The sequence below is a fragment of the Adiantum capillus-veneris genome, chromosome 23, assembly GCF_014529385.1.
Source record: "Adiantum capillus-veneris isolate H3 chromosome 23, ASM1452938v2, whole genome shotgun sequence".
In the NCBI taxonomy this organism is placed as follows: Eukaryota; Viridiplantae; Streptophyta; class Polypodiopsida; order Polypodiales; family Pteridaceae; genus Adiantum; species Adiantum capillus-veneris.
Genome location: NC_140953.1, coordinates 115,637,918 through 115,710,006, shown reverse-complemented (window position 1 = coordinate 115,710,006; position 72,089 = coordinate 115,637,918). Strand labels below are relative to the sequence as shown.

The 72,089-nt window shown below is 40.0% G+C and overlaps 1 protein-coding gene across 1 annotated transcript; it reads left to right on the top strand.

Moving 5' to 3' along the window:
* Positions 1-21,273: 21,273 nt before the first annotated feature.
* Positions 21,274-54,936, top strand: LOC147428406 (uncharacterized). Its single transcript, XM_086497104.1, has 2 exons — positions 21,274-21,464; positions 51,895-54,936. The coding sequence occupies exon 2, from the start codon at positions 51,916-51,918 to the stop codon at positions 52,381-52,383; it is 468 nt and encodes a 155-aa protein (XP_086353230.1). The 5' UTR covers positions 21,274-21,464; positions 51,895-51,915; the 3' UTR covers positions 52,384-54,936.
* The last annotated feature ends 17,153 nt before the right edge of the window (positions 54,937-72,089 follow it).

The following is a 72,089-nucleotide window of genomic DNA, read 5'->3' as shown; positions in this document are numbered from 1 at the left end:
TCTCGCGTGGAATGCTTGGCGTTGTCGCGTAGCTCTCCTCGAGCCTACAGCAATGGTGCACTCGGATCTCCAATGTGTTGAGTGAGCCGGGCGTAGCGAGAGGATGAAGCTCACGCTCACTCTCTTTCTCTCTCACACACAGTAGACGTCAGCGCTAAAGTTTTGATTATGATTAAAAGTCTCTTTTTTACAAAATGACCCAAGTACCTTATATACTAAGGCTACCTTAGGTTTAACCAAAAATGGGGTTGAAAGGGTCAAATGGCTTTGTATTTACAATCTGGAAGTGCCATTGCACCCCGGCTTCTGAAACTAGAATAACTACTCATTACAAATGACATTTATAGCCATAATCCGCAGCATTTCATAACTCGCAAAAGATATGACTTTGGTATGAAACTTGAGTTATGTTGTATTGTTGACCCAGCGGTCAACACTCCCCCCTTCCGCATTCATGTCGTCCCCGACATGACCTGATTGTCGATGGCGATGTGGTCTTTGCTGTCGTTTTGGCTTCATCTGTTGCACGGCTTGTAACTTTGTCGAACCACAACAAGAACTATGATCCATTAGAGCGGACATCGATCATCATAACCATTCATCTTTTCAGATCCTCTCATTACTTTTATGTCTGCTCTTCTTCATTGGGGACTTCTTTGTTCCTGTGCAATCATGTTGTTAGTGTTGTCTGCAGCTTTGTCATTGTAGGCCATTCTTCGACTCGCCATTGAGTAGAAGTATGCTATGATCTGAAATTGGTGCTCCAATTCATTTGTCAATTGATTTGAGTAGCATTTCCTTATTGTTGATGTAGAAGGAATATGTACAAGAGGATGGTGATAGGTGTCTTTAGATTAGGGTCTAAAACCTGGATGACCAAAGGGAAAAAAACCCGGTGGGAACAAAATGTCTTTGGTATACGCTGTTATTGGAGTTGAGTAGTTGAACGTGAAGTACATGTTCATGAAAGGTGAGTGCTTGGGTGAAACACGGAAAGAGTGCCTGATGCAAGTGCCAATTATGGGACATTCTATATGCATATGAGAAATTTGTCAACAAAAGCATGCAATGTGAAAGAAGGAGATGATGGGTGTTTCGAGGAATAAATGTAGCACATGTGACATCAAAAGATGTCTCAATAGCTTCCACCTTTCCAAGAAGGGTTATCGATGTAGAAGTTTCTCCACTCGTATCTCACTGTGCTCAGTAAGTGAGTGTCTTTTGGACCTTCTCCTTCACTTCACCAAACTTAAGTACTTAGACTTCGACTCTTTTGCTCACCTATACCAGCATGAGCGACACAACGTAAATATGCTCAACTCTTCCAGCTTGAGCAGTACCTATAATAGCTAAGACGCTTAGACCACAGAGAATATTACTTGAAGCTTTGGGACTAACACTTCACTCATTTTGTGGCTTAGCTACTCGACTCTGACTTTTATGACTTGCCGGTTGCCTGTTGACACTGCTTTGTGACAAGTTCTTCGGCTGTTGTAGTGGCTGCTGAGACATATATACTTCGTGAAGTTTCATCGTTTTCCTGTACCTTCTTCTCTTTGTAGTGCTCAGGCCTCTCGTCAGTCTTTTCTTCATGTGGATTATGGATTTTTTTATTTTTTCTTAATAATAAACAAAGAAAAATCTTTAAAAAAACTTAACAAAAGAAAATCATTCAAATAAAAATCTAAATGCTATGTACACTATACACATGTCCCTAGGGGCTCATATATGGATTTTGTCCCCGTACTCCTCTGTAACACTACTATGAGGGCATATACTCTAAATTTTGTCAAAAAATTATCACAATAAAACGCAAAAATTCAATGCATCTCACAAAACATTGCCCTCTAGTAGTCATAAGGTTAGGTCCGCATTCAGAATGCCTCCCCCCTTCCTATTTGGAGTCATCCTTTACGACAGGGTATCACAAAGGGTATGTGTTGTGCTTGGGCAATTAAAAGTTGTGCCTATGCAGGCCTTGTAATGTAGCCCTATTATGCATACACAGTCAATGCATAGAAAAGATTTATGTTGTGCAAGATGTGGGTATAAGCAATTTGCTTATTGGCATTTGTTGGTGAGGCTTCCTATTCTAAGCAATGTAATGGTCTTTGAAGCTCCTGTATCGTTGCTTGATTGAAGCGACTTGCTCTCTTCTAACTGTACTGTAATCGTAGGAAGAATTGTAAGAATTCAAGCGGCGATGCATTGACAACAGTTTTGTTCTTCTTCTTTGGGACCCATTTTTTTGCGATTATTGGCTGTTTTGTTGCTGACTCTCGTTTGGGAATCCATACTTGCCCGTGCTTCGTTTGTGTTTGAAGAGACTTCTTTGGGATCCACCTTTTTGTTGTGTGAGTCAACAGTGGTCTTTGCTTCAGCCCTTGTACGCTTGGTTGGGGACGGGATTCAGGATTTGAAAGTTGATACTGTGGTTGTTTTGGAATCCAAATGAATTCCTGACTTTTTCGTGCTTGAATCAACTTCTTTGGAGCCCAAACTTGAGGTGTGAAAGCTTGCGACTTTGAGATATTCTTACCCCTTCGTGCACGCTTTCCTTGTTTTTGTTTTGGTGTTAGATCTTGTGATTTGTCATTAGAGATCTTTGTCTTCTTGATCCATATCTGTTTTTGGACAATGTGGCTTTTTGGTATCCAGATTTGTTGAGCTTTTTGGCTTTGACACGTTGTCCTGTTCTTTTGACCTGTCATGGTTGTTGCTGAAGGGGTTGGTGATAGGGATGGCCTGAGTTGATGATAGGGGATGTCGTAAGATTCGTCACTATCGCTACTATCCTCAACAAGGTTGACTTCTTGTACTTTCCCTTGATTTTTTGGCTGGTAGTGGAAAGTTACTGTCTGTTTGCTCGTTGGTGGTAGTTTCTTGGAGGACTTTTCTAACCCATTGATTAGAGCATTGTTAGCTCGTTGCTCTGGTCGTATTCCTCCTAGTTGAGTCTTTGCATCCTTATTAGGATCCATGTATGAAGATGCTTGTGGTGGCTGTGTCTTCACTGTTTGGAATCCACCTTTGATGCACTTTATTCGTGTAGTGATGACATTGATTCCAGGGTCGTTGATCTTCTTGAAGCTTGAAGTGTTCTATAGAGTCATAGAACTCGTCCTCTTCTTCATCTTTTGATTCTCCACATTTCTTTGTTTGCTCCTTATTTTGAGAGCTTGTTGATGTTTGGATCTCTTCGTTTTCATGGATTACACTCACTGCAAAATAAGGAACGACATCATAGCCATTTTCATCACAAAACTTTGTTGTGGGAGCATCCTCCACGGCGCACACGTCCAGAGTAGCCAAGATGTGTTCCCATCCAAAAGGCTCTAACTCTTCTTCAAGAAATGGTTCTGGGATATAGTCCCTATTCTCTATAGCCCGCTCTAGGATACATTCCTCACGTTTCAAGCTACCACATTGTGAAGCTCCACACATCCACAGTTCTTTAGGCTTACCTAACCAAGCTGGAAGTTCTGATCCTGCTACTGTGGCGGAATCAAACTCCTCAACCGGTGTTCTCGTCACATCCCTATAGCTATGGTCCCTCAAGTTTACCTTTGTTATGGTTTCCATATGTCTCAGGTATATATGGTCATAACCCCAATCTTGGACCATTTTCAATTGTCGCATGAATGGTCTTCCTAGAATGATGTCATAGTTGTTCTTCTTGCCAAAGTCAACAACAACAAAAGTGTGTTCATATTCAATGCCACAAGAAGTAACAAGTACTTTTTCTAGCAGTCCTAGGGGCTTTTCCTTGTGTCCGTCTGCAAGCTGCAGGGTCATTTGTGTGGATATCAAGGCAGGTTTTCCCCATTTTTTCCAAACCTCTTTGGTTGCAATGGCCACACCAGCTCCACTGTCAAGGATTGCCATGGTTTTTACATTATTGAATTCCATAGGAAGGGTGGTGTTTCCATCTTCTCCCTCGTAATACTCGCCTACCTTGTTTAATGGCACTGGCCTAGTATTTAGTTGAGGCATTTCAAGCTCTTTGATGCCTTCCTCGATTTGAGTCATTGGGGTTTTTACACCAAATTTCTCTAGACATTTACCCACATTAGCCCACATGTTTGGTCTTATTCTGAGCAACTCAGCTAACATTATTGTATAGGTGACTGGGGTAGATAGAATATCTACTAGAATCGATGGCCTTGTTGGGAGACAGTCTCTGTGATGGGACTGCAACCACATCTGACTTGGTCTCGTACTCTCCCATGTAGGACGGTAGTGTTCTTAGCGAATGGGGTTGAATATCCATAGATTGTACATATCCTTTGTCGCCCCAATACGATTGCACGTCTAGATTCATTTGAGATCCAGTCTCAAATTCCTCTATTGGTGGTAGAAACACTCCTCGTTCATCACCAGTCTTGTCTACTCGTCTTCTTAGGTCGTCGGCTTCATTGGCCTCTCTGACTTGTTTCCACAATTCGTCAAGACCATCTATCTCTTTACAATCCTCAGGTATAGCTTGGTGAAATCCCTCGGAAGAGTTATCCATGGTATTCAGTACTATCCTTGGTTCTAATGCTGGGTCTTTGAGGTTTGGTCTATGCTCATGACTAGAATCTGGCTCTTTTAGTTCCTAGTTTGGTGGGATTACTTGTGTAGGCATGACACGGATCACATCCTCAGGTTTTGCAACTGGTGGTTCTAGTAAAGCTTGGGTTGTTTGAATCATTTTCTGGCACATTTCAAACCTTTGCTTTTCTAGTTCTGCATAGGGATATGTCATCCACCTGTGTGCTTGGGTTTGGTTGTTTTTGAGCCTCACATCATAGGCTTTCAAGAGGGTATCTAATATCTCATTAACCTTCTATACCAACACAGATCCTCCTGAACTAGCACTTCTCAGTTTCTCATCCGTGGATGGTTCTTCTAGAGGTTTAACCATCTGTGTAAGAGAATGTGCCTCCTTTTCCTCATGTTGTTTTATCTTCTTTTCAGCTTCGGTAAGCTTCTCAGCTAGGGATTTTTGCTCTCGTTCCCTACGTGCTTTCATCCTAGTCTTTCTAGCTTTCCAACTATTTCGTTTGCTCTTGGTTTTCTGACTAGGCGTGTCTGTCTTTGGTCCATCATCTGTCTTTGGACTCATGTCACTTTCCATGTTCTTTGTCTCTGGATTCTCATCATCTTTCTTTTGAGCTTGTGCTCTCGTAAATACTTGAACTGGTACAACATTTTCATTTTCTGAGCTACTAGGGAGCTGAACAATCCCTGATACATTTGTCGTGATTTTTCTGATTTGGTTTTCGTTTTTCGGGCAATTGGGGATCAAGAGAGTGATGACACACTCAAGACAATAGGCATGTACTTCAATGATCTCCGTATCAGGACATTGTTTGACCAAGTGGTTGTCACGACTTTTGTGACAATCTGTCTCTGGTTGAGGAGATTCTTTTAGCCTTTCCTCTTGGCTATAAGCAATCTTTGACCTAGATAAGCCGCTATTTGCAATGAATCGCAATGTCCTTTCGTCCATTTCATACCTTCTTTCTTTTGACTGAAACCCAGGAGGAGAAGGTTGTACCGGCCTCACCAATCCATGTGTTTCTCTCACATTTTGTTGCTCCGAAGGGTAGTACTCACTTTGGTTGCTATACCATATTGTAGCTGGTACTGGTGTTGGTTTATTTGATGCTACCATCATTGGCATGCATCTCATGTCTACCGGCATTCTAGCACCTGGCAGCGGAGGTTGTTGTCCTAAGAGAAGTTGTGGCCTTAAAACTCCTACTGGTCCTGGCGCATTCCCCGTAATGTATCTAGGTGGAGTAGGTGCTTCATGAACAGGTTGTACATACCTCTTCCTAGCATTTTCCATGCTATAATAGCACTCTTCCCCCGTATGGTTCGTCCATTTTCTCTCAATTTCACACCACTTCGGCTCTCACCAATCAGACCTTACAAGAGGAATCAACCTCTTGACCAAGTCATCGATAATATTTTCTTGATCAATAGGTGCCCAAGGCTTGGCAATGGACTCACTTATCTATGAAACACTGTGCTGAGAGGATGCGTCATCTCCTTGACTCTTTAAGTCCTTTTTTTTGTATGCCTCACAGTTATCCACTAGATAAAGAGCTTCTTTGATCAACTCGTTTAGCGTCATCCTCCTTATCATATGTAGATACTTTTGAAGGTCCGCATGTCTCATTCCTTGGATAAAGATCAGCATGATTCGTGCTTGTATAGGTAATTCCGCTCTCAAACAGAGCTTAACATATCTCTTGAGCCGTAATGATGCTTTGCGTACTGATTCATTCTCTTTCTGTTTGAATCTATGGATTTGCGAGACCGTGTTGTGAGCAATTTCTTTTGGCGAGAATTATTCAATAAACTCCTCAAACAGCTCATCTAAGGTCTCAAAATCCCATTTTTCCACCGAGTCAAACCATGCAGCTGCATCATCTTCTAGAGTCAATCCAAATCCCGCAAACTGTGTCGCAAAATCTGAAACTTCTTCTGCTCTAATCACTCTTCTAAAAGCCGTTACGTTGTGAACGGGATGGAAACACACACAACGCCTCTATAATGACCCGACACACACTCTTGGGATGATACACACACACATTATGGGGCACCACTTGGCTTACACAACCAGCCTGGCCGAGACAGGAAACACACAGACGGAGTGAGAAGAGAGAGATTTCCCACTTGCCCACTCAACACTCACACATACACACTCACACACACACTCTCAATTCAACTCAAAGGAGGCAAATTGCTGTTGTTTAGACTCAATGAAGCTCAGTCCAACACCAATGGGGCAAATAGTTTACACAGTATTGAGGAAATACACGAGATACAACCACAAAGTTAAGCAAAGGCTTCACTCACCGGAGAAGATTACACAGAAAAACAACAGAAAATCTGTGAGGAATTTGGCAAAATGGACAGCGCCATTGCGTCCGGAACGCCCAAAAACCCCACTCTGCAATGCCACAGTGCTCAAATCCGACCTCGGATGAGCAGTTTAGGGCCAAAAAATGCTCCAAAAACAGTAAAAAAACACTTGCGACTGTTCCTCCTCTCTTCTCCACGTTTTTTTATGGTCTTCTCTCAGTTTTTTCAGTTCCCACACTTTGCTTTATTACTTGAGCACCCTTGGTCTTTTAGATGACCTCAAACGGACCCCGAACAGGCCAAAAATTGACCTCGCAGTGCATAGTTATCACCTTTTTGCATCATCCGCACACCTGGCACTCAGTTTTTCCCAATAATGCATCCCGCAACCACGTGAAGTGGCCCCAAAAAGTGGTCCTCATGATGACCTTTCTGCATAAGTATCACAAGAAAACACCCACGTTGTGTCCGTACTTCTCCGCGTGCAAGTATTGACCCCGTTCGACCTCCTAACGCCACTCGATGCTATCTGACACACCTGCTTACCTCATGTCGTCGGCCCACGGATAGCTTCCTCGAGAAGTTTTACGCGCTACCAACTCCTCCTTATTGTAGAAAAAACACACTGGTACTGATAATAGTGAAAATCGCTGCACTATGTACACCTTGTCCTACCTGTACACACGTGGGCCCCACGTAACCATCTGGCTCTGGAAAATGGACAATTCTTTATTCGATGCACCATGCGTGTGTATGTACATATGCACAATCCCTTACTCCAAAAAACTCCTGACATAATTTGCCCATCCCCTAGCCTGCTAGATCATTCATGATCAGCAACAACAAAAAGCGATATGAGACTCGTAGCGTCACAAGTCTCCTCATCCTTCACCAACACTCCTTGATCCACATACAGCTCATCTTGCTCGACCATCATCAACCTGGCATGATACAATTTAAGACGCAATCCATTTACCCTTGACTTATGTAGAAACCCATCCAGGTTAGCCAACTGATATGTACCATTCGGGAAACACTCCACTACCTTGAAAGGTCCTTCCCACTTAATTTGAAATTTCTTTTGGAAGGTGTTGTCCAGCTTACTGTTGTAGCGCAAAACCAAGTCATGCTTCTTGATACCCTTACTTTTGACCTTTTCATTTATCTTTGCCAAAGCCCTATCTTGCATCTGCCCATAATGTTCCAATGCACTCATCCTATCTAGCTGAACCTCTTGTAGTTGCAAGAGCCTCTCTTCGAAAGCATCACTAGGCGGCCCAAGCAACTTCTCTAACATCTTGACCGGAGGAAACTCTACCTCCACAGGCAATAGTGCTTCCTTTTCATACACCAAATGAAATGGAGTAAACCCTGTACCTGTCTTCACCGAAGTACGGTAAGCCCATAATGTACTAGGCAATTCCAAATCCCAATTCTTTCCTTGGTGCTCTGTCACTTTAGAAAGAATTTGTACCAACTCACAATTGAATCTTTCATTTAAGCCATTACACTGCGGAGTGGTATGCTGATGCCTAATCTTCATCTTTGTACATAAAAAATCTAACAGTTTAGCTCTAAATCCTGGCCCCTTATCTGAAAGTAGCTCTAATGGCACCCCAAACTTGCAACATATTTCATCATACACAAATTTTGCCACATCCTTTGCAGTGATCTATTTTACTGCTATAGCCTTTGCCCATCTAGAGAGATAGTCCACTGCCGTCAAGATATAGCTTTTGCCCCTGATTGTGATAGGTAACGGGCCTATTGCATCAATCCCCCACTTTTCAAACACATCAAACGCCATAATGGTTTTTCGTAGCTCTGGCTTCAACACTCTCTTCCCAAATGCTTGACACCTATTGCAAGACCTACACCAATGGTGAACATCCTTGTGCAAACTAGGCCATACATACCCCTCTTGCAAAATCTTATGCAAGGTGATCTTTAGAGCAAAATGGCCACCACATGCGCCTTCATGATTCTCTTCCAACACTCTGTAAAGCTCCTCCCACCAAGGTACACGTCTCAACACGAGATCAGTCCCTTTCATGTATAAGACATCACCAATCAATTTGTACCTATATGCTCTACGCACAAAGCCATACTTCTTAGACTTCTGAATCTCCTTTGGAATGATTCCTGTTAGCAAAAACTCCTCTTCTTGAGCCAAACTTTCCCGACCATGGTAAAGAGGTAAGTTGGTCCTCAACACAAATAGCTCCCCAATCATGCCTTGAGCCGCTTCATGTGCCTCTCCATTTAGAGAACGTTCAATGTCTCTGATGCTCCATGCTTCAAACTTTTTTAACAGGCCTTTAATTCTGAAGCACATTTCCTTCAATGAGGTGTTCTTGCTCTTCCACACACCCAACACTTGCTTCACAACTAACAAGGCATCACCTTTTATGCTCAAACCTTCTAACCCCATGCTTCAAACAAATGTGTAATCCAGCTTCCAACGTAGCATATTCAGCCTCATTGTTACTATGCGCATCCAACTTGAACCCTCTCTTGCATACTAGCTTCCCCTCTGGATCATAAAGTGCTATACCCCCTGAAGCCGCATCATGGCTCTTTCTGTATGAACCATCAAAGAACAACACATGTGCATTGCTGATCTGTGGCACTTCTTCAACTACCTTTCTTACCACCTCTTCCTTAACAATAAGGGGATTCTCCTTGTAGGTCAACAAATCAGCTAGGGTAGCCCTTGTACTATCTTCCACTAGAAAAGAGAACTCAAACTCTTGCAGCTCAATTACCCATTTCTTCACCACATTTGACATGTTAGTACCATTAATTAACTGTGGCAAAAAGGCATAACTCGTCAAGAAAACAAAAGGTCGTGGTAGCAAGTAATGACGAAATTGTCGACAAGCAAATATTACACTGGCCATCACTAGCTCTACTTCTGAGAATTTTCTCTCTGCTACCAGCTTCACACGGCTTGCACAATACACTGGCCTCATATAATGGATGTTCTTCCCCTTTTGCAATAGCATGGCTCCAATGGCATCATCCCCTTCTGATGGATTTACATAAAACACTTTCTTCCAATCAGGAGCCTGCATGGCTGACAACCCCCCTAACACCTCTTTCACCTCTTGAAACACTTCTTCACACTTGTCATCCCATTGCAATGGATCATGCTTTGCCACTTGCTGTAATGGATAAAGAAGCTACGAAGACAATGGAATAAACTGTGCCATGTACTTCACTTTGTGTATAAAAGTTGCCAATTGCTTCGTACTCGTAGGTGATGGAAGAAGAATAATAGACTTAACCTTTTCTGGATCAGCCTCAATGCCATTTTCTGACACCATATGGCCCAATAACTTCACCCTTGGCTGTGCTAGATGACATTTCTTTGGATTTAGTTGTCCTCCACATTCATCATATCGGGCCAATACCATCTGCAGCTTCTCATGGTGTTCAGCCCTACTGTTATAAACACAGAAGTCATCCATAAAAGCTTTAACACAACTACCAATGAATGGTTCCAACACCCAATTTGCTCTCTCTTGATAGAAGGAAGGTCCATTTGACAACCCAAATGGCAATACTATGTAGCAATAGTAGCCCCATGGCGTAATAAAAGTGGTCTTTGTGCGGTCTTTAAGAGCAATCTTCAATTGAAAATAGCATGAAAAACCATCACACACACTGTACCTCTCATAACCTGCCACTGAATCCAAGATTTGATCGATGAATGGAAGAGGATATGGGTTCTTCTTAGTGGCCGCGTTTAAGGGTTTAAAATCTACACAAATTCTCCACTTCCCATCCTTCTTTGGACTGACTACAAATGGACTCACCCATTCTGTGGTCTCCATAGGGACTATGAACCCTGCACCCCGGCTTCTGAAACTAGAATAACTACTCATTACAAATGACGTTTATAGCCATAATCCGCAGCATTTCATAGCTCGCAAAAGATATGAATTTGGTATGAAACTTGAGTTATGTTGTGTTGTTGACCCAGCGGTCAAAAATGGTTGCTCCTTGTTTTTGGACTGAGAGAACTTTTAAAGACAAGACAATTGCACAGTGGATATGGTTCTGCAATTATGAAGTAGGCGACACACAAAAAGTACAGAGGCAAGTTAAATTCTCACCTGTCGTTCCTACTTTCTGGCAAGTGGATATTGGAACCAATTTATCAAAGGAAGAGAGTGACAGCTTGGTACAAAGTGGATTTCAATTTGCAGATTTTGCACCACCACTACGACGCATGAACAATACAAATGCTACTCTTACACAAGGAGGCTCCAGTAGTAGTAGGAAGCGTAAGTGGAGACATGGTATTTCCAAAGAAGCACAAAAGAGATTGGAGTCAGCTGCAAGCATGGTTGCAACGTTCTTGGACGAGAAATTAGAAAGTGAACAACACATAGTTTTTCGAATATTGACAGAGAGTTGTTATGATGTACACATTAAGGTAGAACCTGGTTGCACCTGTCCCGATTTTAAGAAGAGAGAATCTACACATAAAGCGTTTTTGGCATGTAAGCACATGTACTATGTGTATGTACATATTCTAGGGCTTCAACCAAAAGAGCACATGGTCATTCATCAGCCTGCACTAACTCCCACAGACCTTGCATTTGTATTAGGGCAAACCCGCAAGATAAAGCCTGTGGTGTAGTGAGCCGAAATCTTAGAGATTTCCCTGTAGAGGTATGCATTGAAGTAGATTTCTCTTTTGTATTAGATGTGGAGTAGCTTTTCTAAACATATGAGACTTTATTTCTCCTTTTAGTAAGAGAAGCATGCTTTGTGGTATCTATCTAGACAATTGTACAAGCTCAAAATTAGGGCTTTTGGAATCTTGTACATGTTTTTGGTGTGTATCGTTAAAAGAGACTCAAAATCTTAAGAAATTTTTTTGTGAAATTATAGATCTTTTTGGTCGTGTATAATATTTTTATGTCTTTGTTTTAGATTAATTTTTTGTGTCGTTAGAAAAGGCTCTAAATCTAAAATCAAAAAGCTCGCAAAATTGGGTTTGATTGCAAAAGCTCGAAATTGAAAGCTCGCAAATAAAACGCACTCTTCATTGATGAGGTTTGTAGGAGATGTCATGAAAGTGCTATTAGTCTATACACAAAACCTTGCTGCAGAGAGGGACATTCTTAAGCTAGAAAATGATTTGCTTTTACAGCTCAAGTACTCTGTTAATCATCAACTTCAAGAAACTAAGGAGAAGGTAAAGAACCTCCAATCATTATTGAATATAGTGAAAAGAAATAAGAGAGATCTTGGACTTAGACAAAGACAAAGGAAGCTGAAGAATATTGGGAGTCTCAAGCCAGGAGGTGGAGGCTATAGCAGAAGAATCAAAGCAGTGAGGTAAAACTGTTTTTTTTTTTCAAATTGAGATTTTTTTTTGCAAGTTGGTATATTGGGTGCTATAGTCTTTCTTTGTGTTTACTGCAGGTCCTTGGTTCAGCCAGATTGCTGTGCTTCACAATCATTTTGTGAAGTGATTCCACCTGTTCTTGCTGGCATTCTATTGAATGAAAGAAGATTTAGATTTGCAAGGCAGAAATGCATCAAATTTTTTTTTGCAAAGTTCTACTTTGGACAAAGATGAAGTTCAAGGCACTTTGTACAAAGTTGGAATTAGTAGGGCAGGTCAACGAAATCTATTAAAGCTCATCAATATAACCTTGAAGTAATCAAGAGTAAGGGGTTCCTTGCTTCTAAAGCCATTGGTTGTTCAACATGCCAAGCTGAGAATTAATTCCAAGGTCATGGAGATGCTTGGAGAGCCTTTCTACATCAATGACATATATTCTGGTAAGAAGAAAGACCTCAAGTTTAACTCTTTCAACAATCTATTTTTTGACTTGAGAACTTTGCAAAGGGCCTACCACCCTTGATAGAGCCACTAGTGCAAGTATGGGGAGAGTGGGTGATTGGAAAAGCTTCATATGGTAGATAGATATTTTCTCCTTGCGGATTTTCCCAATGTAATGGCCCAAACTTTGATCTCTTTTTAGATTCAAAGTCCTAGAGCCCTTCCCTCTCCCGAAAAACTTTTTAGGATCTACAATATCAATCTGTGCAAAAAAGATTTCAATAAGTTTTAATAGAAATAAAGTTTCAATGAAGTATCAATATCCCAACCAATGTACCATTTTACCTTAGGAAATAATAAACAGTAAGAAAGCTGTCTAATTCCTCACTGTGAATGTAAACCATGAAAGGAAGCGTGATAATCTGCGTAAGAGTCCTCTTCCAAAGGCAGCCAAGGAATTTAAAGATCACAAGGAAATGAGGGGTTTTGGCTAAGTACCATTGTAAAGCAAGAGTGTAGTGGTACAAAGAATAACAGGCTCTTGCCTGATCCAGCTATGCATTTCACAAGTTTTCATGGGCTGACAGGGAATGGATCAGTATGCTTCACAATACTTGAAGGTATGAAGAGAAGTGCTCTGCAATATCGGATTGCTAAAGGATAGTGAATACATTATTGGTGTCTTTGAATGAATTTCATTTGCAGACACAATGGGTGAACGTAAATCCATAATGATCTCTAGTGACCAAGAGAAACTATAGGTTATTGAAGTTTGTACTTTGGATATGTATAAGATGATCAAGGCTTTTACAGACAACTACCAAGTACCCGAAGTGCATGTGGAGACAAAATACAAGATTGTGGCAAAGAAGGTTAAACCAGTGGCTTTACCTTTACCTTTAGATTTGCAAGGAAAAGATAGAGCGGGCTTCCTTGCAGCCAAACCTTAGGAATCCAATGCAGATTATTGGGCACAAGTTTACACAAGAATCTTGAAAGAGCTTCAAGTTGGATGTGGAGATTTTTTAATGCCTATTGAGAAGAAGTGCTTTGAGGAGATGCTTTCCAGACATAGTAAGTCTTTTTCATTTAAGAAAAGTGAGATAGGATGTGTAGACCCAAGCATTGTTGCACCTATGGTAATTTTCACTATACCTCATGCACCTTGGAACTTGCGACCAATTCCAGTTCCTAAAGCTCACCTGCCAAAGTTTATTGATTTGTTTAATGAAAAGATTAAAATGGGAATTTTGGAGCCTTCTTGCGCTTCGTATTCAAACATATGGTTCACTGTGTCCAAAGAAGAATGGGGCCTTACGCTTCATCCAAGACATGTAGCCAGTAAACAAGGTTACAATCACAAATGTAGAAACATGGCCAATTGTGGATGAATTTGCAAAATCATTTGCAGGAAGAGAAATATACTCTATGGGAAATCTATACTTTGGGTATGATAAGTTCGAAGTGGCAATGGAAAGCAGGGACCTGACCACCATGAAGACACCCTCAAGATTGGTAAGCATGTGTACCTTACCATAAGGAGCAACCAACTCGGTTGCAGATATGATGAATGACATGAACAAAGTCTTACGTGACTTCATACCCCATATTACTATGCACTTTCTAGATGATGTGTCAATAAAAGGATGCGACATAAAAGACAACGATGAGGATTTGGATTTGAAGGGGTGCCAAAGGTTTGTGGAAAACCATATAGATGATTGTGAAAGGTTACTATCCAGGTTAGAGGAATTCAACGTTACCTTGTCAGGAACAAAGCCTATGTTTGGAGTAAAAGAATTACTTATTGTGGGGAGTTTGTGTGGACCCTATGGGAGAAGACCTTGTTCCACAAAGGTTGATGAAATTCAAAGAATGAAGGAGACATGTGTAAGTATCATTGAGGTACAACGATTCTTAGTGCATGTGTTTCTATGTCATCTGGCTACCACATTATGCACATGTAAGTGATCCTCTTTATCAATTGCTAAGAAAGAACCACAAATTTGAAAAGGGAGATGTACATGTAAAATCTATGAGGATGTTAAAGGAGTTATTACAGTGTGCACCAACTTTGAGAAAGGTGGATTATGCATTTGGAAGGCCTGTCATTGTGACAATGGATACAAGCCCTACAGGGATTGGATGGGCAATAGGTCAAGATGATGACAAAGGGAACATGTATGTAGGAAGATCTAGATCTAAAGTCCTAAATTCTCATCGCCAGAGAAAGTATCCAAAAGTGAAGAGGGAACTATGGGGTGTAGTTACAACTTTGGAAGGTGATAACGAATATTTGATTGGAGCAAGTGTAATTGTGGAAACATATTATTTGACTCTTCTTGGAAATCAAAATTTATTCAACTCCTGATATTTCTATGCTATGTTGGATTGCGTACATCAAGTCCTTCAATCTAGAATTCAAGCACATTGCAGGGAAAGACATGCTCTCTAGGGCAAGGTATGAAGATGAACAAGAGATGATGGATGGGATTGATGTTGTAGGGATAAAGTTCTACACCATATCTCATGCTAAAGGTAACTATGAAGGTTGTGCAATTTCACTCCAAAGGTTTGAAGAGGATATGTATGAAGGAGAATGGTTGCTCATAGGACGATATTTGAGTACCTTGACAAAGAAAGATTCTTGGATCGAGAACAACAATTCAAGAGTATACACAAAAAATCATATGGATACTTCTTACAGGATGGTTACTTGTGGAGGCACCCCAAATAGAGGGATGGGATTCCATTGAGGGTTATTTGTGATATAGATACACTAAATAAGCTCATTAAGGATTTTCATGAAAGTCTATGGGCAGGAAATTGTGGCGTATGGGCTACTATGGCCAAAACCAAAGAAAGGTATTGGTGGAAAGGTATGTATAAGGATGTATACTTGTTTGTAGAATCTTGTGTTACATGCCAAATTTACTCAAATGTACATCATCGAGATGGATTATGTCCTATGTATCCCTTGGCCGTGCATTACAAGTGGGTGGTGGATTTGGTCACAATGACTTTGGGGATTTGGAAAATGCGATACTTGGTGCTTGCACAAGAGGACTTGTCTAATCAAGTTGAAGGAAGGGCATTGAGAACTAAAACTATAGAAGAAGTATGCAGGTTTCTCTTAGAAGATGTAATTTGTAGATATGGATGTGTTGGGAAGATAACTGTAGACAGAGGTGAGCTAGATGCTGATGAAGCAAGGAATTTCTTCAAAAGGTTGGTCATGAAAATTTCTCTCACGTCTACTTACAACCCTGAAGGGAATGGGAAAAGTGAATAGGCCCATCCCCCAATCATAAAGGCATAAGCAAAGTCTTGTAGAGGCAAAGCTTGTGAATGGCCAAGGCTATTACCATATGCTTTGTGGACCAATTGTACAACACATAGTTTAGTCACAGGTTACATGTTGCTTAATTAATGTACATTCAAAAACCTGTGATGCGTATAGAGGATGTGGTTCCCACATGGAATCTATTACCTTGGAAAGAAAACATGACTAGAGAAGATCTTCTTGCATTACAAATTTGACAACTTGAAAGAAGACCAGAGGACATTGAATTATCATTATCAAGATTGAAGGAAGCAAGATTAAAGAACAAAGATAGGTTTGGCAGGAAACACAAGCTTCATCCAAAACAAATTGAAGAGGTGATTGGGTGCTAGTGTATGAAGTCTAGACAATCAACATCCTGTCATGGGAAAGTTTGCTAATAGATAGTTTGGCCCATATATTGTCAATGCAACTTACACCCTAAGTGAGCTTGATGGGACACAAATAAAGGTCGCTGAAAAGAGGATCAAAGTGTTCAAAAGAAGGGATGGCAATGCAACATTTGATGAAGATGAAAACTTGAACTCACTAGAAGAAGGAGAAGATGAAGATGTGGAAGAAGTAGACAATGAAACTTCATGAGAATTGAACCACCAAACTTCAATTGAACCACCAAAAGAAGGGATGACAATGCAACATTTGATAAATATGAAAACTCAGACTCGCTAGAAGAAGGAAAAGATGAAGATGTGGAAGAAGAGTAGACAATGAACCTTCATGAGAATTAAACCACCGAACTTCAAGTATGGCACCTATCGGAGAACGTGCAGGTTTAGAAGGGGATGGATGTCGTGCCATAACGTATTAGATGTGTGGGGACATTCTCTATACATGTACATATGCATGCACAATATATAAGGTAAAATTATATACTTTATCTAATAAATTATTTTGAAAGTCATTTTTCTACCTCACCTTAATTTCTTTATGATAGTTAGTCCTCATGCATATTTAGTATATAAACAACGTGACATAAGCCAATGCATTAGTTTGTCTTTTTTCTACCATGCATCAATTTTAAATTCATATTAATCCTCTCATTAATTCTAGACAAGGGCTGCATGTCATGATTACATCCACAATGGTGCGTCTACTTTTGGAAGCAAGTGACAACCTAAGAAAACCCAAGACTTCTAAAAGCTAGAATTGGCGAAGAGAAAGGGCATGTGGCTAGAAGAAGACTTTTAATAGGAGTAAAAGACCTCTAAAAGAACAAGTGTCATCACCAATAAGGAGATATTTTGGAGAAGCAAATATCACTTATATTCCTTACATGGAGGCTAAAGTAGATCGACACTTGTCCAAATGCTCCACATTATCTTCTCCTTAAGGAGGCAACCTCACCTACAAATAGGGCTCTTCCCCCTGCATTGGGGTATTATATTGCATTGTATCGTATCAAGCCAAACTAAGCTCTAGCCTCTCAACCACGCTTTCATCAGACCTATCCAAGCTCTCACGAGCCAAGTTCTTCTACTCCAATAAGACAAGCTCTCACGAGCCAAGCCCCTTTATGTCTTAAACCAAGCTCTTCCACTCTATCAAACCAAGCCCGTACTACCATCATCACGTACTACTCTTCCACTCTATCAAACCAAGCTCTTCCACTCTATCAAACCAAGCCCGTACTACCATCATCATGTACTACTCTTGCCCTTACAAGTAGCATTATAAACTCTCATATGCTCTATGTAATTGTCCTTTATTAATAAAGCCATACTATTGACCATTGAAGAAAAGTGTATAAGAAATCTTTTCTTACTCCCTCATTGGAACGACATTAAGCTTGCGGAACTTGAGTAATTAAAGGTGTGCCACTCTCCTTATTTCACACTCAAGACTATGCAAGAGCCATATAGTGTAATTTTTCTTTTTTTCTCTTCCAATCCTTATATTTCTTCGTGCCTAATACATAAAGGTGTCTCGTCTTGTTCACCTACATTAGCTCACTTTTGTCAATTTTAATGCTTCTTACTGAGCTAAAAAAACTGTCAAAAATTCTCTTTTCTCTAAGAATCGAGCCTCTACTTGGTTTTGCTACGAGCCAATAAGATTAGCTTGTCCAATTTCTAGGAAAAATATATATACAATGGTGAGTACTAAACTACAATTCCAAAGGAAAATTCGTAGTATGTTTGGGCCACAAAGATTAGCTTCCATTAGCGCATCATTAGCACCTTTTATCCTACCTATGAATAAATATGAATTGAGCTTTGATGTCTTTATTTTTGTCTTGCTTTAAGTAAGGGAATTTTTATACATGTGTGTACACGAGAGTTAAGCTCCTGTGGCTACACTCAAAGCTTCTATCCCTAACTACTAAGTCGCAACATATCAAAGTATCCTACACTTCCTTGCAAATTCTCACAACCAGAAGCCCTACACTTTCCTCGCAAGAATGCCCACTTCTCAACAACGTGGAGAGAGAGAGAGAGAGAGAGAGAGAGAGAGAGAGAGAGAGAGAGAGAGAGAGAGAGAGAGAGAGAGAGAGAGAGAGAGAGAGAGACTTTTGTGGCTTTAAGAAACATCTTTGAATTGTCAAGATGTCTAGGATAGAGGGGAGAGTTAGGGGACAAGCCAAACATATAATTTAGGTCTTTGTGCCCCAAATATATGAGAATTACTATAATGTACCGGTATTAATCAACTTAAATGAAGTCATTTGTTTCATGAGATTTCTAGTTCAAGCCCCATACTCAATCATCCCTATCTTGGTAAAACAATAAATCCTTGGACATTTTCTATGGGCAGTGCCCCTCGCTAAAATGCCATTTGCAACAAACAAGCCTTTGCTTGTGCTTGTGCTCTTCAAGTTTTATGAACATAAATCTCTGCAGATTCTCTCTTCCTCGCTTTCTCAAGCAAAGGTGCTTCTAGCCCCCTCCAAGGGCGCAACCCTCTTCTTTTGAGCATGGATCGAGCTTCCTTGCGGGTACACCCTAGAGTGTGATCACTGCAGCACAAGACATAGGGAGATATGACTTCTAGCATAACGCATGACTAACTGATCCCACGACCCTTCCCCCCCAAATCAACTCGTTAATCTCTCACGCACAGCTCCATGCTTGGAAACAAAAGAAAAAACAAGTTGACTTTTTACTTTTGTATGCAGATTCCTTTCCCTTTAGTCTTCCAAAGAAATTCTCATCAGATTTGGGCTAATGAACCCGTTGGAGGCACCTACCCGTTGGAGGTCCCAACTAATGGTACCTACTCGGTCTACAGTCTAATTATACCAAATCTTGCTAGATCCTCCTCCCCCCCTCGCGTCCACCCAAAAAAAAAACCTCTCTCTCTCTCCTCTCTCTTCCCTCTGCGCCCTCGTGTGCTTCGCCATGGCTGCTCGAGCCCTGCTGCTTGCACATCCACGGACAGCAGGTCCTCCAGCTCCATCGCGAGCGCTCCTCCGATTCCTCTCCTGCTAGACGACAACAACAACCACCTTCGCCCCCCTTCCATTCTGCCGGCTCCGCCCCCCTTTCGTTCTACGCCTGTGCTCTTGCATTCTCACCCCCGAACCCTGTAGCTCCTCCTCTCAGGCTCATCTGGGTCTCGTGTGAGCCATGGCACCTGAAGCATCCCAAGGCCTACGAAATCTCTCCCGATTCCTTCTAATTGACCTGCTCTCTCTCTCTCACTCTCTCTCTCTCCACCACGTGCCAAGCTCTCTGTCTTTTCCTCTCTGTCATAACAGGCCTTTAGTAACTCTCCTCGTCGGATATTTCCCACGACGTTAAAATTCTCTTCTTCTTCTCTCTCTCTCTCTCTCTCTCTCCACCACGTGCCCCCCCCACTCCTCTTTTCCCTCAAAGCCTCAACAACATCTACTCACATTCCCTTTAATTCACCTCAAACTAAAATTGGGGACCCCTACTCGACACATACAATTGTGCAGCATAGCCATAGATGGGTTGATTGGAATTTTGAATCTTCAACATGTTTGATGAGTCTGCTCAAAAAAAATTCGGCACACCTACCCTACTAGGAAAATTTACCCTAATAGCAAAAGATTCCACGAAAACTCTCTCAAAAGTATAAAATAAATCATCAAGATGTCAAATGACAAATGAATGACTCCACTGAAATAGGCTCGATCCACAATATGAATTGATAAAAAAACCGATTCCACGTATGCTCGACTGCGATTCCACCAAAGTATGTTTGACAGAATGCGGATCGATAGAAACAACTGAAAAATTGATTGAGGCCTAGAGTTATCTTTCCAAGGCCAATTGAGGATTAGATCATCTTGAGATAGGTGTCGATCAATTCTCGAGCAAGCTAAAACCTAGCTAAAAAATCAATTGAAGCTTTTGTGTTATCTAACTAAAATTAAGCAGTAGATTGCAATTTCATGCATATTCTGGTGTTGGTAGAGAAATGAATCGACTTTTGAATTCTTTAAATCTCAAAAAGATGCTCAAGAGTTTCCATAATTCTTTTGTGAAAGGTATGGTCTAATTGCTGTTGGTAGAGAAAGGAAACGACTTTTGAAGTCCCAAACAAGTCTCTATGTCTTCTTTAAATCTCAAAAAGATACTCAAGAACTCGCATGTAGACTTGCTATCATTTGTGAAAAGTATGGTCAAAATTACTAATACTAGTATGTCCGGCCGCCTTCGACGGCTTCTCTTTCTCTCTCTCTTTATCGTGCGCAGAAGACTTTTGGACTGTAGCCTTCAGCTCGCAGCTCTCGACACGTGTAAAGGGCACTCTCACTACCGTTATATGATAATATAGATCTAGCTATGGATCAAGCCACTTTTGTGAAGATACAAGACTAGATTATTGAGGAAGTGTATCTATAAGGATAGGATATTAGGGTTACGGTCAGCTTCTCTGCTCAGCCAAGAATTGCGGGGAAAGAGTTTTGGCTTGAGGGGCTGGGGCTGCCTCGGGAGGGAGGCCCCGGCCGCCCTACTTGTGACGTGCTGCAAAGTCCCCCCCCCCCCTTGATTTTTGGCCTGTGGGTGCATCCGCCCTCCTGCCCCTTCTGTGGGGGGTTTGTGTACTTGGATTCGGTTCAGCCTTCATGGTGGCACCGGTGCATCGAATTTCTTGGGACGCTCGTTTGCAGATGCGGGCATCTTAGTGGTTTTTTACGCTGGGACATAGCTTCCATCAAAAAGCCTGTGGTTCGGATCATTGCTACCGTCGAAGCTTTTGCTTGGCCCTTTTTGCTCGGGGAAGTTGAAGGCATGGCCTCTTTTGGTGGCAGCTGAGGAGTCCGGGCGCCTTCTCCCTATGCTGTCCTTCTACGACTGATATTATCCTGCTTGCTGCTCGTCGGTTGAGGTTTCTTCTTCTTTTTCAGGTTGGCCTGCTCGGGTCGATGATGGAGATATTCGGGCTCCGCCCTTCTTGCGACTACAATTTTTGGCCTTGGGTGATCTTCTGCGATGGAGACCTAGCTTGTGGCAGGAGCTAGCTTTCTGGTGGCACCCCGTTTGTGATTCCCAGGTTTCTTCTTGTTCTCTATGTTTATGGTTTGTTTGGTTTATGGTGGGGTGGCACCCCTGTTCGCCTAGTCATTGCAGATTCCTTATGTGCACTTGACGCCCTAGCTCGACTATGGAGCAGGGCTTTCAATGTAATTTTTTGGTTTATTTAATATAATCTCACTACATAAGGCCATAAATTCTAATCAATAAGTAGTTTAAAATGAGGTCTCAAAGAGGAGGTTGAGCATACGCATTAGGGAGAGAAGAACAAGTAGATTGAGTCAGAGTTGTGTTAAATGTACTTTAATATGATGCTTCAAAGAGGAGGTTGGGCATACACAATGAGGAGAGGAAAGGAAAAGGAAAAGGTCCCTTAAAGATGAACAAAAGCATTACAAACAAGAAGGCGACATAAGAGTGCAACAGAAGGTGGGAATCCACATGCAAAGAGAGAGAGAGAGAGAGAGAGAGAGAGAGAGAGAGAGAGAGAGAGGAGAAAATGGTTGATTGGAAACAAGTATGCATGGCAAGCCCTCGTCACTATATGGCACAACTCCGGGTCAGAGGGGATCTAGGGCCCAAATTTGGGAGGCAAGGCGGCTTTAATCTCCGCTGTCGGATCACACAGTGAACTAGGGGTAAACTAGGGGTGGGTGAACTGAGGATGAACTAACGGTGAACTAGGGACGGGTAGGCTAGGGGTGGGTGAACTGGGGGTGAACTAGGGGCGCCTAAACTACAATATGATCATGTGCCATGCCAACATGGACAGTGACGCACGGTAGCGTGGTGGTAGGGCATTCGTGTGTCAACTGAGGCGTCCCAGGTTCGACCCACACCCCGCAAGGCGGGTGAACTCGGGGTGAACTAGGGGGAGGTGAACTAGGAGTGAACTCGAGGCGCCATTTTTACCCCGAGTTCACCCCTAGTTCACCCCGGTGAACTACGGGGTGAACTAGGGGGGGGTGAACTAGGAGTGAACTCGGGGCGCCATTTTTGCCTCGAGTTCACCCCTAGTTCACCCCCAGTTCACTACGTGATCCGACGGCCGAGATTAAAGCCGCCTCGCGTCGGCAAATTTGGACCTTAGATCCCCTGGATAGATCCGTGCCATATAGTGACGAGGATGGCAAGCCTCTAAACAAGAGTGATCTCATACAATGATGAGAGAGTACCCTCCCTATGCATATATTCTAGCATAAAACGGGGGGGGAGGGGGGGGGTAGGTATAAGCTTTCACTGCTCTCTTCAATAAGGGTCCCATGACTTAAATAAATAACCAAAACAAGAAATCACTACAAGAGATCAATTGAGTATCAGTGCCAAATTATTGAGTCGGTGGTGAGCATCGGTAAGATTGTAGGGAGTCTTAGTTTGAATAAAAGAAAAATAAATTAAAATTCCAATGTCAATACCAATGCATATATGAACGTATATTCTGAATTACACACATATACCCATACAACACTAGAGTCGACGTTCATACCCATGTCTTGCTGTAAATCAAAATCACCGGCTCATTTTTGTGTTTTACCTCTCATTTCTCTCCTCTATGCTTCTCTCTCATCAACTCTCACTTAGTCCATACTTGCATATATGATAAGGTTGGCTTTATATAACCTTTTATTGACGTTCATCCACGCTCTTGGAGAAAAAAGGTATGCTTTTTTTTTTTGCCAAACTCACAATTGTGAGTAGTGTTTTTACTATTAGCATAATAAAGAATAGATTACATCCCGTCCATGCTCAACACGAGCCATGGAGCTCATATACAACATATACTGCCGCAATCTGACCACATACAACAAAAAAGAAACGATTATATAGCCCCGAAGGGTGCCACCAAGACTATCATGACTGTCACTCACGACAGCCTCTGTCATAATAATCAATATCTAATTCTCCTAAATGATTTTCTCATATCAAATTGATCATTTAATGTGGGGAAGTGCCGGGGGAGAAAAAGCTAGAATATTGGTTAAGCTAGCAGACCGGCCACAGTAGGGATCCAAAGGAGGGAAAATAGGGATCCAAAGGGGGCGCCATCTGCAAAAGAGCTATATGCAACAATGGGCTGAAAAGACCGTAAGGTTCAGCCCACTAAGACTTCCAAAATGCTAAGGTTCCAAAATTCAAAGGTTGTGTCCAAAGGTCAACCCTAGGGGAAATTGGATGCTTTGTGTGTAACTAAAAAGTCTTTGCATATCCCTACATGGGAGGGGGCGAGCCCTGCTTCTAGGGGATGAGAGAGAAAGTCACACACACACAGGCTTCCTTTACACAAAGGGAATTAGGGACACGTGTCAGCTCCCTAGCCTAGATGCCCACAAGGTGTGCCCAATTCCTATTGGATGGCCTTGGAGGTGGACCAATGAGAATTAGGTTAGAGTAAATCTAGTTTAATTAATTTAAAAACACTTAATAAAAGAACCAATGAGAATTAAGTCTCGTAGAAGACTATTGGACAGTCTCCCAAGGGATCCAATGAGCATTCAGGAGCCCAATGGCTTGCCTGATTCCTATTGGCCAGGAAGCAAAGGGGTCCAATGAGAGTTTAGTTTAATTATTAAATTACCTAAAGCTCTCACAAAAGGGGAAAGGGGGACACATGTCAGAAGGCTATCACTTATGTTGCTTAATAGCCATTGGCTTGACTTGGGGAGGTCCAATGGGGAGACTGCAAGAGCAATTAGCAAGAGGGCTCGCCCAAGAGAGAGAGGGGGCTGATTTTTGCAAGGCATTATCACACACACACTCACACAATCTCATGTGTGAAGAAAGAGAAGACTATCTCTTCCCAAGCTTTAATGGAGAGCTCATCACCTACTGCAAGCTTGTGAGATAGAAGCTTACATCAACACACTCTTGGCATGTGGATGCAAATCCAACTAAGAGCCAAGCTTCAATGAATGCTGATCTCCTCTACCAAGCTAATTACTAAGCTAAAGCTATGCTAATATGAGTGATTATGTGAGGAGATGTACATCTTTCTCGTTAGATACTCCTTCTTCCTCTCAATCTACTCTCATACCTTGCTAGCTCTCACCATCTTCGAAGGTGTGTGAGGTCTTGGGTCTGAGAACGGGGATAATTAAAGTTGTGTTTACTAAGTGTTTTGCTTAGTGCATGAAGCTTTGATCTTCATTGCACTAGCTAGTCTTGAAGGAACACAAAGAATTGTATTGTACAATGTGTCTCTTGATGGGAGAAACCATAATACAAAGCCTTTTGGAGGGGGGACCGGCTCCATGCAAATCCGGTCCTCAACTGTTGTCAATAGCTTAATTTCTCTCTTTTGAAAGTATTGTTGATGTTATCTAACTAGGTGCTATGCTTTTCGTTGCTCTCTCCACCCAAGCACTCTTGTAATTCTCATTAGGATTCTATTCTAATAAAATGCCCACTATGTTCATGCTAATTTCCGCTACACATAAGTTTCTATGCCATTAAATGTTACATTGGTATCAGAGCACAAGGTTTCTCTTTTCTTGTTCAAGAAGGGAGGTCCTCAAGCTAGCTATAAATGGTTGGTATTATTAATTGCCTGTGAGTAAGTAGAATAGGGATTTTTCAGCCTTGCAGTGCGCCTACCTTCGTGCAGTTAATGGGGCATCACCGTCGAGAGCTATGGTCTTAATAGTGGAGTCCTACGGGGCTTGCCTACGGCTTAACCACTATTGAGCTTTTAGAAGCTTGACAGGAGCCAATGCTGTTTTGGTGTCGAAAGACCCTCTCTTCTATTACTTGCAATTAATGGTATTCAAGCCGCGGGTACAGTAGCTTGAGTGCTTTTTCTAAAGGGGTAAAGAGGAGTAGCAACTAGGGCTTGAAGTGCCAAAGTACACTTAAAAAGTTTACACCTAAAAGTTGTTAGAATGGCTGACAATAGTAAAGAGAGTGAAATTAATGTTGATAACTTTGATTTTGCTCATGAGCAAGCTACTAATGATGCCTAGGTGTTATGCTTTTCGTTGCTCTCTCCACCCAAGCACTCTTGTAATTCTCATTAGGATTCTATTCTAATGAAATTCCCACTATGTTCATGCTAATTTCCGCTACACATAAGTTTCTAGGCCATTAAATGTTACATTGGTATCTTCAATGCTTGTTAACTATCTTGTTTCTAGGCTTCAACAAGCCATGGGTAATCCATCTCTCCAAAGCGAAGTACAATGGCAGCTCCGTGCTCATCACCATGACGAGAGAACACCTAGGAAGCCTCCTTGTGAGACTACCAAAAGAGGTCTCTCTCCGATTCGGGAAGAAGAAGAGAATCCCTACGAAGGGCTCAAGAATTTACTTCTTGATGATGCATCTCCTTCCCAAAGGAGAACCCAAGAGCCTCCATCGAAGGAACGAGAAAGAAGTGAGTCTCCCGCCACCTCGGCGGAGATGGCTCCACGAAGACGGCGGGCTAAACGCTCTCCATCACGACCAAAGCGGAGAAGACCATCGCACTCTTCTCCACATCATAATTCAAAGAGGGATGATAAAAAGCAAGAGAAGAAAAAGGCGAGAAACAGGACACCCTCTTCTCCATCTTCTTCATCCTCTTCCTCTTATGAAAGTGATGGTGAAGACGACGAAGATCAAGACAAGAAAAAGGCAAGAAAGAGGTCACCCTCTTCTCCACCTTCTTCAAATTCTTCACCTTCTGAAGAAAGTGATGGTGCAACATTTGAACCATCAAAAAGAAGAGGCCATAGGAAATCCTATGCCGCATGGAAGAGGTCATCCAAGTTGAAGAAATTCAAAGAGGCAGGGAAGAGCATCTCTTTCCTTATCTATGATGTTACCTTTGGTGCTACGGACAAAGTCTTGGCCTTTATCCAGCAATTCGATGCGGCGTTTGGAGATGAGGGCTTCACGGAGTCCTCTAAGCTACGCCATGTAGCTATGCACTTTCAAAAGTTCGCTAAGAAATGGTGGTCTACCCTATGAGCCAACGGTGAAGCTCCACGAACATGGAAAGCTTTAAGAGCTTCCATTATGAAGCAGTTTTTGGCCACCGATGCCAAAGACAAAGTACTCACCGAATGGCGAAGCTTAAAGCTCTCTCCTAATGAATCCATCCACAAATATGTAGACAAGTTTTGGGACTTACAACTCAAAGCCACTGTCTTTAAAAAGTTGGATTTTGGAGAACAAAAGCAACAATTATGTGCAGGCTTAATCGAAGAAATGGCGGAGTATGTCAACTCCCAAAGGCCACGTACCATATCGACGGCTATACACCATACTATGGTGGCCTCTTGAATCAGTTTCCAAACGGGGGCTAAAAGAAATAATAAGCCCCCGGAAAACAAGGATTCCAATGAGCCTAAGGGGAAGGACAATGTCCAAAAATCTCCTAAGGGCAACTCCAACAAAGCTAAAGAGAAGGGAGTTTACAAAGGTAAGAACAAACTCTCTTCTGAAGAGCTTGAGCGTTATCGCAAAGGTAACCGGTGTTTCAAGTGCGGCGAACAAGGGCATGCGTACCGCGCTTGTCCCCAAAAGAACAACCGCCAAGATGCTCCTAGAGCTACCTTGGTTGAAATCCAAGAGGAGGAGACTCATCAAACTCACCACAAAGGATCTCCTCTATGCCATGCTTGGGGAAAGGTAAGAGAACATGATGCTTTTATTCTCTTTGACTGTGGCTTTACTCACAATTTTATATCTATAGAGTTGGCCACCAAGCTAGGCATAAAATCCTACGAGATGGGAGATGTCCTACCCGCCGCAGACAGTGCCTTCAAGGGGCAAGAAGCTTCAATCACTCCCTTAATCGGGAAATTGAGGCTTCATGTCCAAGGCTATGCGGACAAAGAGGAATTCTTTCTCTCTCCTCTCAAGCATGAGGATGTAATCCTAGGGGCACCATGGTTTGACCGCCTGGCTGTCGATGTTAAATTTCCTGAAAGGAGAATCTCCTTTAAGTTCAGGGAAAAAGACATGTATAGAGATGCTAAGGAAATGGGTAACACTATCCCCATTGTACATACATCAGCTTTCAACAAGTCAATAAAGAGCTCTATTTCCGTGTACATGATTTTTGTTAAAGATTCTCAAAATGAACCTAATGCTTTAGCAAAAGAAAATAAAAGCAACCAAAAGGAATTAGAGTTATCCAATTTTCTCAAGGGGTTTCAAGATGTTTGTATTGACGACATCCCTTGTGAGCTACCTCCTAAACGAGGTAATGATGACCATCCAATTGAACTTCTTCCAGGAAGTTCACTGCCTAACAAACCTCCTTATAGAGTTTCTCATGCTCAACAAGAGGAGATTATGCGGCAAGTGCATGAGTCAGTTGAGAAGGGCATGGTTAGGCCTAGCTCATCTCCATTTTGCTCACCTGTGCTATTAGTGCAAAAGAAAGACGGCACATATCGTATGTGTCGATTATAGAGCACTAAATAGGATTACTATCAAGAATAGGTTTCTCGTTCCACGGGTAGAAGACCTATTTGATAAGCTACAAGGATCGACCTACTTTAGTAGGATTGACCTAAAAAGTGGCTATCATCAAATAAGGATAGTTGATCAAGACATTTGGCACCACATTTGATCTTTATGAATACATTGTCATGCCTTTTGGCTTGACCAATGCACCAGCCACATTCAACCGCTTGATGGAGAAGCTTTTCATGCCTCATCGAACCTTCACTGGAGTGTTCTTTGATGATATTATCATCTACTCTAATTCATTAGATGAACACAAGCAACACCTCCAAGTAATATTTCAAGTTTTGAGAGAGAATAAACTTTATGTTAATCAAAAGAAAAGTGAATTTTTCTTGCAAGAGATTCAGTATTTAGGTCACATTATCTCTCAAGATGGCATCCAAATGGATCCATCAAAGTTAGAGGTAATAAAAGGATGGCCTAAACCAAGGAATCTTCATGAACTAAGAAGCTTTATAGGTATGTGTGCATACTATAGACTCTTCATAGAAAAGTTCTCACAAAATGCGGGACCATTACATGACCTCAAACCGGCCTGTTCAATCCAAAAAGGGCGGTAGACTTTACTTTAAATCTTCATTTAGCTTTCACCCATTATTAGTCGTCTATTTTACCTGTACTTTCGAGACACAACAAAGGGGAGAGGGATACAGGCTGCTAGATTGCACCCGTATGAGTAGACGGACACCAGATTGGCCCCTAACTTAGGCGCCCCTTTCGGTATTTCTTTATTGTTCAAAAGAGGGAATAAACGCTGTGGTTCCCTACAAGCTGCCCCGCACAAACTCGGCTGAATTTCCACTGTTCCAGCCCGATTTCGGCAGCATAACTGTACTAGAACCCTTCACAGTCCGTATTCCCACGCATTGGCTGACTTTCCCGACGCATACAGGCACTTTGCAAAACCTGGCGAGAATCTGCAGCACGCTGAATTCTCTGTTTTCAGCCTTGAAAATGCGCCAGATCACCTGTACAGTGGTCCCCTTGCGTCCCCGAACCTCCTGGGGGTATTAGGGTCCGTTTAGGGCCAAAACCCTAAACCTGCAAAAATACACAGCAGGCTGTAATTCACTGTTTCGGGCTCCGTTTCGTGTGCCGGTCGCATCCGTAGCAAGTCCTCGAGCTCCCGCACCTGTAGGGCTACTTGCCCTTTGAATCGGACGAGATTTCTCGCGTGAAACCTCTCCGAATTCACCTGTACCTGCGGGGGGATTAGCCGCTAGCTAATCCAGTACCTGTGCAAGAGGCTCTTGCCTCGGCAATCGCGCATGAACCCACACAACTGTACATTGGTCAAATGAAGAGCCCACTAGAGGGGCATAACATACTGCCAAAGGGGAGAGAGAGGGCAGTGCGTAGCGTGCAGGGCATCACTCCTGGCACCGCACTGTGCATAAGAGGGAAAGCAAGCACTCCATAGCTCTTAACCTGTGACAAAAACTGAAAATAAGGCTCTCCCCCTTCTAAATTCAGCGCCAGGCAAGTGCACCAGAAGGTGCCACTTGGCACATTTATAAGCATTTTCCCGTTTCGGGGTTGCCGTCTAAAAATATCCCAACCGGTTGCCCAGTTGACTTCACGGCAGAGTAAGAAAATGTTCCCCTTGTCATTCCGACGGTAATGACGTCAACACATTTTTAGGTCCCAAAATAGCAGTTCCCTAAATTTTAGGAGATGCTGCCATTGTATCTTTCTAGGTCATCCGACCCTCTTTGTACACTGCGGCCACATCCAAAACTGAAATGTAGCCTCTGTAGCAAAGGATTCCACTTTGGCTAGTCAATGACCCCATTTGGCTAACCATAGTCCTTGTCCAACCTTAGTGCTCTCTTGCCCTCAGGCCTGGACTCCCTCTGGACAGTTCCACATTAGCTATGCAATGCAGGGCAGTTAGATTTTCCGAGGGGTGTTTCCAAAAAGTGAAAGTAAATAGATAATAAGAAAGAAATCAACAAAAAGGATAGATAGTAGTCACACGTTGGTGACATGACCTAACAAAGAAAAACGTTAGGTATACATGGTCTGCTAAGGAGAACAATGCTTTCAAAAAGCTTATCTCTCAACCTGTACTTATACTACCGGATCTCTCAAAACCATTTGAGGTCCAATATGATGCTTGTGGTGATTGCCTTGGAGCTGTTTTGCTCCAAGAAGGGCACGCCATAGGCTATGAGAGTCGAAGGCCCGACCCTGTTGAGCAAGCTCTAGGCATATATGAAAAGGAACTCCTTGCAGTTCTACATGCCTTAGACTCAAGAAACACTATTTATTGGGGACTCCTTTCATTCTGCGAACGGATCACCAAAGTCTTAAGTACTTCATGACGCAGACCAAGCTCTCCGACAAACAAATGAGGTGGGCAAATTTCCTTTCACAATTTCATTTTCATATTGCTCACATTGCTGGCAAGCATAATCAAGTAGCTGATGCACTCTCAAGACGGCCGAGAGTGAATGCGGTTTGCATAGCAACTCACAGTGATCTATGTTCAATGATAGATGAGTACACTATTGATCCTGATTTTAGAGATGTGATTTCAGCCCTTGCATTAGGGAAGAAAGAAGAACCGTTTACTTTACAAGATGGTTATCTTCTCTATGCTAATAGACTATGCGTTACTAACTCACTATGTGAGAAAGTAATGTATGAATCTCATGCTCCACCGTATGCGGGGCATAGAGGGATTCAGTCTACCTTATAGGGAATTGAAACATATTTCTATTGGCCTACCATGAAAGTGAACATACAAGAGTATGTTTCTAAATGTGTGGTATGCCAAAAGACAAAATTTGATAGAGGGAAGCAACTTGGATTGCTTCAACCCTTGCCAATCCCTAATTCACCATGGGAGAGCATATCCATGGATTTTATCTTTGGATTACTTAAGTCTATCCATGGGAATACGGGAATATGGACGATAGTAGACAAGTTCAGTAAACAAGCTTATTTTATACCTGTCAAAAAACTATCAAAGCCCATCAAATGGCAACTCTCTTCATTTCACAAATTTTCAAGTACCATGGCTTGCCAATGTCTATAGTGTCGGATAGAGATCCTAGAATGACCAGTAATTTCTGGAAGGGTCTCTTCAAGAATTTAGGGACAAGGCTAAACTTCTCTTCAGCCTATCATCCACAAACGGATGGCCAAAGTGAAATAGCTAACCTAACCATTCTCGATCTACTAAAAGCCTATGTAACGGAAGTAGATCAAAGATCCCAATGGGAGAAGTACTTACCCTTAGTGGAGTATGCTTACAATAACACTGTAGATACTTCCACGAGAAAAGCACCTTTCGAGGTAATTGAGGGAAGATAAAAAAGTCCCTTGCTACTTAAGGTACATGGGAAGATCTTCGCTTGCAGATGAGTATAGCCGAGACCTACAAGAATCTTTTCAAAAGATTAAGGATGCTATCTCTATCTCACAACAAAGGCAAAAGGCTGCTGTTGACAAGCACAGAAGAGCCCAAGCCTTTAAAGAAAATGATTGGGTCTTATTAAAGTTTCCCAAGGCTCGATTAAGGCACACGACGGGCAAGAATCCTACGGGCCACCGAAAGTACTATACTAAACTAGCAAAAAGGTACTATGGTCCCTTCCAGATTCTTAGGCCAATCAATGAGATGGCCTATCAACCCAAGTTGCCCAACCATTAGCTCATACACAATGCTTTCCATGTGAGCCTATTAAAGCCTTACAAAGGAGAGCCCCCTCAAGAACCAACTATTGAAGACTCACCGGAGATCGAGGACCAAGAGGAGGTGTTGCAGCCCGAGTCCATTCTCCGACATGAAGACAAGGTATTAAGAGGCAATAAGACTATCCGACGATATCTTATTAAGTTTAAGAATTATCCTTTTGAAGATGCTAGATGGATGTAAGGCATACAATTAAAGGATAACCTAAACCTTGTCAATGCTTACAATGCTTCCCAAGAGTAAGCAAATGTACAAAATGTTAAAAATGAACAAAGTCTTTTTTGTCTTATAAGACTCTCTTTTTCTTTATTGTGCACGAAAATGAAGTAGTATGCATGCTTAGATCAAGTTTGCGGAGACGACGTCTCCCAAACACCAAGTAGAGCTTGTCACTCTACTATGGAAGACTGATAGGACTAATGTGTAGACATGCTTGCGGTAGCCTCAGGCTCTCAAGCGCCAAATGGACTAGTCATCCATTGTGGAATGATGTCGTAGGGTAGCATAGGGATCCTCTACCCGCTAAGAAAAGGACTCATGAATATGCTTTATCTTCTCTACACCATAGTCGAGGATGACTATGATTTCAAGAGAGAGGTAATGTCATAATAATCAGTATCTAATTCTCCTAATGATTTTCTCATATTAAACTGATCATTTAATGTGGGGAAGTGCCAGGGGAGAAAAAGCTAGAATATTGGTTAAGCTAGCAGACCGGCCACAGTAGGGATCCAAAGGAGGGAAAATAGGGATCCAAAGGGGGGGCCATCTGCAAAAGAGCTATGTGCAACAATGGGCTAAAAGACCCTAAGGTTCAGCCCATTAAGACTTTCAATATGCTAAGGTTCCAAAATTCAAAGGTTGTGTCCAAAGGTCAACCCTAGGGGAAATTGGATGCTTTGTATGTAACTAAAAAGTCTTTGCATATCTCTACATGGGAGGGGGCGAGCCCTTCTTCTAGGGGATGAGAGAGAAAGTCACACACACACACATGCTCCCTTTACACAGGGAATTAGGGACACATGTCAGCTCCCTAGCCCACAAGGTGTGCCCAATTCCTATTGGATGGCCTTGGAGGTGGACCAATGAGCTAGAGTAAATCTAGTTTAATTAATTAAAAAACACTTAATAAAAGAACCAATGAGAATTAAGTCTCCTAGAAGACTATTGGACAGTCTCCCAAGGGGTCCAATGAGCATTCAGAAGCCCAATGGCTTGCCTGATTCCTATTGGCCAGGAGGCAAAGTGGTCCAATAAGAGTTTAGTTTAATTATTAAATTACCTAAAGCTCTTACAAAAGGGGAAAGGGGGACACATGTCAGAAGGCTATCACTTATGCTGCTTAATAGCCATTGGCTTGACTTGGGGAGGTCCAATGGGGAGACTGCAAGAGCAATTAGCAAGAGGGCTCGCCCAAGAGAGAGAGGGGGATGATTTTTGCAAGGCATTATCACACACACACTCACACAATCTCATGTGTGAAGAAAGAGAAGACTATCTCTTCCCAAGCTTTAATGGAGAGCTCATCACCTACTCCAAGCTTGTGAGATAGATCATAGAAGCCTACATCAACACACTCTTGGCATGTGGATGCAAATCCAACCAAGAGCCAAGCTTCAATGCATGCTGATCTCCTCTACCGAGCTAATTACTAAGCTAAAGCTATGATAATATGAGTGATTATGTGAGGAGATGTACATCTATCTCGTAAGATACTCCTGTTGAAGATGATGAAACAGGAAACAAAAGGAAGATAGCAACTCGGAGTAGGAAGAAGATGGAGAAGGAGAAGACACAGAGCTTGTGTACGAGATCTCTGTAGTCTCTCTCTCTGTATTAGAATAATAGAGTATATACAAACTCAGAGCTACAAAGCTTATATGAAACCCTAAGAGATAAGGTGTCCTTTCACACCAGATGTCCAGGGGGAAAAACCCAATGGGAGAAAAGTGCCCTTGGTGAAGCGCGTATACACACTAACACTACTACATGTCTACAAACACCCTTGTGGTGATAGTGTGAATCCGTACAAGGTAGCAGATCATCATGTGTATGAGAGTAAGCCCAAAGCTTTTCGAAAAGCTTCAAACTTTTCTATTGATAACGCTTTTGTAAATAGATCTGCAATGTTATCCTATGTAGGACAGTAAGTTAGTGTGAACTCCCCTGCATGTAGCCTTTCCCTGACATAGTGGTAGTGAACCTCTATGTGCTTTGTTCTTGCATGAAATACTGGATTCCTTGCAACTGCCATAGCACTCTGACTGTCAGTGAAAATGGTAGTGGGTGTCTGTTGACACTCACAAAGATCTGCCAATAACCTGCGTATCCATACACAATTAACTGTTGCCGTGAAAGCTGCCCTGTACTCAGCTTCACAAGTTGATGTAGCCACTGTGGGTTGCTTCTTGCTTAGCCAAGATATACATGCATTTCCAAGGAAAAAACAATTCCCACTTGTGGAATGTCGTGTGTCAAAATCACCAGCCCAATCTGAATCGCTGTAACTAAGAAGCTGATAGAACTGTGCTTTCCATACATATCCCCCCTTGGAGAGAACATGGAAAGGTTCGGGGTACCTGAAAGGTAATGAAGTATGCGCTTCACAGCCTGCAAAAGAAAGGAACCCGGTAGACCCCTCTAAACATTGCTTAGAACCCCATGATATGACCTATCATTGGAAAGTTCTTGAAAAATGGATTCTAAAGAGCCAAGGTTCGAAAAGTTTAGATGACTTCTATGAAAGTTATGCCATTTTTTTTTCAATCAGCCAGGTTTTGTTACCGTTACGGTAATCTAAAATCACCCTTTTCTAGATCTACATGAAGGCAATGTCCGATACATGCATGCTATATATCAATAAATAGCATTTGAAGAGTAGATTCTAAATATCCAACCTCCGACAAGTTTGGATCTTATTTGCAAAAAGTTTACCGATCCCCACTTTTTGAAAGCTATGCCACATCAACAATTCTTACAAGGCCCATTTTTGAGTCCAAACTTTTCCTAATGAGAAGAGGAGATAATTGTTTGCAAAAAGTTTTGCTAGGAGTTTGCTATTTCCAGGTAAGGCAAGGCCTTGCAACTCCCCTCGTTCAGCACTAGCTTCGAGCATCGTGATTAGAGGATGTGATCCTATGGTGAAAAGTAGGGGGGCCAGAGGGCATCCCTTCTTAATAGACCTTTTGACTTCAAAAGAGCCCACAATTCTATCGTTGAATAGGAGCTCTGGCTTCTAGCCCCCATTACACGTACCAGCCAACATAGGCAAGGACCAAAGTTGAGAGCTTCCATGACCGCTTCTATATATGTCCATGTTATTATGTCATAAGCCTTGTCCAGGTCCAACTGTAGGAGAATACACTTCTGCTTTTGGCAGTTGCGTATTCGATACGCACCATTGCTGCCAAGATGTTATCGTAAATGGACCTTCCTTTGATGAACCCATGTTGAGGGGGGATATGATCTTGGATAGTAAGGGGGCTAGTTTGAGGGCTACTACTTTAGCTATAATTTTGTAGGCCATCCACATCGTCATTATTGGGCACCAATATTTCAGTTGAGAACAACAGATCTGCTTTGGGATGGGTTTGATAAGCCCTCTCTTTACACTTATCTCCAACGACCCTTCGACCATGGGTTTATTGGCCAATCTTGTGATTGGAGCCTTGAGATCATCCCAAAATTCTCTAAAGAATTCCCCTGTCATCCCATCCCAACCAGGGGAATTTTCCTTGCCAAGGGATTGCAATGCTAGTGAACATTCGTCTTTGGAGAATGCCCGTTCCAACTGTTAGCTTCTGAGCGGGAAATTTCTTGGGACTGGGTCTCTCTGAAGTAAGGTCCCTCTGGCTTCTTCCATTTCTTGGGACTGGGTCTCTGGCCATCCAATGATTTGACTGAGATGGCTTAACATCAGACTAGCCATTTCATCCTGGTTATGAACTGCTGTCCCTTTCTCATCATTGAGCGAGCGGATGTGGCCCCGGCTCTTCTTGCTTTTTAAAGCCCTAAAAAACTGAGCTTGATTAGAGGCTTCTGGTTGAAGAAAAGTCTTCCTGGAGAGAAGCCTTGGCTTTCTGATATCTTCTAATCGCTCATTAGCAAGGTTAGATTTGGCATCAAGCCATCATTTGTGCTCCTCCTCAGTAGCATGCCCATTGGCTTTTATGGAGGTAAGCAATTGTACCTCTGCTGTAATATGCAGAAGGTGATCCTCCCTAGCTTTCTTTATTTGAGGGCCCACGGTTTTGATTTCTTTCTGAATGCTCCGGGCAAAGAGGTCCCACGCATTGAATTTGCTGAGGTTGACATCTTTTTTGAGCTTACCTAGTGCTTTCTTGGTTAGATTCATGAAAAGAGGATCTTTGAATAGGTGTGCCCCTGCTACTAACATTTTTTTCTCACCTCTTGGGGTGTGCTCCTCCTCTTTATTCTTCTTAAAATGTATGTGCAAAGGAATGTGATCCAAAAGGCTTTTTGCTACCTTCATCTCCATCAATGTCGGTACCCAGTCAGCTTGGTGCAAGCAATAACATCTGCCCAGCCTGGAGACAGTGCGGGCGTACTGGAGGCTTGTGTAGGTGAAACCAAGCATGCTGTTCCATGGGCCAACTTCCTTCATGGGTGGAGTTCTATTTTAAACTTCTTCAAATGTGACCAAATATCATTTGCAATTTTCATGATCCGAATATGTGATAAAGCCTCCTGAGTTCAACTAAGAAAGATAAATGATTGCATCCTTTCATTGAAGCAATTCTAGATGGTCTCTAAGTTTTCAATATCTTGTCTTTCTCTTTTTGACAAGAACTTTGCTTCTAAGATCTTTGGTTGAATCAAAGGAGTAGTTAACATATCAACAAGATGGTTAGTCTAAAATATGACATAGCTTCAGATCTTGGTAATTGATGTGTTTCTTCTAATCATTGGGAGATTGGGAAACCTAGGGGTCTTTCTGTCAATAAAAATGGTGATCCACAAAACAACAAAGTGTAATTGGGTGATGCAAGCAATCCCTTCAATGTAAACCTTCTATGGCTAGGATAAAATGAAACTAGATAGAAAAAGAAATTGCAAGACTTCAAGGTGGTAAATTAACCCATGCTTAACACATGCCTACCCTTTGGACCAATCACGCTATTAGGTATTTTTCAGATGAGCATAAAGACAATAAATCATGCCAAAAAGCTTGCTAACTAGCCTCATGTATATATGTGTACATATGCTTCGAGTCTTGGGAGTGACCATGCAAAAATTCATTTACAAAGGTTTAGTTTTTCCAACCTTCTTTAGTGTATTTGGTTGTTTGAGTCCGCAAAAGATGGTTTTCAATAAGTATTTTCAGTCGTGCTTTATAGGTTGTGAATCGGACTTGTACATCATGAGGGTCTTGACTTAGAAAGTGGTGGCAAATGCATGTGACAAAGGCAACTGGGCCAACTTGATGATTTAAATTTGGAAGTAGCCAAAGTAATGGGCTTCGAGTCGCGCTTCACGCCGTTGAATTTGGTGGCCGGAGCAGTGCACTATGCTCCTGAGAAGTTGGTCCTAAGAAAAGGTTGGGCTGGATTTTTTTTTTTGGGATGTGAAGGAAATGGGAAGGAGGAGGAGGAATTTTCCATGTGGCATTGGGAATTATCCCACATGGGAAGGGGTGAGGAGACGTTGGGGAGTATATAGGGAAAGTGGGGAACTCACTTGGTTGTATCACTTGAGAGGAGCTTGGCTTGTTAGGCTCATGAACTCTTGGGGAGGTTGGAGTGCATTTTTTGAGTTCACATGGGTTGCACAAGTGTCCCCCCTTCAATTTTGGTCCTCTGGACACAAGCTCCACCCCTTCCCTTGGGCCAAAAGACATCGACCCCTCACCTCATACTAAAGTAGAGCCCAAAAATGGACCAATTAAATGGAGCCTTCAAAGGGAACTCTGTCAGCTGAGGAGACAAAAAAGATTTCTTGGCTAAAATAAGGATATAGGCCCCATTTTTATAGCTGCAACACATGCAAACTTTCTAGAGAGCTCATTTTTTAGCATAAGAGAGTACACCCCCAACTTCGAATGGCCATATCTCTCTCATCTTTGATCTTTTTTTAGCATATGGATGCTCTATAGACATCTACTCAAGACGAGCTACCTCTTTATATACTTGGTTTCTCCTAATTTTAAGGGCAGTTTTTGCTAAATGGGTTCTTCATAAATCTTTATAAGTGCTTATCATAGTTGGTTTCGGCAGTGTAATAGCCTTTATTTTCGACGATGGGACTCATGCAAGGCTATAGAGGCACTTGTTTTCCTTGTCGTTTGCACACTAACATCGTTTTGGTGCTCCCACTAAGATCATGTGCTCCAATTTTTGTGAAATATGTCTATTCTACAGGCAGAGAATGTAAAGGGGATGTGGGTTCTTACGGACAACCGCCTATGTATGTGAAAATTGTGGACAACACTTGAGGCGGTCATTTAATTGGATTGCAGCCTTTGGAGGGTCGTGAGGTTTTGTGAAGCCAAACACTGGGGGCCATGTTATTGAGTGTGAGGTGGATTAAGTGCTGGAGTGATCCATCAGCATCACTTGAATTTATGACGTCACATGTAAGTGTTTTGTGGCAATCGAGCATGGCAGCTGAGTTTCTACACTTTCCTGGATTGCCTAATGAGAATGCACGAGCTTTTATTGAGAAATTGGAAGTTAATTTCTTATTGAGGAATATACTAGATCAAGCTGCTATATTATTGCGGTTGCTGCAATACAATTTACATGATGATGCAAAAGTTTGGCTACAAAGTTACGAAGACGTGGTACATGCACAAAATCCAGGGATGGTTTTGGAGTACAATCATGTGAAGCAAGATTTTTTGGGACGGTAGAGGAACATTGAAGTACCTGATGAAGCTTGGCATGAGATTTTGGGGTACACTCAGAAGGATAATCAAAATCTTGACGATTTTGTCATGCAATTTACTCATTTATGGGATAAATGGGTCCGAGCCTTAGGAAATGAAATCCCTCTAGCCATGTTAAAAAAGGACCTAAGGAAATGAAATCCCTCTTCTGCCGCCTTCTCCTGTTCCAGATCGGCTTCTTTTCCTTTTTGTCCGTCAGGGTGGTCAGTCTCTTGTGCAGATTCTGTTTGTTGGGTGGACTTAGAATCTCTCTTTCTCAGGCTCTGCTTCTTCATTGGTGTTTTTGCCTGCAGGTGATGGTGGGCTAGGCATGGGATGGTCTTGTTGTTCTGTGTGCGATGAGGTGGGCCAGGGAGATCCCTGACTTTGCTCTTGGCTAGCTATTTCCTCGACTTGCCTTTGGTCTTCCGCTTCCTTGGCTTTCTTTGCAGCTTCTTCTACCTCCTTCAGCTTTAGAGCTTCAGCCTCTTGGTACATTCTTTCTAAATGCTCTGTTGGATCATCCACGTCTTTTCTTGTATGATGCTTTGTTCGAGGGCCTTTAAGTCCTGTAGGTACCCATTTTTCTCGGTCCTTCCCTTGTGCTTGCCTACTGCAGTCGTACGCCTGTTTCTCTCTTTCAAAGCACGCTTGTTTTTGAGCTGGCTCTTCTTGGTGTGCAGCCACAACTTTCCTTTTCATTTCTTCTCTCCGAGCTCTTTTTCTTTGTTGTCAGAGCTCTTGTTGCTGTGCCGTTCCGATGAGCTATCAGATGACTTATCATCAGATTTACATGATCTTTTACCTGACCTTGTAGCTCGTGGAGAGGGTTGTGCTGCCAATATCCATGTATTCTGATCAGGTGCAGGTGATAGGTTGTCGGCCATGCCAATGGCATGATATGCTATTCTAGTCAAGACCTTTGGCGAACCCAAGTATGTGATTTTGCCTTCCTTCTTGGTGCCCTTCAAGGTTGTCAAGACATATTGCACGTGGTCCACTGGTTGCCTTGTAAGTATGATATATGAACCAAAATTGTGAGCTAAATTGAATACCAATTCATTGATTGAATCTCATTCTGCAGTGCCTCTGCCACTATCTCTTTTGTGATCACTACTTAGACCTTGTTACCTTGCATGTCTGATATCTGTGCAGTTCCATCTTCTTTGATGGTGGATAGAAGCTCGTAAGCTTTCTGAAAGTCCACTCGAAAGGCTCGTGTTCGTAGAAATCCCTGAGTCCCATCCTACGGTTAGCTTCCTTGGTTTCTGGTTTAGCAGCTACATCATAGAATTCTTTGGGCAGGAGTTGCAACTCCACTTGATGCCCTTCTTCACTTTTGAACCTGCCAGTGAAAACTGTAGTGTGGTGCTCTTCCAGCTGTTCTCTAGAAAGGTAGAATGCCTTTGCTACTTTGAATGACTCGGGGTCTAGTTAATACGCGGGCAGTTCTTGTAGTTTCTCTTTTTGGTTTAGCTTCTTCTTGGCCCTCTCTGCTGCTTGCATGGCTCCTGTTCAGTGAATAGAGTGCAAAGTTAACAGATTTATCGGAATTATCTATGAAATGTCCTTTAGATTGAAATTGTGACAATTTGGTCCAATTTGCTTCAAACCAATTTTTGAACAAGCAAAGATGCATAAAAACATGCAAGGAACAAAACTGTATGGTCAAAACAAAAAATTGCAACCGAAGTAAATAATCGCGATTATTTACAGCTGAGGAAAATTTTCAACTTTTTGCAAACTTGGCTTTATAGGCTTGAAGTATATACTAAATACATGCTGTGAGTGAATTATGGGCTCATTTGGATGCACAAGGTGAAAATGGTACCATATTTTCGCTTTAGGTCTCTGAAACAGTAGATATAACGGAAATTTGAGATTTTGAGCTCCAAATTGATTCAAAATTGGCAAGTGGGCTTAACACATCATGTACTTTGAATGTATGATGGCAAAATATCAAAATTCCCCAATCTTGACCAGAAAGTAAATAATCGCGATTATTAACTTTTCTGCCAAAATTGACATTATTTGGTACAAATTGGTTCTAGGCATTGTATAGACCTTGTATATGAGATATGAGGTGACTTGGATCAAGAAAAGTTGTCCATAACCCAAATTTTGGCTTGCAAAGACTTCTTTGCATTTTTTGACAAATTTCCAAGTAATGGGTGGTCATTTTGGCTCATACTTGATTTTTGGCATGTAATAGGTGTGTACACATGATAGGTGAGGTGATTTGACAATTTCCAAGAAAAACTGATGCAAAAACCTACAAATTTTGACCTACAGTGACAAAAACTTTGCAAAACCTACAAATTTTGACCTAGACATGTTTCATACACCTAATACAAGTCCTAAATTGAATTTGGTCAAGTTTGGTCATGCCGGCATCACTTTGTGTTCTGTCGACTTTGAAATCAACGTTTTTTGTGACTACTCTGTCTGTTGGGTTGGTCGGTCAACTTTGAGGCTTTGGAGTTGTCCGCAACATAGTTGTGAAGCAGCCTTCCAATTCTAGCTCATTTGGAGTCAGTTCACCTCGTATGTCGAATTTAATGCTTTGTAACCTTCGAGCCGTTTTCTGCTTTTCTAGGGCTTTGCTTGATGGATTTCACTAAACCAATCATATACATTGTATATGGACCTCATAAGCAGGCCATCTATGGAGTCAGGTTGGAATTCTGGCATTTTCCAAAAACCTAACTTTTCTACTAGGGACCCTCTCGACCCCTACTGAATGGTCATCTGATGGTATAGAAAGGTTCTATTATGTTGGGGCATGCTATAGTTCAAATCCCATCCAATTTGGTCGAGCTGGCAGGCCGCTATGGTAAGTTTTAGGTCGTAGGTCTCTAGGGCTTTAGACTAGCTACCGGTCGTACAAAATGGATCATTATCGAGTAAAGAACTTACCCCTCGTGTCTCGTATGAGATGGCGCTGAAAATGGTCAATTGTGGGCTGCAGAAAGTGGCACGAAAAGAGGCGTAAATCTCTCTCTGCAAAGGCTCCAAGTGAAAATGAGGTGGTTTTAGCCTACCATGGATATGTATACCCGGACTTCCCGAACCAAATTTCCCCAGATTCCCCCATTAGTCCTACTAGGCCGTGAAATCTATGTTAGACTCAAGAATTTCCCTGATTGGATTCCTGTACCTCATTCTCCAAGAATTTTGCAAAAGTAGGCATGGCCGCCTAATTTAGGCTTCCCGCTTCCATCTTCTGATTTTATTGAAAAAAATTTGTGCTTGTCCGCCTTGTCTTCACTATCGTGACTTTCATTTTTCCATCTGAGCTTCCATGCTATTTATTATTAATTTTGACCTATTTATTTGAAAAATCAAAGAAAATAGAAAAATGCTCTAAAAAGGTAAAGTAAAAATCCCTTAATTTAAAAAATCCCTTGAAAAACACAACTTTATTGTTTTTTGTAGGATTTTTATATTTTTAAGCCTCATTATTAACAAAAATGATGAAAAATATCCAAAAAAGGACTATTTTTTGTGATCTTTTGATAGTATATACACTATTTACACTCATCGGGATGATATTATCAGTGAATTTTCCCTTGATGATGAATTATAAGGGCATTATTAGGTAATTTTGCAAAAATCACACGTTAACATCAAACTTTTTTCTCCCTCTTCAAACATTTCCCTCAATTACTTAGTACTTAGTGCTTAGTGCCCTTCGACCCCTCCTAGATGGCGTACTCTCGGAGACGACTGTGTGCATGGGTTGAACAATCGTGTCTATGCATAGCCATGATTGTCTCTACCATGATGTGAAGATCAATGCAATTCAAACCAATATGTTGTGCAAGAGCTGGGTCTTGAGTAATTAACTCAAGGGTTGCCGATGTCGAGGTTTGCTGCCTGCTGATGTTTTTCAAAGAGAAAATTTTGTAGCTTGTGTGCTCTCTGTTTGATTGTACCATCAAGATGCTTTAGCACTCTGATTGCTTGAGCTGTTGGTAGCACTTTTGACTATTGCCGATCTTTTTCTCGCCATTGGTAATTTGGTCGACGTGGTGCTTCAAGGTGTGGTGGAGTCTGTTGAGACTTAACTCGCCATTGCTTGATTGGTTTTGCGGTCTGTGGAGAAGATAAGTGCTCCTTTTTCTTCCAAACCATGTCCATGTTAGGTTCCTTGCTCAGAGATGCTCGTCTTTGTGTTCGAACCCTTGGAACTTTCTTTTGTTTCGTTGGTGAAGTTTTAGGCACCCAGATCTGAATCGGTTTATCCTGAAGCTGTGCTTTTGGTACCCAAATTTGCTGACTCCTTGCATGCTATATGTAGCATTTGATTGTCGAGGGGATGGAGAAGATTGAATTTGTGGATTGGTCTGCTCATTGCTTCTTTTCCATTCCTCCTTGCTTGGTGCAATTGGAACAATGAGTTGCCCTCCTTTAGGTGATAGCTTTAGCTGATTTGTATCCCAATCTGATATTGATTTGTATGTACGCATCCAAGGAATTCCAAGAATCATCGTCTCATTCATGTGTTCATCTGGAAAGCATACAAACTGATGAGGACATGAACATCTATGTATTATTACATTCAAGTTGACTATTCCTAATGTTGGAGTTGGGTTCTTGTTGCATCCTTTGATTGTCGCTATTTCTGCCGTCAATGATTGACTTGTGGCCTTCTTGTATGTGGAATAACTGATTGCATTTACTCTAGATCCTGTTTCGGCCAAACCATTGGTGCTATGACTGTTGAGCTATACTTTGATGAGTAGGTCCATTCCGTCTAACCAGTCATCAACTGTTGAAACTCCGTCTTTAGGTATTTCCCAATGTTGATTGTCTATTTTCAAAGTGTTCATGGGAATCGGTATCTGATGATTCTTGAGAGCAGCTTTCCGCTTGAGCACCTGAAGCTAAGATTCCTCTTGGGCTTCATCAATAACCTGCTGACGTTTGATCTTCCTTTGTTTGGTTGCATGCAATCTTTCTAGCAATTCATTGGTTAATGGCAAATTGTATTTCTTTAAACGACATCCACTAATCCAATTAGCCATTGGTTCACCATCTAAGGTGGACAATTTTACTGCTCCACTTGGAGATACATCTTCAATGATCAATGGTCCGTTTGCCTTTTTCTTAAACTTGGGAATGTGTTGCTTAAGGGAATAGACTAGAACTAAGTCCCCTTTCTTGAAGATTTTTGTGATTAAGTAGGAATCAAAAAACTATTTTTGTTTCCACTTTTGTGCATAGATATGAGCTATAGCAGTTAGCCTTTGCTCGTCTATCTTTTCCAAATCTTCGAGTCTTTCTGACAATTCATATCCCGTCCACTCAAGATTGTGTGCTACCCTTAATGCGGCAATATAAATTCTATTGGAAGCATGGCATCAAGACCATAAACAAGATTAAAGAGTGTAGCATTTAGAGCTATTTTGAATGAAACTCGATAAGCCCATAGAGTAGCATGGAGATTCATTTCCTAGTCTGTCCTTCCTGAACTAACCACTTTAGTCAGCACCGACCTAAGAATTTTATTCGTATGCTCAGCTTGTCCGTTTGCTTGTGGGTGATAGGGAGCTGATTTGTTATAGATGACCATAAACTCATTAAGAAAATACTCTATGACCTCATTGAGGAAATGAGTTCTCCGATCACTGACAATCTCTATTGGCAGTCCATATCTAGTGAATACATACTCATATAAAAATACAGCAGTGGTTCTGGCATCATTCTTTTGAGTTTTTTTAGCTTCACACCACTTGGTCAAATAGTCCGTAGCTACAATGATATATTGAGCTTGGGTTCTATAAGCAGGTGGCTGTATTGGTCCAACAAAATCTATACCCCATTTTGCAAAAGCTCTAGCCCCCATCATTGGTCTTAAGGGCATGCTATCTACTCGTGTTGGCATTTTTGCTCGTTGACAAGCATCACATCTTCGAAAATATTCTTTGGCATCTGCAAAAAGTGTTGGCCAGCATATATATGCCTACCACCATCAAGATTGCTTTTGCGGTGGTCTCACTAGAAAAGTGACCTCCAGCTAATCCAGTAGGCGCTTGTTCTATAATTGGAATATACTCGTTTTCATTTGCACAAAGACACAACTGTTGATCTTTACCTCTCCAATACAATTGGTTCCCCATAAGAGCATAGTCTCTTGCTTCAATTTCAATTGCTCTTTGATGGCGTTTACTCATATCCTCAGGAAATGTTCGGCTCGATAAGTAAGTAATCAGATAATTACTCCACTTAGGAACAGGTGACATTTGAAACAATGTTACATGAGGTATGGGTGTTTGTTTTTGACATTGAGGGAAATCCTTTATAAAGGATCGAACATCTCTCCTCATAGTCGGCCAAAATACCCCAAGTCTCAAGATTCATTGCATAGTTTGGTCTTCCGCAAAGTGAAGTCCTACTATGATAACATGTGCTTGACTTAGGTACTATTCTTTTTCTTAAGGGCTAATGCATAAGAGCAATATTCCGTCTCAATTTCTTTTGTATAGCCTTCCAGCTAGTAATTGATACATAGTCAATTGCTCGATTTATCCGATTGTGATAGGAAGTGGTATTTGTGAATCCAATTGAGCTATTGTCATGAATGACACAATGTTTTCCGACCATCTAGGTATCATTTCCACGGAGAACAAATAGGCGTTTGGTAGATCATCGTCTATCTCTTTAGGTGATTCCACTGAAACAGTCCTTGACAAATGATCTGCTCGTTGATGTGTAGTGCCTTTTTTTTACAACCACAGTGAAATCAAACTCGAGAAGAATGATGAACCATCACACTATTCTCCCTGTACTGCATGGCTTGTTGACCAAATACAACAAAGCTTGGTGGTCCACAAAGAACACAAACTTGTTGGCTAATAGGTAATGTCTATACTTTTAATGGCATAGATTATTCCTAATCCTTCTCTTTCGGTGGTGGTGTAATTCTTTTTTGCCATGTTCAATTGTCCGCTAGCATAAGAAATAGGAAAGTCAATTTTTCCATCTCCTGGTTGAGCTAGTATACAACCGATAGCAAAATTGGAAGCATCTACATGTACGTGGAATATCTTATTCCAATATGGTGCTTTCAATATTGGAGCTGAGGTGAGCTTGCGTAAGCTTCATGAAGGATTCTTCACATGCCTCGGTCCATTCAAAGTGCGTAATCAAGCTATACATGGGTTTTGCAATTATAGCGTAGATGAACCTTCGGTAATATCCACAATGCCCCATGAAGGCTTGTACCCCCTTGACTATTGTTGATCTAGGAAAATTAGCAATGACACGAATCTTCTCAATGTCAGTAGCTATGCCATTTTTAGACACTATATGTCCAAGAATTTTTCCTTGTCTTCCCATGAATGTGCAATTTTCAGGATTTAAGCAAATCCTATAAAGTCTATATTTTTCGAATACCTTTTTGAGGTGTTCAAAATGATCAGCCCGGATTGATGAATGTACGCATAGATCATCCATATATACTTCTAAGAATTTTTGAAGATATTCTTTGAAAGCATGGCTTGTCAACCTGTGAAACGTGGCTAGAGCATTAGTTAACCCAAACAACATAACCCGATAGGCAAATGCACTCCATTCTGTTAGAAAAGCAGTTTTGTGCTGACCTTTTGGGTCAACCAAAAGTTGATTGTATCCCAAAAAGCCGTCTAAGAAGCTGTAAGCTTCTTTTCCTACAACTCGTTCTAATACATGCTCAATTATCGAAAGAGGAAAGTTGTCTCTAATGGTAGCTGCATTCACCTTTTTGAGATTAACACACACTCGTAATTTTCCATTCTTCTTGGGTACTACCACAATTGGAGACACCCAATCTGTGTGTTAAATTTCGTAAATGAATTCGGCTTTCTTTAGTTTTTCAATCTCTTCTTTTATCTTCCTGGCAAATTTTTCGTTATACGTGTATGGTCTCTGTCTACTTGGTTTCGCATCATCTCTCATGGGAATGTATGTTGATAGATTTTTGGATCAACACCCTTGAGATTCTTGTAAGACCAAGCGAAGATATCTCGGTATTCCTTTAACAAGCTCAGCAAAAGCTTTTATTCTTCTTCTGTTAGGTCATTTACAATGTAAGTAGGTCTAGGCTCTTCTCCTGGTTCAGTCAAGTCTACCCTTTTAGCATTTCTAGGCCCTTCGTAAGATTCGCCTTGTTTCTGTAGTTCCCTAACAGGTTGTTCAACTATGATTTTTTGATCTTGGAGAGTAAAATTTTTGTAATGGGATGGAACATGCATTACATCCTTACCATTCTCTTCCGTGGTTTCCATTTCGGTTGTGTATATCTCCTTTAGAGCTTTTTTCAACTCTTGATATTTCTTTTTCCGCTCAACTCTGGTCATGAGTGGTTTCTTATCCTGTGATTTTTCTTGAGAATCCTTCCTTGTTTTTCTCGATGTTTGAGACATTTCTGAGTTTTGGTTTGAAGGATATCTGCCAGTTAATTTGTCCTTGACGCAATCATTAGCATCTATCTGCATCAGGAATTGTGTTTTACTGGAGACTGTGTTTTCACAATTTTGGTGTCTCTCTTTCCTCTATACCATTTTTGTCTTCTTGATTTCTGGTTTGGAAAGTCAAAAAACCTTTCGTCCCCTCCTTTTAAGAGTAACTTAGCTCTCATATGCTCTTTTTTGGACCCCGAATCTTTTGAGGTAGCTGAGTGTTCATCTTACTCATCAGTTGCATCATAATAGAGGTCTGAAAAGAATTGTTGAGGTTTCATTAAGTCCTTGGGTTCCTCATCTTTGTTTTCAATGTTGAGGATTGACATCATTTGGATGGGAATTATGTCGTAGCCATCCTCATTGCAAAATTGAGTAGGTATAGACGTATTCACACATACATCCATGGTCGCTAGAATTTGAGTCCATTCGAATGGCTCAAATAAATGCCCTGGAAAGGGTTCAGGCTTGAATGCATTGGATTGAATGAATGTTGTCTACTTCTAGGGTCTATTTAGCTCTTTTTACTTGAGTGGTCCTGCATACGATGGATTCATCCTCATTATCTCCCAAGTAAGAAGGTAATGCTTTTAATGTCAATGGTTTCGACATTCCTGAAGCTTCCGATCCGCAATCCCCGTACAAGGATGGTGCATCCATATTCATATCAAAAGGTAGGTTATCCAGCCAGACTTCCTCTATAGGAGCTGACTTCAAAGTTAGGCTCGCATCATTGATCTCTCTTACTTTTTCTCATAAATGTCCTAGCTAGCCTTCCTCTACGAACGGAATTGCCTCTAAAGCATCTTCGCTGTCAGGCACTATAAGCTCTGGTTCGTTTGTTTCAAGGTGGGGTTCTGCCACCACATCGGATTTTGCTTTTGTTTCTTCTACCATAATCTCTTTAGGTTTTGTAATACTTTCAAGCTTGGGTTTTTGTTTTTCCAGCATTTCTTGCGTGATTCTTACCAAATTTTGATAAGCTTCCAGCTTAGCTGCTTCCATGTCTGGAGATGGTAGCAATTCAGCTGCTTTCATGTTTGGAGATTTTTTTCACTTGTTTTCCATGTTTTGGCTTGCTTTAAGTCCTGCTTGGTAGGCTTCCAAAGCATCATTAATAGGCTCAAAAATTTTATCAACCAGAATGGATCCTCCAAATTTCACGGTTGTTTTCTTGAATTCATTGCTAGTTTCCTTCAACTTGTCTTGAGCTAGCTTCTTTGCTTTCTCTTCAATTTCAACCCGTTGTTTTTGTTTTCATCTCATATCTTTTGCTTCTATTCCTTTTGATTCTTTAAGAAGGAAATTTTGTGTTTTCCGAATCAGTTTTAATTTTAAAATTTAGGTGGGATATTTAAAATTTAGGAGGGATAATTTAAATTTAGGCGATAAGATTTTGAATTTTAAATTTAGGCAGGAAGGTTTTGAATTTATAGCACGATCTCCCTTACACAAGAGAGTATAGGTTGGACAAGTGGTGGACCTTAAAGCCAAAGCATCCATGGTACTGGACATGATAGGTAGGGAATCTAGTTCAATATTGTATGTATGCTAGTTGATAGGTGCTAGTTGAATCTAGCTTGGACAAGTGGTGGACCTTAACAAAACCCCATGTAAAACATATCATGCACATTCCAAGTGGTGAGAAAAAATATCATTTAAGATATAGCCTTATAGGTTGGACAAGTGGTGGACCTTAACACCCAAACCTTCTTTCTATAATGACATAGAGTGGAAAAGTGGTGAATCTCCATGTTTCAATGGACCCTAGCTTAGACAAGTGGTGGACCTTTGCTTCTCTCTATGTTTCCATACAGTTAGCTTGGACAAGTGGTGAACCTTGGAACCAAACCCCCATATAAAACCTATCATGGTCACTCCAAGTGGGAGAAAGAATAACCTTTAAAATATAGCCTTATAGGTTGGACAAGTGGTGGACCTTAACAACCAGACCTTCGTAATATAATGACACAGAGTGGAAAAGTGGTGAATCTTGAGACCAAACCACTCATGCTACTAGCGATAATAGGTTGGACAAGTGGTTGACCTTGAATGTAAACCCTCCATGTACGAAATATCGTGGGTTTAAGGTATTTCGATGAAGCCTAGCATCTTGGAGACATGGTGCATCTTGCTTCTCTTCATGTTTCAATAGATCCTATCTTGGACAAATGGTGGAGTATCCTTCTCTCCATGTTTCAATGGACCCTAGCTTGGACAAGTGGTGGACCTTTACTTCTCTCTATGTTTCAATAGAGTTAGCTTGGACAAGTGGGGAACCTTGGAACCAAACCCCCATGTAAAACCTATCATGGTCACTCCAAGTGGCGAGAAAGAATAACCTTTAAGATATAGCCTTATAGGTTGGACAAGTGGTGGACCTTAACATCTATATCTTCTTAATATGATGACATAGAGTGGAAAAGTGGTGAATCTTGAGACCAAACCACTCATGCTACTAGTGATAATAGGTTGATCAAGTGGTGGACCTTGAATGTAAACCCCCCATGTACGAAATATCGTGGGTTTAAGGTATTTAGATGGAGCTTAGCATCTTGGAGACATGGTGCATCTTGCTTCTCTTCATGTTTCAATGGAGCCTATCTTCGACAAATGGTGGAGCATCCTTGTCTCCATGTTTCAATGGACCCTAGCTTGGACAAGTGGTGGACCTTTGCTTCTCTCTATGTTTCAATAGAGTTATCTTGGATAAGTGGTGGACCTTAATATTCATATCTTTATAATATAATGACATAGAGTGGAAAAGTGGTGAATCTTGAGACCAAACCACTCATGCTACTAGCGATAATAGGTTTGACAAGTGGTGGACCTTGAAAGTAAACCCCCCATGTACAAAATATCATGGGTTTATAGAATTTCGATAGAACCTAGCATCTTGGAGACATGGTGCATCTTGCTTCTCTTCATGTTTCAATGGATCCTATCTTGGACAAATGGTGGAGCATCCTTCTCTCCATGTTTCAATGGACCCTAGCTTGGACAAGTGGTGGACCTTTGATTCTCTCTATGGTTCAATAAAGTTAGCTTGGACAAGTGGTGGACCTTGGAACCAAACCCCTATGTAAAACCTATCATGTGCATTCCAAGTGGTGGGAAATAATACCATTTAAGATATAGCCTTATAGGTTGGACAAGTGGTGGACCTTAACACCCAAATCTTCTTAATATAATGACATAGAGTGAAAAAGTGATGAATCTTGAGACCAAACCACTCATGCTACTAGGGATAATAGATTGGACAAGTGGTGGACCTTGAATTTAAACCCCACATATACAAAATATCATGGGTTAAGGTATTTTAATGGAGCCTAGCATCTCGGAGACATGGTGCAGCTTGCTTCTCTTCATGTTTCAATGGAGCCTATTTTGGAAAAATGGTGGAGTATCCTTCTCTCCATGTTTCAATGGACCCTAGCTTGGACAAGTGGTGGACGTTTGCTTCTCTCTATGTTTTAATAGAGTTAGCCTATATTAGACGATTAGTAGAACTCGAATCTCTCCATGTTGTCTAGAACTGAGCTTGGACAAGTGGTGGACCTTGCTTCTCTCTTCCCTTAGTTTACTAGCTTAAAGGATCACTATGTATACTTGCTTAGATCTAGCTTGAACAAGTGGTGGACCTTGTATTCACACAAACTTAATCCATTACAAAAAAGTATATGTTAAAATAACATTCGGTCTTTTTTTTTTTTCAAGAAAGATGGCTCCAAAAAAACAGGTTGAAAGGGTTGCTGTTTCACTTGACTATACTTGCAATGATCTTAGGAAATGGTATTTGGACATATATGGTATAGAAGGTGCACAATTTCATAAGGTGCATCTATTTATTGCCAAAAAGGAGAATGACAGCTTGTTTGAAGATGTTGGACAAGTTGTAGAAGCATCTGTCTCTGTAGTTGATAGTCATCCGGAGGTGGAATGCATTGACATTCTAGTTCCAATGAATCTAGAATTTCAACTATCTCCAGGAGCATATGCATTGGAGCGCATGTTTAGAAACAAAGAAGAGACAATGTTTTCTCGAGGATGGAAGTTTGTAGAATCAAATCCAAATATCACAGCAAATCAACTTCAAAGCTCCATCATTGCCACACTACAACGAAAAAAGGTGAAAGCTTCACGACCACCATCCACAAAGAAGCAAGAAAAAATGCAGAAAGTACCAGCTAAGCGAACTAGTTCCATTTTGGATGTAGACAAGGCATCTTTGGCATCCTCATCAACAGAGGGTTCAATGTCAACGATGAGAATTGTGGATCCAGATGTTTTAGAAGCTGAGGCCATGAAAGGACAAGAAAAAGATTCAGGTGGAATGAATAAGTACATAAACTATTTTCCTTTCCAATATAGGGAATTTGATATCCCTATTCAAAATTGTTGGCTTGCTCCTGATCACTATAATGCACGTATTATGGATAAAAAACACGCTGAAAGTGTGTTATTTGGATTTTCACGGAGTACGACCAAGCCTACAGCATGTGCATATTTGATGCATGTTCGAAATGCAAAGTAAAAGAAAAGGACTCCTTTGACAGTAGAAGAGGTAGAAGAGCAAAAAATTAAAGATTATCATTATTGGATTCTTGATGGGCAGCATTCAATCTATGCTGCAAAAGTTTTGCTTCACAATGAACAAAACAACAAAGAGATATTTGAAAGACTGATTAGCGTGTATAAATTTAGAAAGGCTCACATTGTTGTGAATGCTCCTCCATCTACCATTGCAAATGAGGAGGCTCAGGCATTGTATGTCAAGCAACCTTACAGCCAAATATTGAGACATTTACGGAGTCAATGGATCTTCTCAGGATGACCATCAAAGGCAGCAAGTGGAATTGCAAAGGGACATGCATCTCGTGCCGGATGGGATGTAAGTTATTTTCTTTGTCTTTTTGATAGTGTTTAATTAATAAATCTTGCTCAATAGTTTAATTATTTCTCTATTTCTTTTTAGGCTTTTCTTCAATTGGCAAGAATGAGTGCAGCAACAAGTTGGATTGCTAAACAGGCACACATGGTCACGTACTCTGATTCAATTTATGATTGCTGGATAAAAATCATTGAAAGGCTAGAAGAGGAGAATAGGAAACCCCCAACAACCGTATTTAGATACCTTTGTGGCCTTGAGGAATCAGAGGTAAAGACTATTCAAGAAGAGATTACAGATGAGAAGATTTTATTGTCAAAGAGTGCAAAGGATGGTGATGAAACTGACATGTATGATCGAATCAAGCAGTTGAAGCAAGAAAAATTGATTCAAGATGCACTTCTTGAAGGCTTCAACAATTTGAATGAGTCTTCACTATGTAAAGATTGGGAGGAGGTAGTCAAAATGTATAACATCAATGATGTTGTTTATAAAACACTTTTAATGCTATGCGAGGAATGGCTCAGATCTAGTTTGAAGCGTGGAACAAAGAAATGGCTTTTCCAGATGGACTAATAAAATACATGCAATGGGCAATTCACCTTCAAAAGGAGAAAATTGAGCCTAGAGATTTGCCATGGTCAATCTATGTGGTGAGCCTACAAATGGAAGGCAATCTCTACTTGATGCGCCACTTCAATAATTGAGCCTAGAGATTTGCCATGGTCAATCTATGTGGTGAGCCTACAAATGGAAGGCAATCTCTACTTGTTGCGCCACTTCAATAATAAAGTGCCTATTGGCTTATGTGTTTTAGATATGACAAAAAATATTGGAGGCAATTTGAAGTGGAGTGAGGAGACATTTAACAATGCTTTGGATGGGATCTTGGCTATTGTTGGAGGGTCAACAGATCCTGGTTTTGTCTTTCTTGCATTTGTGGATTTCACTAACTTCACAAAATTGCAATGTGCCTTTCACGCCATGGGAGATAATCTGAGCTACCATTGTTATGGTGCATTGCATCACTTTCCATCAGCTCCTTGCAAAGGAGCAATTCAATTCCTAACAGTTATTGCCTTCTTGGGACAAGGCAATGCATTTGAAGACCTAAGAAGAAGATCAGAGGAACATCCCATGCCAATTGATTGTTCTCTTCTTCAAGTAGCAGATAAATATAGGTCAGATTTGCAATATTTGAAAGCCAAAAAAAGAGCTTTGGTCAAGCACTACATTCGTACATATTGTTTTGAAGACCGCAAGCTTGTTGATGTTTTTGGTGATGGCTCCTTGGTTTCACAAGCAGGAATACAATAGAAAAAAGAAGTTATATGCTTAGTTGACAGTGTGGAGGAGGCAAAAGACGTGGAGATCATGTTGCTAGACTTTGTTAAGTCTCATGAAGATATAGAAAAATGGGTTGGACTTCAACAATCCACTTTGCAATCAGATCACACTGTGCCTATTACAAAGGAGTGCTCTCCACGAAGAGAAGAAGAAGAAGAACAACAACATCCTCTGTCAATGGAGGACTTTTTGGAAATGGAGACACGTATGTTTTGAGTTTCTTGTGCATGCTAGTGTTTCCATCTTGTTTCATTAATAGATTCTCTCTATGTTTCAATGGATCCTATCTTGGACTAGAGATATATCTTACTTATTTCCATGCTTCAATGGATTCTAGCTTGGATAAGGAGTGGACCTTCAAACAAAACTCCAGAGCATAGCATATATTAACAATTCATGGGTTTTATAGAGATTTTTTTCTTGCCTATTTTGGAGAGTTGGTAGACCTATCTTCTCCATGCTTCAATGGATCTTAGGTTGGACAAGCGGAGCTGGAGAAGTGGTCAGCCTTAAAATGAAACCTCCCATGCTACAACCCATCATAGATCCTATATGTAGTGGACCTTGAAACTCTTTTATGTCCCTAGCTTAGAGAAGCATTGCACCCTTGATAATCTCCATACATGAAGACAAGGTTGGACAAGTGGTGGACCTTCAAACCAAAATCTCTATGCAATAATAGGCAAGTGGTGGAGCTTGTTTTCTCCATGTTCCAATGGAGCCTAGCTTAGACAAACAATGGAGCTTGCTTCTCTCCATGTTTCAATGGATCCTAACTTAGAAAGTGGTGGAGCTTTTCTTCTCTCCATGTTCCAATGGACCGTAGCTTAGACAAGTGGTGGGCCTTGAAAAACACCCCCCGTATACAACATATTATGGTGTTTTCATGTTTCAATGGCACCTAGCTTGGACAAATGGTAGAGCTTGCTTTTCTTCATGTTTCAATGAATCCAATCTTAGCCAAGTGGTGGACCTTGAAACAAGAAACCCCCCCCCCCCCCCCCCCCCCCCCCCATGTACAACATATCATGGGTTTTGAAAGCACTGGGAGAAAATAATAGTTTTGATAAGTGGTGGACCTTGCTTCTCTCCATGCTTCAATGGAGCCGAAGTTGGACAGATGTTGGAGAGAAGATGGTTGCCCATAAAATAAGACCATGCATGCTATAATCAATCATATGTTGTACACATGGTGGACCTTGCAATTGTTTTATATGCCTAACTTGGACAAGTGGAGGACCCTTGATTACCTCTAGATATCAACAACAAGCCTAGTTTGGACAAGTGTAGTTACCACCAAACTAGAATCTCTATGCTACAATAGAGTAAAGGTACGACACGTGGTGAACCTTGATATCAAACCATCCATGCTACTAGAGATGATAGGTTTCACATGTGGTGGAACCTTGTATCAATGTTCTATGTGTAGTTTTTGACTAGTGATAGACCTTGAAACTAATCCCTCTAGGCTACAAGAAAAAAGAGATGGATGAGGAGGGTAGACTACTTTTGTTACATCAACGCATCCCATGTTACCACATATACTATAGGGTTCTTGGATAAGTGTTGGATCTTGTGTCAATGCTCCATGTCTAGCTTGGACAAGTGGTGGACCTTGGTTCTCTCTATGCTTCAAATGGGCAATAGATTGGAGACACAGTGGCCTTTTTTTTTCAATGATTTTATTTTTTGGAAACCTTGGAGGCACCATGTAAGAGGCACTCTAAGTCTTCCATACAATGGACCTATTGGACTATAAAATAATGATATCTTTCTTTGATCTTGTCATTATTTTATGCATAATATTTTCTTCTTTTTGCAGACACAAAGGAGTTAAGTGATATAAAAACTAGATGTATTTCACACTATGATTGGCATGAAGAGACACCAACTTTTCCTATTCCCAAAGATGTAATTTTCGATATTAACAGTGTGGATTTTGAAGTGCGACTTTCATGTATTCAAGGAGCTGGTTATGGGCTATTTGTGCATACTACCCTGGAAGGTGGTGTGACTATTCTAAACTATGGAGGGCATAAGTATAGATTTCAAGACTGGAAAAAGATATACAAAATATTTCCAAGAGCTTATAAATATTCTCTTCTAGAGGATCTAAACGTAGAAGAAGAGGAAGATCAATCATACATTATTGGTTTTGTAGAAGAAGGAAACGTGTCGGGCCATATAAATAGTTCTCACAGTACAAATGTCTGTCCCAACGTACGCTATACATTTGATCCAAATTTTCCACCTTGTCATAAATGCACCTCTTCACACATCAAGTCAGAAGAATATGGCCATGTATGCATTGAGACTATTTGTCAAGTTGAAGCAGGAGAAGAGTTGTTTGCTGACTATAACTTTACTTGACATTGTAAAGTATTGTACATGGATGGAAATCTCAAGTACATGCATCATTTTCATTTTTCATGGATGAAATCTCAAGTGAATATAACATTTGATTATTGTTTAGTTTATGCTCAACGAGAATCTAGAGTGCTCTTATGCTTTGTGTGTTGTCTAACATATTTGACTACCTTGGCATAGAATCTTGATTCTACTCTAGATTTGTGATAAATCTTACCAAAATTTAATCAATGTCTAGGTTGGACAAGTGGTGGGGCTTCAAACATTACTGTCTTAAACAAGTGGAGTTATCTTACTTGAATAAGTGGTGGCCTTTGAATCCAAATCTAAGCCAAATCTCTAATTTTTGCTTGTAGTCTAGGTTGGACATTTGGTGGACCTTGTATCCATGTTTCCTCAACAAGGGTGGCTTTTAGTTTTCACTTTAAGTACTCATCTTTAATAAAGTGTAGGATGGAAAATGTTGAGTTAGTAGATTGTATTTTAAGACAAGTGGTGTGTTTTGTGTACGAATGCTGAAAATGGTTGCAAGGATTCTAACAACGACTTTACCTTAAATAAATTTCTTACTAGGAGTTCTACATATAAATATGGTGAATAAAATTCTAGTGGTTTTTGAGATACCATTTGTGTGTGTGTTTTCTTAGATTCACAAACTGGGATGGATAATGCTCCTATCGTTCAGTCAACAACTATAGAATCCATAGATTCTATGGTTTCTGAAGTGCCCAAGATGGATGATATTTCTATACTAGAGTCTAGTGTTGTGCAACTTGAGCAAGCTTGCAATAATGAGAACCAAGAAATCGATGCTTCAAAAATGCAACATACATCAAAAGAGACTGAAAAGTCCACTCACGAGCTATTGCTAATTGCATGTAGTGTAGATGTTGAGAAATCCATGCTTACAATTATATTGGATTTAAATGGTCTATTGTTGAAACGTTCCCCTCAACCATCCTCACACCACAACTCAGTGCAAATGGATTCAAAAAGATATATTATACTCAGGCCAGGTTGCATCCAATTCTTGAAGACTATTTTACAGAGGTTTGATGTTGCAATTTGGTCGACAGCTACTAGGAATAATGTGTATCAAATCCTTGCAGCACTAAACAACCTAGCTGAGGATACATTGCCTTTCTTTGCAATTTGGTCGCAAGATGTTTGCTACACCGCTCAAACTCAAAAATTGTTTAGACCCGACAATCCAAACGTTGAGGCAATGTTCAAGTCTCTAGCCAAAATTGCCATGGGGTTTGAATGTGATTCACAAAGAACAGTGCTTATTCATGACTCTCCTTACAAGGGATGTCTTTCACCAACAAACAATTGCATTTTTCCACCACAATTTGATATTGAGAAGATGGTTGCCAATATGCTCTTGGAGGAGCTACTGCCATACTTGTTTCAGCTTGATGAGAGAAGGGATGTGTGTGATTTAATTGCTTCTAATCGCTATGGACAACCTATAGTGACAAATGATAGTGAATACAAACAAATTATGGAGTATTGGAAGCAGAAAAATGATGTTTGGTCAGCTAAGGTGTTCTTTACAAGAAGAATACCACCTGCAAAAGGTGACAGAGATGAAACTATCATTGAAGACATAAGTGACACAAGCCACCGCAATGAAATGAGAAGAGCCCAAATACAAGAGATCTTGGCAAAGGAGCGTACATCCATTGAAAGCATGAAGGCATCACAATTGACCACTTTAGCTAGGCAATTGGGTTGTAACACAAAACGAGTTTTGAAGGCAGCCACAACAAAGGCTTATATAAATAAGGTGAAAGCTGAGAACAATCTTCTAAGGTTGGATAGAAACCAACCCTAAAGTACTAGTGACATGTCATGTATTCTTGATACACATGCTTGAACACTCATGTGCATGGTATCAAACAAATCTTTCTTTTTATTCCTTCCTGCAGGATCTTACAAAGGATACTATTAGATGGAGCTCAATCAATAGAGATTTTGATATTTTTGCTCAAAATAATGAAGCAGTCACCTACATTTTTTGTTTATCAATTTCTTGAGAGACTTTCTTTTAATTTGTAATCATCAAATGAAATGAAAAGTATTCTTCTTATTAAGATTGCTGATTTTTTTCTTGTTCAAAACTTTCAATTGTGATTTATAGTTTTGTTAGCATTAGATTGTGCTTTTTTAGTTTGAAAAAAAATGTCAAAGATTCAAGTTTTTTTGGCTTTACTTAAGTTATTAATTGTGAAAGATCCAAGTCTTTTTGCTTTACCTAAGTTATTGATTGTCTATGTAATAGTCCTTAAAACAATATCGGATGGCTTTCTTGCTCCCATGTCTCACATTGGTCTTTAGGTAAGACAAGTGGTGACCTTGAAAGTATGGTCTCATATCTCGATCACGTGAAGAGACATGAAGCTTAAATATCACTACTATGTATCTAGTGTTAAACTCCATCGAGACAAAGATACTAGAGTGCCAAATTGCAGTCTAGTTTAAGTGAAATCCATTTGAGTTAAGGTAAAACTTATAGTGCCTCATTTTTCTAGGATTCTACCCCATCAAGGAAGTTAGAATCTAGCACAAACCAATTAAGACTCTTTTGGAGCCTAGATAGGATAATTCGTGGAACTTAAAAAACTTATTATTGAGTTAGAGTCTAGTTTAGATAAGCAAAAGATCTTCAAACCAGCACTTGACTTTCTTACTATTCAATATTCAAAGTCCCTTGAGGCTAACAAATTACCTACCTACTTGTAACCTAACTAATAAGTAAGTATAAAGATCTAAGCAAGTATATATAACGAGTCTTCAAACTAATAAACCAAGGGAAGAGAGTAGCAAGGTCCACTACTTGTCCAAGCTCAACTCTAGACAACATAGAAAGATGCTAGTTCTACTAGTTGTCTAATTATAGGATTGGAGAAATGATAGAAGGTTGACCACTTGTCCAACCTGTCATCTCTAATAAGATGGGAGGTTTGGCCTTAAGATTCACCATGTAACCAACCTATATATCATTGTATTATGAAGAGTAGAAAAGTAAAGCTCCACCACTTGTCCAAGCTAGTTCTAAAATCCACATGGAGATAAGCAAGCTCCACCATTTATCAAAGCTCTCTTCCATTAAAACATGAAAAAACTCAGGTATGTTGTATAGGGGGGACTTTTTTTCAAGGTCCACCACTTGTCCAAGCTAGGATCCATTAAAACATGGAAATAAACAAAGATCCACCACTCGTCCAACCTTTAGAGTTGCAAAGTGTATGGGATGTCTAAACTAGATATGGGAAAATAATTGAAGGTCCACCACTTGAAACATGGAGAGAAGCAAGCTCCACCATGTCTCCAATATGCTAGACTCCATTGAAACACCCTAAACCCATGTTATTTTGTACATAGGGGATGTACATTCAAGGTCAACCACTTGTCCAACCTAGTATCCCTAGTACCTTGATAGGTTTGGTTTCAAGATTCACCACTTGTCCACTCTATGTCATTGTATTAAAAAGGATTGGGTGTTAAGGTCCACCACTTTTCTAACCTATATGGTTATATTTTAAATGTTATTTTTTCTCACAACTTGAACTACCCATGATATGTTTTACATGGGGGTTTTGTTTCAATGTCCGCCACTTGTCCAAGCTAACTCTATTGAAACATAGAGAGAACCAAAGGTCCACCACTTGTCCAAGTTAGGCTATATTGAAACATGGAGAGAAGGATGCTTCACCATTTCTCCAAGAGGCTTCATTGAAACATGGAGAGAAGCAAGCTCCACCATGTCTCCAAGCTAGGATCCATTTAAATACCCTAAACCCATTTTATTTTGTACATGGGGGGTTTTATTTCAAGGCCCACCACTTGTCCAACCTATTATCCCTAGTAGCACGAGTGGTTTGGTCTCAAGATACACCACTTGTACACTCTATGTCATTATATTAAGAAGAACTACGTGCTAAGGTCCACCACTTGTCCAACCTATAAGGTTATATCTTAAATGGTATCCTTTCTCACCACTTGAAATGCCCATGATATTTTTTACATTGGGGTTTCATTCCAAGGTCCACCACTTATCCAAGCTAACTCTATTCAAACATAGAGAGAAGCAAAGGTCCACCACTTGTCCAAGCTAACTCTATTCAAACAGAGAGAAGCAAAGGTTCACCACTTGTCAAAGCTAGGCTCCATTGAAACATGGAGAGAAGTAACCTCCATCATTTTTTCAATATAGGTGCCATTCAAACATGGAGAGAATCAAGATCTACCTGTCTCCAAGATGCTAGGCTACATTGAAACACCCTAAAACCATGATATTTTGTACATGGGGTGTTTACATTCAAGGTCTACCACTTGTCTAACCTATTATACCTAGTAGCATGAGTGGTTTGGTCTTAAGATTCACCACTTATCCAGCCTATGTCATTATATTAAGAATAACTGGGTGTTAAGGTCCACCACTTGTCCAACCTATAAGGTTATATCTTAAATGGTATCCTGGGGGTATCCTTCACCACTTGTCAAGGTCCATCACCACTTTTCCAACCTATAAGGTTACATCTTGAATGATATTTTTTCTCATCACTTGTAATGTGCATGCTATGTTTTACAAAGGGGTTTCGTTCCAAGATCCACCACTTGTCCAAGCTAACTCTATTGAAACATAGAGAGAACCAAAGGTCCACCACTTGTCCAAGATAGGCTCCATTGAAACATGGAGAGAAGGATGCTCCACCATTTCTCCAAGATATGTTCCATTTAAACATTGAGAGAAGAAATCTCCACCATGTCTCCAAGCTAGGCTCCATTGAAATACCCTAAACCCATAATATTTTGTACATGAGGGGTTTACATTCAAGGTCCACCACTTGCCCAACCTATTATCCCTAGTAGCACGAGTGGTTTGGTCTCAAGATTCACCACTTGTACACTATATGTCATTATATTAAGAAGAACTATGTGTTAAGGTCCACCACTTGTCCAACCTATAAGGTTATATCTTAAATGGTATCCTTTCTCACCACTTGAAATGCCCATGATATGTTTTACATGGGGGTTTCATTCCAAGGTCCACCACTTGTCCAAGCTAACTCTATTAAAACATATAGAGAAAGAAAGGTCCACCACTTGTCCAAGTAAGCTCATTGAAACATGGAGAGAAGGAACCTCCACCGTTTCTCCTAGATAGGCTCCATTGAAACATTGAGAGAAGTAAGTTCCACCATGTCTCCAAGATGCTAAGCTCCATTGAAATACCCAATACCCATGATATTTTGTACATGGGGGGTTTACATTCAAGGTCCACCACTTGTCCAACCTATTATCCCTAGTAGGTTTGGTCTCATGATTCACCACTTGTCCACTCTATGTCATTATATTAAGAGGAATTGGGTGTTAAGGTCCACCACTTGTCCAACCTATAATGTTATAGCTTTAATGATATTTTTTCTCACTACTTGTAATGCCCATGACATGATTTACATGGGGGTTTTGTTCCAAGGTCCACCACTTGTCCAAGCTAACTCTATTGAAACATAGAGAGAAACAAAGGTCCACCACTTTGCCAAGCTAGGCTCCATTGAAACATGGACCTTAATACCAAATTATTCCTAGTAGCATGAGTGATATTTTGTACATGGGGGGTTTACATTCAAGGTCCACCACTTGTCCAACCTATTTTCCCTAGTAGGTTTGGTCCCAAGTTCACCACTTGTCCACTCTATGTCATTATATTAAGAATAATTGGGTATTAAGGTCCACCACTTTTCCAACTTATAAGGTTATATATTGAATGGTATTTTTTCTCACGACTTGTAATGCCCATGATATGTTTTACATGGGGGTTTTGTTCCAAGGTCCACCACTTTTCCAAGATAACTCTATTCAAACATAGAGAGAAACAAAGGTCCACCACTTGTCCAAGCTAGGCTCCATTGAAACATGGAGAGAATGATGCTCCACCATTTATCCAAGATAGGATCCATTGAAACATGGAGAGAAGCAAGCTTTACCATGTTTCCAAGCTAGGATCCATTGAAACACTCTAGGGGGTTTTATTTCAAGGCCCGCCACTTGTTTAACCTATTATCCCTAGTAGCATGAGTGGTTTGGTTTCAAGATTCACCACTTGTACACTCTATGTTATTATATTAAGAAGAACAATGTGTTAAGGTCCACCACTTGTCCAACTTATAAGGTTATATCTTAAATGGTATCCTTTCTGGCCACTTGAAATGCCTATGATATGTTTTACATGGGAGTTTCATTCCAAGATCCACCACTTGTCCAAGCTAACCATATTCAAACATAGAGAGAAACAAAGGTCCACGACTTGTTCAAGCTATGCTCCATTGAAACATGGAGAGAAGGAACACTTTTCCAACCTATTATTCCTATTAGGTTTGGTCTCACGATTCACCACTTTTCCACTCTATGTCATTATATTAAGAGGAATTGGGTCTTAAGGTCCACCACTTGTCGAGCCTATAAGGTTATACCTTGAATGGTATTTTTTCTCACCACTTGTAATGCCCATGACATGCTTTACATAGGGGTTTTGTTCCAAGGTTCACCACTTGTCCAAGCTAATTCTATTGAAACATAGAGAGAAACAAAGGTCCACCACTTTGTACAAGCTAGGCTCCATTGAAACATGGACCTTAATACCAAATTATTCCTAGTAGCGTGAGTGATATTTTGTACATGGGGGGTTTGCATTCAAGGTCCACCACTTGTCCAACCTACTTTTTCTAGTAGGTTTGGTCGCTCACAAGATGCACCACTTGTCCATTCTATGTCATTATATTAAGAATAATTGGGTGTTAAAGTCCACCACTTGTCTAACCTATAAGATTATATATTGAATGGTATTTTTTCTCACCACTTGTAATTTCCATGATATGTTTTACATGGGGGTTTTGTTCCAAGGTCCACCACTTGTCCAAGCTAGGCTCCATTGAAACATGGAGAGAATGATGCTCCATCATTTATTCAAGATAGGCTCCATTGAAACATGGAGAGAAGTAAGCTCCACCATGTCTCCAAGATGCTAGAGTCCATTGAAATACCCAAAACCCATGATACTTTTTACATGGGGGGTTTACATTCAAGGTCCACCACTTGTCCAACCTATTATCCCTAGTAGCATGAGTGGTTTGGTCTCAGGATTCACCACTTGTCCACTCTATATCATTATATTAAGAAAAATTGGGTTTCCATATCTAAATGGATCTTTGCTTAGATAAGTGGTAGACCTTGAGACCTAAATACCCATTCTACACTAGAGCATTGGTTAAGCCTTATGCACTTCAAGCATATCTTTAACACCAAGTAGTAGTTATTAGTTGACTTAAGTCTAGTTGAATTCCATGGTATTGAGACTAAGAGAGAGTGTAGCATAAAAAGAGTCAGGATTTTGATTTGAATTTCTTTCTATTAATAATGAGTAGATCATAGATGGATTTTGGTATCTAATAAAACCTTAGGGTAGACAATGTAAAACTCATGTCTATTGTTGTGTTTGCATTAAGTGTTCTTGTTCTTTAATTTCAGAATCATTACAAAAAAATGGATTGGCTATATGTTGGCATAAATTGAAGAAAACTATTGAATTACCCATCCAACCTCCTCCAAGACCTTGTCCAAGGAATCAACCACCTCCTTATCACCTACCACTTGCTTTCAAGGACATCAAAAGAGTACTTATCTTGGATCTAGAGGGGTTACTTCTCAAGACAATTGAAATGAAACATGGAGATTCTATGCGAGCTTGGGCTCAACACATGCGACTTGTGGAGGATAAAGATGAAGTTTATCATGTGGTGCGACCAGATGCACAAAGTTTTTTGGATTTTTGTGCTGAATACTTTGAGCTATGGATATGGAGTTGCTATAACTTAAAAAGGGTGCAACGCATGACACAAAAATGTTTTCATGAGCAGTATACCAAGTTCAAGGTGTTTATGACTAACAAAAATTGCCAAAATCCAAATATCATGTTAGGATTTACAAGGGTTTATCACAAAAATTTGAGTGATATTTGCAAGATATTTGAGGATTTGGATGCAAACAATACCTTAATTTTTTATGACACTCCATATAGGGTGATGTGGAACATGCCAGGGACATATCTTATATTTCCAAAGATGTGGAGGCAAACTTCCGAGCAACTTCAAAACTTCTTGCAGAGAACCGTAATTCCATGGTTGGCAGGATGGTTGTATGCAAGAGATAAGAGAGTCTATACATACAACAAAATTGTAAATTAGTACAGTAATTTTGAGAAAAATTATGTCCTTGGTGTGTACTTGTTAACACGAAAGCATTGAATAAATATGGCCATAAGATTCTTTTTTTATTCTAGTGTGTATCTTTCAACATTTGTATAATTTGATATAGTTTTTTTTATATAAACAAAGGTGTGTCAATTTTATGAACACTTCAATGGAGTGCACCCTACTCTAAGGGGACTTCAATGTACTATTAGAGTGCATCCTATTGTAAGGGGACTCTGATGTATTGCTAGAGTGCACCCAAATTTTTGGGGACTCTTTTTTTATTTGATTGGAGCCTATGTTGGATCATATAGTAAAAGAAATTCATTTTTTGTCAATTCATATCGAGGTTGCATTTATTTGTAATTAGGAGAGAATTGATGTTTGATGTCAAAATAAAACTTGTAAGTGTGGACCAGAGAATTCATGGACTTTAAATATGTGAGAGGGATCTTTTTCTTGGGCACAAATGTTTGCTTCAATAATTTTATCATTACATCCTTCACGTGAAAGAGTTTTAGAACGTAAAAGACTTTGAAAAGAAAACTATGGTATCTAAGTGCATGTATTCTTGAATGGCTTGAAAGTTGATGTATACATGCATGTCGCCTTGATGAAGGTTTAGATCTAACAAGATGCAAAGCTAGAATTTTTGGACGTTACCTTTGTCAATTTGGTATGAAATAACATATTCAACTTTCTTTTCTTATGGGTGGAAAATATATTATTATATGCATTTGGAACCTAATTGCTTGACCTTCAAACCAAGATTCCTATGTTATTTTTTCATATTCTTTTTTGTAATGGATTAAGATTGTGGATACAAGGTCCACCACTTGTTCAAGCTAGATCTAAGAAAGTATATATACTGAGTCTTCAAACTAGTAAACCAAGGGAAGAGAGAAGCAGGGCCCATCACTTGTCCAAGCTCATCTCTAAACAACATAGAGAGATCGTAGGTCTACTAATTATCTAATATAGTCATGGAGAAATGATAGAAGGTTGATCCACTTGTCCAACCTATCATCTTTAGTAAAATGGGAGGTTTGGCCTTAAGATTCACCATGTAACCAGCCTATACTTCATTGTATTATGAAGAGTAGAAAAGCAAAGCTCCACCACTTGTCTAAGGTAGTTCCAAAATCAACATGGAGAGAAGAAAACTTCACCATTTGTCCAAGATAGGTTCCATTAAAACATGGAAAACCTCATATATGTTGTACATGGAAGCTTTTTTCCAAGGTCCACCACTTGTCCAAGCTAGGATCCATTAAAACATGGATAGAAACAAGGCTCCACCACTCGTCCGACCTTTATAGCTGCAAAGTGTACCGGTTGTCTAAACTAGGCATGGGAAAATAATAGAAGTTCCACCACTTATCCAATATATTATCTCTAATAGCATGGGAGGTTTGGTCTCAAGATTTAGGAATTGGTTGACCTGTATTTCATTGTATTATGATGAATTTGGTTTTAAGGTCAACTACTTATCCAAGCTATAAGCTTATATCTTGAATGGTATTCCTTCCCATCACTTAGAAAACCAATGATATGTTGTACATGGGGGGGTTTGCTACAAGGTCCACCACTTGTCCAAGCTAGTTTCATTGAAACATGGATGAAGGCAAGCTCCACCATTTGTTAAAGCTAGACTCCATTGAAATCTAGAAAATCCATGCTATGTTGTACATGTGGTTTTTGTTTTAAGGTCCAACACTTGTCCAAGCTAAGCTTCATTGAAACATGGAGAGGAGAAACACTCCACCACTTGTCCAAGCTAGGAAACATTGATAGTAGTTGGTTTAGTTTGAAGATCCACCACGTGTCTAAGCTAACTCTATTGAAACATAGAGAGAAGCAAAGGTCCACCAATTGTCCAAGCTAGGATCCATTAAAACATGGACAGAAGCAAGCTCCACCATTTCTCCAAGATAGGCTCCATTGAAACATGGAGAGAATCAAAGGTCCACCATTTCTCCAAGCTAGGCTCCAAATGTTAGGCTCCAGTTGTCCAACCTATAAGGTTATATCTTAAATGGTAGTCTTTCTAATCACTTGGAATACCCATGATATGTTTTACATGGGGGTTTTGTTCCAAGGTCACCACTTGCCCAAGCTAACTCTATTGAAACATAGAGAGAAGGAAAGGTCCACCACTTGTCCAAGCTAGTCTCCATTGAAACAAGGAGAGAAGAAAGCTCCATTATTCTCCAAGATAGGCTAGCCTGGATAAGTGCACCTTGATACCAACCTTCCTATGAGGCAATAGAGCATATGTTACATATTTTATGTATGCCCCATGCCTCAAATTAAGAAGTTCTAGATTAGAAGTGGACCTTGCTTGAATGTCACATGCAATAAATTAAGGAAAAATAGCCAAGTGGATTGTATTCCTCAATGGATCCTTGCTTTCACAAGTTGTGAACCTTGAGTCACTTTTACATTAACTTGGACAAGTGGTGGACCTAGAAACCAAGCTCTCCATGTTGAGATAAGTTGTAGGTAGGACAGTAGAACATAGACAATGATAATGGATGCAATATACTTGTCTCCTAATAATCCAATTGATTGAAACCATGGTATTTTAGGTGTTTTCATTGTGTATTGTATGTGCATAAAGTGGAATGAGACCTTAAGAAAACTCAAATTTTTGACAAAATCTCTATATTTTGTACATGATATATTGAAAGTTGTCCAACCTGGGAATTGGGATTTTCCCACTTTACCTAATATGGTCTTCAATATCCCACCAGGAAATTAGTGGTAGAACTAGCAAATGGGAAAGAGGCTCTATGTCAATTTACAGCTGGGGAAGTTGAGTTTGAATTAGGGGTAACCCTGACTTCATCTTACTTTCGGACTCTACCAGTAGGAATCTATGATGGTATTCTAGGAATGGATTGGTTAATCAAAAATCAAGCCCAAATTCACTGTGCTCAAGGGAACTTAACCTTCAAAAATCACTTAGGTGAAGAAACATTAGTACAAGGATTAATGGGAAGCCTAAGGTTCATTTAGTTAAGGCTAGTCGACTTCTGAAGGGGTTACGTAAGGGGCAACAAATATTTGTAGTAAAACTTAATAAGGTAGATGATTCAAGGGACAACACAACTCCAAAATGGCTTAAGGAATTTTTGAATATATTTCCGAAAGATCTCTCGAATTTACCTCCTCCCAGGGATATAGACCACGAAATAGAAACCTTTCCAGGTAGTGAACCAATTTCAAAAAGACCCTACAAAATGTCCCTCCCTGAAGCTATTGAATTAAAATAACAACTTCGTCAGCTTATTGAACAGGGATTCATAAGACCAAGCATTTCACCTTAGAGAGCACCTCTTCTATTCCAAAAGAAGAAGGATGGATCTTTACGTCTCTGCATAGACTATAGGGGACTTAACCAGGTATCGGTAAAGAATAAGTACCCTATTCCTTGCATCGATGAATTACTTGATAGATTACATGGAGCCAAAGTATTCACAAAAATTGATCTCAGATCAGGTTACCATCAAATCCGGATTAAGAAGGCAGATATTTACAAAACTGCTTTCAACACCCGGTATGGGCATTATGAGTTCATCGTAATGCCTTTTGGTCTTACGAATGCTCCAGCTACTTTTAACCATCTCATGCAGGATATATTCAGAGAATATCTGGATGATTTTGTGTTGGTGTTTTTCGATGATATCGTGGTATATTCCAAGGATGAAAAAGAGCATGAAGGCCATGTACGTAAAGTAGTTCATCTTCTACGCCAACATCAGTTATATGCCAAGATGAGTAAATGTGTGTTTTTTACGCCAGAAGTTAGTTATCTTGGTTTTATAAATAATCCTGAAGGAATTTCAGTAGACCCCGCAAAGATTAAAGATATATTAGACTGGCCACAACCCAAAATGGTCAGTGAGATTCGAGGATTTTTGGGCATTACAGGATGGTATAGAATCTTCGTCGGAGATTATGCAGTTATCGCCGCACCCTTGACAATCCAATCCTAAACAAGGTTAAGGAAGCTTCCCTGGAAGATAAGGATTATCAAGAACTTCTATAGGTTATCAATCAACAGGACCTAAAAGAGAAAGAGAAAGACAGAATCAAGGATTATTCACTTGAGGATGGGCTTCTCTATTATAAGTATCGGCTTTACATTCCTAAAAATCCAACATTAAAGGAGTTAATCCTTTATGAAGGACACAACGCTCGAGTTTTCGGCCATCCTGGTTATGCAAAGACTCTTAATTCCATAAGGAAAAGATATTTCTAGCCAGGAATGAAAGGAGATATACTTCGCTACATCAGACAATGTCTTTCTTGTCAAAGGATTAAAGCTGAGTGAGTAATGATGCCAGGGAAACTTCAACCTCTGGACATTCCTCAAATGAAGTGGGAACTCATTAGTATCGACTTTGTAACAGGCCTTCCCACTGTTCAAGGGGGTTACGACGCCATTATGGTGGTAGTGCATATGCTGACTAAAGTATCCCATTTGATGCTTGTAAAAACAACTTACACTGCATCAGATATAAGCCGTCTCTTTATCACAGAGAGATCTTGAGATTACATGGGCTTCCTAAGAGAATAGTCAGTGATGCAAAATTCACTTCAAAATTCTGGAAAGGTTTATTTGAATCCTTAGGAACTCACCTATGTTTCAGTACATCCTATCACCCTCAGACAGAAAGAGTGAATCAAGTTATTGAAGACATTCTTAGAGCCTATTGTGGCAGAGAATCCCGAAAATGGATCCAATTTCTTCCTCTGGTGGAATTCGCCTATAACTCTTCCTTTCATAAAAGCATTGGGATGTCACCATTTAATGCTCTTTATGGGCATGAATGTATATCACCCCTAAACTTTTCTAACCCTACTACAAGAGTAGAAGCTTCAAAGAAAATGTTGGAGGAGATGGATGCCCAAACCACAGCCATAAGACAAGACATTCAGGCAGCCAAGGACCGCCATAAACAGTATGGTGATAAAAAATGGTCTGATCGGGTTTTCAAACAAGGGGATAAAGTATTCCTAAGGGTACGGCCAAAAAGAAGCACTCTATCCTTGGGAAAATACAAAAAACTAAGCCCCAGATATTGTGGACCTTATGAATTGATTAAAGTAATCAGTGATCAAGCTTACAAACTAAAATTGCGTGAGCACCTTAAGGTCCATAATGTATTCCATATCAGTCTTCTAGAGCCCTACATCCCAAATCCAAATCACACTCTAGATGACGAACAGATTGTGATGCAGAAGCAGGGAATTCTTGAACTCCAACCAGATTGTATTCTCGACACTAGGGAAAGGAGTCTGAGAAACAGAGTTATCAGAGAATATTTAGTAAAATGGAAGGACTACCCCACTGAAGACGCTACCTGGGAGGATGAAGTATCACTTCGCAAAGATTTTCCCAATTTCGGTTGAGATGAGAACATCTCAATTCCTTAAGTTGGGGTGATTGTAAGGTTTCTAGTTTCCGAAACCTTAAAAATTGTACAAAGCTTGTAAAATTAATTTGATAACCACTATTGAAGGATTCAAACACGGCTAATATTGGTATTTTTGGAATCATAAGCAAAGCTTTACTATGGTTAGTAATTTTCAGAATCAGAATCCGATAAAAACTGGAAAAGTTACAGACCCTGGAAGGTTATAATAAGAATTCAATTAGTTAATAAAAATTGGATGGTTTCAGTAATAATTATTAACAAAGACTTTCTTATCCTAAGGTTCTAGAATTAACTGATATTTCGAATTTTCATCATTATAAATGAGCAAAATCAACCATAACCGATTTTGGAAGGTATAGGGGCAGTATGGAGCTGGGGGGAACCTGCCAAAGATAGATTTAGCAACAGTTGGCACCATTTGCAAGCTGGGGGGGTGCCTGGGGTCCAGAAAAACTATAAAAGGACCCCCTTCCCTTCATAAAAATTTAGACGTGGAGCCTTGACACACTCACTCTCATCTAGAGAGACCACTACGCAGAAATCACTAGAGATTAAGCTCTAGTTGATTAAATTAAATGGTAATTAGCCTAATCCTTGTTAATTAGCAAGGCTAGATTAATCTATTTTCTTATAAATTAAAGATTAAGCCTATGTATACACAAAAATCCTCTCTTAATTAAATATTGTCTGCTGAATGTTGTAATTAAGCTTAGGATTATTCAGATAATTAATGATTATATCAAATTAGGATTGAAATTATCCATATTAACCATAAATTAATGGGAATTATATTAATTAAGTTTAGATCATGTTGAGATAATTATCATAGCTGCATTGGACTTTCATTAAGCTAGAAAAAATATCTTATAAATTTTTGATTAATTTTCATAATTAATTAGGCTGAATTACACTATTTTTTAGAGAATATAAAAGGGGAAAATCATCAAATTGATTCAAAATGTCTTGAGTTATTTATTAGAGGTTAATTATATGTTAGGAAACCCATGATAGTTATTTCAAGGTCAGATCATTAATTTACCTAATTAATTTAGCAAAAATACTCTTTTTTTAAGACAAATCAAATAGGGGAAATTAGTAAATTGATTCAAAATGCTTTGAGTTATTTATTAGAGATTAATTATATGTTAGGAAACCCGTGATAATTAGGTCAAGCTCAGATCATTAATTTATCTAACTAATTTAGAAAAAATACTATGTGTTTAGGACAAATTAAATAGGGGAAATTAGCAAATAGAATCAAAATGATTTGAGCTATTTATCAAAGGTTAAGTATATGCTAAGAAACCCGTGATAATTATATCAAGCTCACATGATTAATTTATCTAATTACTTTAGCAAAAATACTCTGTTTTAAGAACAAATTAAATTGGGAAAATTAGGAAATAGATTCAAATTGATTTGAGTTATTTATCAGAGATTAAATTCCTATTAGGCAACCTGCGATATTTATGTCAAGCTCGGATGATTAATTTATCTAAATACTTTAGTAGAAATACTCTGTTTTTAGGACAAATTAAATAGGGGAAATTAGAAAATGGATTCAAATTGATTTGAGTTATTTATTAGAGGCTAACTTCATGTTAGAAAACCTGTGATATTTATGCGAAGCTCATATGATTAATTTATCTAATTACTTTAGCAGAAATACTATGTTTTTAAGACACATTAAATAGGAGAAATTAGCAAATGGATACAAATTGATTTGAGTTATTTATCAAAGGTTAACTACATGTTAGGAAACCTGTGATAATTATGTCAAGCTTAGATGATTAATGTATCAAATTGCTTTAGCAAAAATACTCTGTTTTTAGGACAAATAAAATAGGGAAAATTAGCAAATGGATTGAAATTGATTTGAGTTATTTATCAATGCTTAATTACATGCTAGGGAGCCTGTGATAAATATTTCAAGCTCATATAATTAATTTAATTAATTACTTTAGCAAAAATACTCTGTTTTTAGGTCAAATTAAATAGAAGAAATTAGCAAATAGATTCAAAATGATTTGAGTTATTTATCAGAGGTTAATTATATGTTAAGAAACCTATGATAATTATTTCAAACTCAGATAATTAATTTACCTAATTACTTTAGCAAAATTACTCTGTTTTTAAGACAAATTAAAAAGGGAAAATTCGTAAATTGATTCAAAATGATATGAGATATTTATTAGAGGTTATGTATATCTTAAGAAACCCATGATATTTATGTCAAGCTCAATAATTAATTTACCTAATTACATTAGCAGAATTACTCTATTTTTAGGACAAGGGGAAAATATCAAATTGATTCAAAATGTCTTGAGTTATTTATTAGAGGTTAATTATACCTTTGGAAACTTGTGATAATTATGCTACCCCCAGCTAATTAGTTTACCTAATTATCCCAATAAAATTACATTATTTTTAGGGGAAAATAAAAGGGGGAATATAGTAAATTAATCCAAAAACCTTTGATATAAATAGCAGAGGTGAAACGCACCTTGAGGAATCTGTGATAAGTACCCCAACCTCAGATAAATAGTTAAGGTATTTATCTTCAATAAAAGTAACCGATTTTGCATACAGAATAGAGAAAGGAAATCAGTAAATGAATTTACCTAATTACCAAATAAATACCTGAGGTCCAAAATCATTATTGAAGGGTGGGAAAATTACCTCAGCATAAATGGATGGTATAACAAATTACTATCAGTAAAATTTTGCCTAATTTAGACCATAAGTTTAGGAGGGAAAGGTAATAAATCAAATTTATGAAAATTCCTACAGATAGAGCATATTCAATTACAATTTAGGGTGAGTAATCCATTAGCTGATAGAAATTTAGAATTTACTAAGGCTAAAA

Excerpts from the sequence above, each read along its gene's own strand:
- LOC147428406 (XM_086497104.1), top strand. The coding sequence starts at position 51,916 with ATGAGTGCAGCAACAAGTTGGATTGCTAAACAGGCACACATGGTCACG.